Source organism: Indicator indicator, chromosome 18 (genome assembly GCF_027791375.1).
Source record: "Indicator indicator isolate 239-I01 chromosome 18, UM_Iind_1.1, whole genome shotgun sequence".
In the NCBI taxonomy this organism is placed as follows: Eukaryota; Metazoa; Chordata; class Aves; order Piciformes; family Indicatoridae; genus Indicator; species Indicator indicator.
In genome coordinates, this window is record NC_072027.1 from 18,846,597 (window position 1) to 18,916,274 (window position 69,678).

Here is a 69,678-nt window from a genome sequence, read left to right on the forward strand (position 1 = left end):
TCTGGGCAACCTGGGACAGTATCTCACCACTCTCAACACAAAACATTTCTTCTTTTTATCTAGTCAAGGTTTGAGTGTTGAAGTTCTGTCCTCCAGGATTTTTCCACTTGTTTAATTTGCAAACAGATATTAGGCAGAACCTTCTGAGACAGTGTTGGAAAAAAACAATAAATCACCATGAGGCTCCTAGCAGCATGCAAGCAAGCACCAATCCCTTTGCCAGCTTTCTCCTCCAGAAGGACACCAAGGGTTATATCCCAGTTCTGCTTCTCATTGTTTCCTCCTACACAGTCAAACATCATTTTTTAAAACAGGTTCTTCTCTTTTGTGTTTGGCCAGCTCTGCTGCTGTCTGCTCTTTGTAGCAGAAGCCTTGATGAGGCACATTCAGGTCCTTGAGCAGCAGAGGCTCTGCAGGCACAGCACCAACCACCACTCTCTATTCAAACTCCCGGCTCACTCCCATTTATTCACTTAGAACTTTCTGCCCCTCCACAACAATAATCTGCTTACGAATGCAGAGCAACAATGGCTCCCCCTTATCAGAGCCCCTGCACAGGTTTGCTCCTGGAGCTGGCAGAGCCTTCCCTGCTCATCTGGAAACCACAAAGCTGCCTTAGGAGAAGTTTAGAAGCTACTGCATCACCTGTTCTCTCCAGCCTGATTACATCCCCATTAGCGACTCTGTCCTTTTATCTGTCTCCTAATTAAGGTGTTCATCTGCTGCAGGAGGAAGCACCTATACAACCTCCCAAAACCTCCTATGTGCTCCTGGGAGCATTTCCATAGGGGTTTTTTAAGCTGGAGCTGCAGGAAAGTCTGCTCAGGATGCTGCAGCACTGCCTAAAATGGTGCAAAACTGAGGGGAGCATCAGCAGGAGGATGTGGCTGGAGGGAGCTGCAGTATCTCCCACTCTAAGAAAGACATTGAGGTGCTGGAGCATGTCCAGAGAGGGACAACAATGCTGGTGAAGGGCATGGAGAGCAGAGCTGGGGAGGAGCAGCTGAGTAAATTGGGGGTGTTCAGCCTGCAGAAAAGGAGGCTGAGGGGAGACCTTCCAGCTCTCTACCTCCCTGAAAGGAGGCTGGAGTCAGGTGGGGGTTGGTCTCTTTTCCCAAGGGACAAGTGATAGGATGAGAGGAGGTGCCCTCAAGTTGCACCAGGGGAGGTTTAGGTTGGGTATCAGAAGAAACCTCTTGACTGAAAAGGGTTCTCAAAGACTGGCAGGGGCTGCCCATGGAAGTGGTTGAATCCCCATCCCTGGAGGTGTTTCAAAGGTGCACAGCTGTGATGCTGAGGGATGTGGTTTAGCACCAGCCTTGGCAGAGTCAGATAAGGGTTGGAGTTGGTGATCTTTTGATCTTTTCCAACCAAAACCATTCTATCATCTCCCAGTGCCTCCCTGCAGGGGTTGAGCCAGCTCAGCCCAACTAGGACCACTGCCCTGGGGTGAGGGCGGTCAGAGAGCCAGCCTGTTGCTGGGCGTGTGCTGGTTGCTGGCAGCTCGGTGGGTGCCAGGCGCTGGGTGCCCAGCGCGGAGGGCGCTGCGGGAGGCTGGGAGCCTGGCGCGGAGCGGAGCCCCGCGCGGAGCAGTACTGAGCTCTGGTGGCGCCGGCAGCCAACTGCAGGGCTGCGGGGGGACCCTGCTCCTGCTGCTCTTCCTGCTGCTCCTGCAGCTCCCCAGCGGTACAGCGGGGGTAAACCGCGCTTTAGGGGGGTGAGCCTGGTTTGGGGCTCCCCGGAGCACGGAAGGCATCGCTGGAGAAGGCTGCAAGGAGATGCAGCGAAGTCTGTGTACAACGTCCTGCACCAGGGTCAGGGCAATCCCCAGCGTCGGCCCAGGCTGGGGGCTGCAGGGTTGGAGAGCAGCCCTGTGGAGAAGGACCTGGGGGTGCTGGGGGTGCAAAGCTGGAGATGAGCTGGCACTGAGTGCTGCCAGCCCAGCCCCAGCCTGTCCTGGGCTGATCCCCAGCAGTGTGGGCAGCAGGGGCAGGGAGGGGATTCTGTCCCTCTGCTGTGCTCTGCTCAGACCCCCCTGCAGTGCTGGGGCAGCTCTGGAGTCCTCAGCACAGACAGGGACCTGTTGGAGCAGGGCCAGAGGAGGCCACAGCAATGCTGGCAGGGCTGGAAGCCCTCTGCTGTGAGGCCAGGCTGAGAGAGTTGGGGTTGTGCAGCCTGGAGAAGAGAAGGCTCCAGGGAGACCTTCTGGTGGCCTTTCAGTGCTTCAAGGGCTGGTCAGAAAGCTGAGGACAGAGTTTTGAGCAGGGCCTGCTGTGACAGGACAAGGGGTGATGGTTTGAACTAAGAGGGAGATTCAGAGTGGAGAGAAATGAGAAACGTTTGATACTGTGGGTGGTGAGGTCCTGTCCCAGGTTGCCCAGAGAGGTGGGAGATGCCCCATCCCTGGAACCATTCCAGGTGAGGGTGTTTGGTCCTCTGACCAACCTGCTCTAGTTGCAGATGTCCCTGCTGACTGCAGAGGGGTTGGAACAGATGAGCTTTAAAGGTCCTTTCCCACCCAAACTATTCTGGGATTCTGTGATTCTGTCTTTGCTTTGAAGGATCAGGTACAGAGCAGCCAAGCCCAAAAAGAACTTGACTGGGGTGGCAGGTTGGACCAGGTGGTGGTGGAGGTCACTTTCAGCCAGTGTCACCTTCTGGTTTTACTGTTGAGATCAGCACAGGGAGAGGCAGAGCCCCCTGAGAGAACATCCATGCACATCTTGCTGTCTCATGTGAAAGGTGAATAATTTCCTTCCTCCTGAGAAAGGTTCCCCAAGAGCCTTCTGGATCCCTGCAGGCAGCTGAGGATGGGGCAGGTCCTGGTCCACCTTGCACATCTGCACCTGGCTCCTAAATCATCTAATGCACTGAGGTGGATTAAGAAAATATTTTTATTCTGCTGAGCAGGGCATGAAACTTCTGGAGGAGCAAAGCCTCCAGAAAGGCTGAAAGTTGGGAAAGCTGAGGGGGGAAAAGGATGATCCCTGGTGTAAGGCACCAGCTGGTGAGAAGCATCCAGGCTTTCACTTGCTCCATCAGGATTTGCAGCCATCCTCCTGTTGAGGATGATGCTCTGAGGCACGGAGCTGAGCCTGAAAGAAGAGGGTTCCATCTCAAGGTGTGACCTGTTGTCTATGACTTCTGTGTCCTGACCCTCAGAAACCATTTTTCACCCCATGGAGTAGCTGTAGGGCAGAGATGAGACCAAGTCTTGCATCCCTCAATGGTCCATAGGATATGGTAAGCCCTGAGCCAAATCTTGGTACACCTTCAGTTGGGTATTTCTCCTTTTGAGGTTGTTCTTCCTAATTAGATTTGAAAACAAAAAAAACCCAACACATTTCCCTTCCCTCCCTTCCTCCCCCCCCCCCCCCGTTTTTTTTGGTGTTGCCTGGTGATGTGCAGCACAGCTCGTGGTGGCCAGCACCAAGCCAGCCCCAAAATGACAATGAAAATTTGAAGCCCTCCAGCTGTGCAGTGGAGCTTGAAATAAGGTGGTTGGGCTGCTCTCTGCTGTGTGATGGATGGAGGAGTGTGCAGTGCCTGCAGCACAGCTCTGCATCTCTGGGAGGTTGTGGTGTCCCTGTGCCTGTGCTTGGAGCCTGGAGAGCAGCTGAGCTTCAGAGCAGCCAGATTTTTCCCACCAGTAAACAGCATTCACATCTCCTTTGGGCACTGAGAGCATCACAGAGAAGCTGGAGAATGCTGCTGCAATAACTGAAGGGAGCTGATGCTCTTTCTGAGCTTAAATGAAAGGTTGTATCTGCAGCCAGCCTCCTAAGGTGGACATTTTATGTTCTGTGGAGGCTTTGAAGCACCTGCAGGCTGGAAACCTGCCACTGTGTGCACAGGAAAGGGGAGGAGATAGGTTTTGTTTTCATCACCAGACCTTGTTTTACTGTCTGTGCTTCAGGCAAGTCTCAGCCCAGCCCCATTTTTCATTCCTCTTTTCTTTGCCCACCCTCCACTGAGATGGGACCAGAGTGGTTTGCAGCTCAGTGGTGCTTATGCACCATCCTGCAGCTGTCCTCTCCCCAAACTGGTGGCTCAAGGTCACAAGTCCAGTCTCTAGGGATTTATTCCTGAAAGCATCACAGTTAATGCATCAGCACCTCCAGATCCTTCTGTCCTGGGCAGATCTGTTACCAGTGCCCAGCTGGGTGTGGGGACTGTGCCCAGGAAGGGGTCACAGCCCTCATCTTGGTGACTGACTTCTCCCAGGGCTGGGACTGTCACATGAGCTTTTTCCTATGAGGGCTGAGAGAACTGCTGCTCAAAATCCCCCCTGCCTCCTGCCTTTGGGGAGAAAATGGAGTGGTTTGGGGCACCAGCAGTCTAAAGGGACATCCTCCCTCCATCCTTCCACCCTAGAGGGGTCCAGCACATGTGGGTGCTGGTGCCAGAGGGAATATATCTCCTGGCACATGTGTGGTGAGTTAAGTGTGGGACTCTTGGTGAGGTTCTGCAGATGGGCTGGGAGGTGATGAGGAGGAGGTTCTGTCCCACAGGGCTCTTGGGGGTCCACCCACCCTGGTCTCAGGACAATATTTATCTCCTGCTCGGTGATATTTCAGTGAGGTGGTTCTGTTCCTCTCCATCCCTGACAAGGAAAGGCGTAAAAGATGGGAGGGGGGAGGACGAGACTTCTCCCTCCAGAAGGAAGCAGCCTTCCCACCCTCCCCACCCAGATGCAGGGCATGGGCTGGGGGCCATCCACTTCCCCATCCATGGGCAGCCAGAGAGCATCCGCCTGGGACAGCCCTGGCATGGCCTCGCTCAGCTGAGGGGGAAGTGAGAGCACAAAGCAGGGAAGTGACTTTGCAAGGTCACCTGGAGGGAGGTCTGGGTCTCCTGCCACCCCCCACCATGGCTGAGATGCACTGCTCCTTCCTCCTGGTGTGCTGAGAGGTGGCACTGACCCAGCTGAGGACAAGTAGCTGGTTGGCACTGGGGTAGTTTTGCTTCTGCTGGTCATTGTGGCATTGAAACTGGCCCTAAGAGAGAAAAGTGATGAGAGCCAGGAACTGGGAGGGGAGGCAGGTGATGGAGCCCATCAGCTGGGAAAGTCAGAGCTGTGAGGGGAGCAGAGAGGGAAGGGAATAGGATGGAGGTATGAGGGTGCCTGGCAAAGTGGGCACAGAACAGGAGTGGCAGCTGCAGGGCTGCTGGAAGCTGCCTGGTAGATGTGAGGACCAAGATAGGGATGATCATAAAATTATAGAATGGTTTGGGTCAGAAGGGGCCTTAAAGATCAGCTAGTTCCAACCCCCTGCCTTGGGCAGGGGCATCTCCTGCTAGACCACCTTGCTCAAGGCCCCATCCAACCTACCTTTGATCATTTCCAGGCTTGGCACCTCCACAGCTTCTCTGGGCAACCTGTTCCAGCATTTCATCACCCCCAGGGGGAAGAATTTCTTCCTAAGGTCTGATCTAAACTGATGATCTTCCAGTCTGAAGCCATCACCCCTCTCCACAAAGACATGAAGTGAGAGGGTAAGTCCCTCCCCAGCTGAAAGTACTGAAGGTCTCCCCAGAGTCTTCTCTTCTCCAGGCTGAACAACCTCAGCCCCATGCTGTGGCTGGTGGGACTCAAACCACAACAGGAGAGGGCTCTGCTCTCCATAACCAAAGAACCCCTGCAGTGTGCTTCCCTGTCCTGAGTACCTTCACTTGGAGAGCCACAGTACAGCCCAGCCTGGGGTAACTGGGCTCTGCTAGCACCCAGCTGCCTGCTCAGGAGGAACACACAGCACAGCCTCAGGCTGTGCTACCTGGGTATGCCCATGTGGCCCCCAGCCATGCAGGCTGCCCAAAGGTGGGGGTTTGGGGTGAAGCTAGGCAAAGAAGGGGTTTGGTGGTGCACAACCAGTGCTGGGTGAGGAGTGACACTGGGAAAATGACAGCAGAGCCAAGCTGGAGGATAGAGCATGTGCCAAGAGGAGGACAGCTAGCCAGGACAGATGGACACAGGGGTGGGGAGCGGCCTGACAGGACACAGCTTGTGTCAGCCAGAGCCTCCTTTCTTCCTGTGTGCCCTTCTGCCCCTGTCTGATGTGGCAGCTCTCCCAGGGACTCATCAGCTCATTTTGGTGTGCCCAGCTGCAAGCGAAGCAGTGATGTAACCAACAGCCACATGTTGGAAAAGGTGACCTGGGTGCATCGCCCTCAAGCCTGACAGGAAAAGGCAGAGCAAGCAGCAGGGATTAAAGCAGGACTTGGGCACAGTGAAAATAAATCCAAATCAGTCAGGAATCCAACAGTGTGGAGAAGAAGTCTTTGGGGTAGGACAAGAGAAGTCCATCATTGCTGGCCCTTGCAGATGACATCTGTGGTGCTGAGGGATGTGATTTAGTGGTGACCTGGTTTAATGGCTGGGCTCCATCTGAAAGGTCTCTTCCAAACAAAACGATTCTGTGAAGGTCTCCCTGAAGCACACCTGAGGCTTTGCAGGTGGCTCAGGGGCTGTCTGCAGGACTTGTGCTGTTGAGGTGACAACAGGCAGCGGTAATGGCCCCTGGGTTGGGTGCCACGGGCATCCCCACACCCCTCTACCGGCTGAGAAGCCACCCCAAGAGCCCCCACCGCGCCCAGACATTGTACCAGCCCGGTCCTCCCTTTTCCTGTAGGTGTGGTTTCCATAGGAAGCTCGGCTGGTCCTCCTCCCGGCCCCGCACCGCCCGGACGCTGTTCACACACTGGTGGAGGTGGTGGTGGTGGCAGTTGTGGTCCCCTCTGTGCTGGGCTGAGCTTGTCAGCCTGGGGAGAGGCTGCTTCTCCTGGCTGTCCCCCAGTGATGGCAGGCTGGGGAGCACCCCCTGAGCTCGCTCAGCGTTTCTGCTCCTTTCCAGCCGGTGGCCTTTGGGACACGGAGATGGCAGAGGATGCTGCGGACTGGTGCTCGCCGTAAGGACCGCGTGGGCATGGGGCGGCAGCAGGGCAGGCCCGCGGCGCTGGGCTTCACCTGCAGCATGCTGCTGCTGGGCCGCTCCGCTCTCCAGCTGCCAGCCTTCTGGTGGTACCTCTTCCTCACTGCCGATGCCCAGGAGGTGGCCACCTTCACGGTGCAGTACCGGGTGTTCGAGGAAGTGCCGCCGGGAACGCTGATCGGGACCCTGGCCGAGCACTTCGAGGGGGGCGAGAGCGGCGACGCGGCGGACACCTTCCAGCTGATGGAGACCCCCGGCCGGTTCCCGCTGCGAGTGGGGAGCGGGGACGGGGCGCTCAGCACGGCCGGCAGGGTAGACAGGGAGCAGCTGTGCCGGCACAGCGATGCCTGCTGGGTCTCCTTCGATGTGCTGGCCGCCCGAAACCTGGCCCTGATTCACGTGGAAGTTCAGGTGCTGGACATCAACGACAACGCGCCGCGGTTCCCCACCCCCGAGCTGGAGCTGGAGATCTCGGAGAGCGCATCCCTGCGGACGCGCATCCCGCTGGACAGAGCCCTAGACGCTGACGCCGGCCCCAACGCCCGCTGCTCCTACGCCCTCTCCCGCAGCCAGCACTTCGCTCTGGAGCTCGTCCCCGGCTCCGACGGGACGCGGCACGCCGAGCTCGTGGTGGTGAAGGAAGTGGACCGGGAGCTGCACTCCTCCTTCGACCTGGTGCTGACGGCCACGGATCACGGGGAGCCCCCCCGGTCAGGTACCGCTTTAATTAAAGTCGTTGTCCTCGACTCCAACGACAACAGCCCCGTCTTCGCGGAGAGCTCTCTGACGGTCGAGGTGCGGGAGGATGCTCTGCCCGGGACCCTCCTCGTGACGGTCACGGCCACCGACCCCGACCAGGGCCCCAACGGGGAGATCGAGTACAGCCTGAGCCGGCACGCACCCCCGGAGGTGCTGGGCACCTTTGGCATCGACGCCCGCACGGGCAGCGTCGTCCTGAGGCACCCTCTGGACTACGAGGAGACCCAGGCCTACGAGCTGGACGTGCAAGCCCGGGACCTGGGCGCCAACCCCATCCCGGCTCACTGCAAGATCCTGGTCCAAGTGCTAGACGTCAACGACAACCCTCCCGATGTCCACGTCACCTGGGCCGCCCGGGCACCGGTGCTCTCCGAAGCCCTCCCCAAAGACAGCTTCGTGGCTCTGGTGACAGCCAGCGACCCCGACTCGGGCAGCAACGGGCAGGTGCACTGCTCCCTCGGCCAGGGGGCCGAGCACTTCAGGCTGAAGCGGACCACCAGCCGCAGCTACGTGCTGATGACCAGCGCCGCGCTGGACAGGGAGCTGCGCGCGGAGTACAACCTGACGCTGGTGGCGCAGGACCAGGGGGAGCTCCCCTTGGCCGTGCTGAAGCACCTCACCATCGGCGTCAGCGACGTCAATGACAATGCCCCCTCCTTCGAGAAGGCCTCCTACGAGGCTGCTGTGGCTGAGAACAGCGAGGCTCCTGCCTTCCTGCTCACCGTCCGGGCCACCGACCCCGACCTGGGCTTCAATGGCGAAATCACCTACAGCATCCCGGACTCCTCTGCTCTGGGTCTGGTCTCGATCGACCCCACCACTGGGGACGTTTTTGCCCTCCAAGCTTTTGATTACGAGCAGGTGAGGAACCTGGAGTTCCTGGTGACTGCGGAGGATGGTGGTCACCCCAAGCTGGCATCCAACGTGTCCCTCAGGCTGGCCGTGCTGGACCGGAACGACAACGCGCCCGTCGTCACCGCGCCGGCGCTGGTGGGAGGGGTGGCCACGCTCTCTGTCCTGGTCCACGCAGAGACTGGGTGCTTCTGGGTGGCCCCTGGGAACGGCAGCACCCAAGGGACTGCAGCAGTGACCAACGCCACGCTCATGTCATGTGCTGGCACTCCTCTGCTCTTCACTATCGCGGCCAGGGACGTGGACTCTGGCCTCAACGGGGCTCTCCGGTATGAGGTGGTGGGGGGGGATGACGTTGGCCTCTTCATCCTGGACCCTGTCTTGGGGCAGGTCTTCCTCAATGCCAGCAATGCCAGCAGCCTGGCAGGCAGTGAGCAGGAGCTGGTGGTGCGGGTGAGCGATGCTGGGGACGTGCCCCTGCACACCCTGGCCCGGCTCCGCTTGGTATTCCGGCGCCATGGGTCCTTCTCCAAGATCTCGGCCCAGGATCCCGGCTGGCTGAGCTCCTCTCTGCTGGTCATTATCTGCCTGGTGGCTCTCCTGGGCGGTAGTCTTCTCCTTTTGGCTTTCACCCTGTCTTTGAGGAAGAAGGAGAAGAAGGATGGCATGGCCTACAACTGCAGAGAGGCTGAGGATGCCCGCAGGCAGCAGCAGCTCAAGAAGCCACACAGGCAGATCCAGAAGGCAGACATCCACCTCGTCCCACTGCTCCGGGGCCGGCCCCGGGAGGATGAGCCTCCCCACTCCTGCCAGGAGGATCTGCCTGGTGTGCCTACCCCAGCACCAGGAAGCTCCCCACCAGCTCCCATTCACCTCACCCCCACTCTTTACAGGACCCTGAGAAATCAGAGGACCCAAAAAGACTCAGAGGAGGAGCAGGAGACCTTCAACTTGCCCATCCTGCAGCGCCGGCCCTGCCAGCCCCACAGACCTAAAAATTCAGCCAAAGAAGCTGTGAGCCCCCCGGATGCACCACCACACTCCAAGTGCTTGGTGAAGCCACTACAGGGGCCCATGGAAGGGCCCCTACTGGCACCCAGCCAGCCTGTGGGTGCTGGGGAACCTGGGCACCCCCAGCCCCACCAGCAGATCCTCAGGAGCCTGGTCCGGCTGTCACTGGTGGCACTGGCAGAGCAGAGCCCCAGTGGGGAGTTTGCCATGGAGTCACCACCAGTGCAGGTAGGAGCTGCCCAGCACCTTACTGGAGGTGTAGACCCCCTCCCCCCCCCCTCAAATCCTTCCTTGCCCAGGTCTTGCATAATGTGGGGTGGTGACAACATGCAGCCTTGATGATCTTTGGCTGATTCTCTTAGCCTTGGGTAGAAGTGCCCCAGCAGTAGGGGCAGGGTGGGCTGAACGGGCACCCCACCACAGACAGGGTCTCCCCACACCCACCAGACCACCCTGGGAGCTGGGATGGAGGATGGCTGCCCTGGGGAGAAGGGGACAACCCCAGGGGAGTGTGTGGGCAGGGACCAGCAGGCAAGGGAAGCAGTGTGGGGCCAGGTGGGCTGCCCAGCCGCTTGTTTTTCCTCCTTCATGGGGATGCTGAACCATCTGCAGGAGGAGGAAGCTCTATAAAAAGGCCGGGGAGGGGGTGTCCACAGGGGACATCCTGGCAGGAAGCAGCTTGAGTGGCCACTGCTGGGGCTCAACAGCCTTTTCCTGCCTTACAGCAAATCTCCCAGCTGCTCTCCCTGCTGCACCAGGGCCAATTCCAACCCAGGACAAACCACAGGGGGAACAAGTACACGGCCAAGAATGGCAGCAGGTAAGGCCCTTCCCTTCTCATGGTCCCTTTGAGGCCTCTGCTTCAGCCCCACTGGCTCCCAAGAGTATCCCCAAGGGCAAGACGACACTCAGGGCAAAACCTCATCCCTGGTTTTGCTAACCTGAGGCTGAGGAGGAAGGTCCTCCCTGTGCTCCTCATGTCCTGGCTTCACACTGGTATCCAGCACTTTCCTAGAGCTGCTCTTTGCCTCGTTCCTGGTGCTCCTTCCGTACTCTGCTGAGCTCCTCCATGGCCACAAACCATCTCTCCACTCTGGGTAGGGGAACCCCAATGTGTTCAAGTGTGATGGAGAGGTGCACTCATGGGCACAGAGGGTGCCAGCTTTGGAGGCAGCAGCACAAGGATGAGTTTTCTCCTGGCCCTGGGTGCTTTCCCAGAGATGCTAAGCTGACAGGAGTTTGAGGCACCTCTCCCCAGGCTAGGAGGCTAGCAAGGGAGATGTCACCAGCAAAGATGGTAAGGGCTGAAATCACAGAATCATGGAATCCCTTGGGTTGGAAGAGACCTTTAAGATCATCAAGTCCAATCATTATCTAACTCTGCCAAGTCTGAGATCTCAGTGGTGTGCCTAAGACATTCCCAGAGACACCCTACAGAGCATTCCCAGTAAATTATGCTCCTGACAGCTCTGGGGGAACACTCCTAAGGATGCCAGGGCTTCACTGCCTTGCCATGTCCCGTCTGCCCCCCACCTGCCCAGGACATGGCCAGGCACAGCTTTCTCCACCTCACTCATCATCTGCTCTATCTGCTAAGGATGGAGAGGGAGGGACAAGGCTGGGCTTGTGATGTTCCTTCCTACTCCTGCAGGATCTCCTTCTGATCCCACTGCTTTTGTTCATTAATTGGTGGGGACTGAAGTGATGATGCCTTTGGGGCTGTGAACAATGCACTGAGAGGACAAATGTCCTGGGGTGTGTGAAGAAGAGTGTGGCCAGCAGGTTGAGGGAGGTTCTCCTCCCCCTCTGCTCTGTGCTAGGGAGGCCACATCTGGATACTGGGTCCAGTTCTGGGCTCTGAGACAAGGAACTGCTGGAGAGAGTCCAACAGAGGCTACAGAGATGCTGAGGGGTCTGGAGCAGCTCTGTGAGGATCAAAAGCTGAGAGCCCTGGGGCTGTTGAGCCTGCAGAAGGCTCCCCAGATGGGATTTGAGCAATGCTCAGCACGAGCTAAAGGGTGGGGGACAAGAGGCTGTGGCCAGACTCTTGTCAGTGGTGCCCAGGGACAGAACAAAGGACAATGGGCACAAACTGGAAGCCAGAAGGTTCCATCTGAACAGGAGAAGAAAGTTGTTTGGTGTGAGGGTGCTGGAGAGAGGTTGTGGAGGGTGCCCAGAGAGGTTGTGGTGTCCCCTCTGAAGAGCTTCCAACTCCCCCTGGCCATTGTGCTCCTGGGCAAGGTGCTGTGGGTGCCCTGCTTGAGCAGGGGGGTTGGAGTGGATGTCCAGAGAAGGACAACGAGGCTGGTGAGAGGCCTTGAGCACAAGCCCTATGAGGAGAGGCTGAGGGAGCTGGGGGTGTTTAGCCTGGAGAAGAGGAGGCTCAGGGGAGACCTCATTGCTGTCTACAACTACCTGAAGGGAGGTTGTAGCCAGGAGGGGGTTGGTCTCTTCTCCCAGGCACCCAGCACCAGAACAAGAGGACACAGTCTCAAGCTGTGCAGGGGGAGGTTTAGGCTGGAGGTGAGGAGAAAGTTCTTCACAGAGAGAGTGGTTGTCCATTGGAATGGGCTGCCCAGGGAGGTGGTGGAGTCACCATCCCTGGAGGTGTTCAAGAGGGGATTGGACGTGGCACTTGGTGCCATGGTTTAGATAGTCATGAGGTGTAGGGTGACAGGTTGGACTCGATGATCTTTGAGGTCTCTTCCAGCCTTCTTGATTCTATGATTCTATGATTCTATGATCTCCAGAGGTCCCTTCTGACCTCACCATGCTGGGATTCTGAGAGGATGCCCACATCCCACCTCTGGATCATTTTGGGGGGGTAACAAACACCACACTCAGAGGAATGGCTGGGGCAGGGCTGTGCTGAGGGTGGGAGTGACTGAGTGCCTTGCCCCCTGGCAGGGCTGCGGGGCTGGATGCTGACTGCCTGAGCACCAAGGACAGCGGACACGGCGAGAGCGAGGCGGAGGATCGTGACTCCGAGAGCGGCTTTGAGCTCTCCGTGCAGCAGCTGGTGGGAGAGGAGCTGGAGACCCTCTTGGAGCCACAGGCAGGTGAGGTGGCCTCGCTCTTGGGAGCATGCTGGGGCTGGTGGAGGGCTCCAGCAGTGGAATCTTCTCAAATAACACACTGAGCCCATTCAGGAGATGAAACTGGTTGGCCTGCAGCAAGCCAGGGGGACAGTTAATCTCCTAGGGTGGCTCTGAGAGAGTGGCAGATGCATGGGAGAGCATCTGTGGACCATCTCCTGTGTTTTGGTACCAGACAGTATAGAGCTAAGGGACCTGCTGAGCTTCATGGTGGTTTTCCCCATGTGTTTGATCACCCTTGGTAGGGTTTTACTCCCATGGATGTATCTGCTGTTGGTTAGCTGATTTGGGAGGCTGACTTCTGCCAGCCTCATGGTTGTTTTCATGGTCCGTGCAGATTGAGGAATGTCAAGAGCTGTCCTTGCCAAGCCCTTCAAGATGGTATATATTTCCTACCAGGCTGAACTAGTCTGATCTCATCTCCTGTGATCATTACTAATGCTAGCATATCTTGGAGATGTGGTGACCAGAACTGTGAGCAGTGTTTAGGACACATCTACAGTGACCAGAACTGTGAGCAGTGTTTAGGACACATCTACAGGGACCAGAACTGTGAGCAGTGTTTAGGACACATCTACAGTGACCAGAACTGTGAGCAGTGTTTAGGACACATCTACAGTGACCAGAACTGTGAGCAGTGTTTAGGACACATCTACAGGGACCAGAACTGTGAGCAGTGTTTAGGACACATCTACAGGGACCAGAACTGTGAGCAGTGTTTAGGACACATCTACAGTGACCAGAACTGTGAGCAGTGTTTAGGACACATCTACAGGGACCAGAACTGTGAGCAGTGTTTAGGATACATCTACAGTGACCAGAACTGTGAGCAGTGTTTAGGACACATCTACAGGGACCAGAACTGTGAGCAGTGTTTAGGACACATCTACAGGGACCAGAACTGTGAGCAGTGTTTAGAATACATCTACAGTGTTGCTATAAGGAGGTCCTCTGCTTTGTTCTTCATCCACCTCCTTCCAGAGGCACCAACAGAGTTTTCTACACACAGTTCCCTACCTTGCAGGTGCCAGCTCAGTCCTTGTCTCAATGGCTGTCTGCTGAGTCTTACATGCAGTGATTTCCATGAACCCTTGAAGGCCTCAGAGGCTCTTGTCACCATTTCCACCTTGCCTCCTCCTGACACCACGTTCATTTGGAGCAGTAGTTAACAAACAGTAGCTAATAAACCAAGTAATTTCATATCTGAGTTCCTGGGGCGCTGCAGGGTGAATGCCATCTGGGCCTGACATTTTCTACATGCATCCTTTTATTGATTTGTTCTACAAAATCTCTTCTCCTGGCATTTCAATTTGAAAGGCTTGGGCTGACTCATGTCCTGTCACAGAAACTTTGCCATGGAGCCTCTCTGCTCTACCACAGCAAGAGGAACTGCCTGAGGTTTGTTGCTGTGGTGGTTTGATTTCCAGAGCTGGGTGTTTTCTCTGCCCTTCCTTAGAGGGAGAACCAAGGCTGCCTCTCTGCTTTGCCTTCCTGACCTGTTATTCCTGTAAGAGCAAAGGAAAGGCTGGGAGAAAGGAGAGCTGCAGAGGAAGGAAAGGCTGGGAGAAAGGAGAGCTGCAGATGAAGCAGGGGCTGGGAGAAAGGAGAGCTGCAGGTGAAGGAAAGGCTGGGAGAAAGGAGAGCTGTAGTTGAAGGGCTGGGAGAAAGGAGAACTGCAGAGGAAGCAGAGACTGGGGGAAAGGAGAGCCACAAGTGAAGGAAAGGCTGGGAGAAAGGAGTCAGAAATGAAGCAGAGGCTGGGAGAAAGGAGAGCTGCAGGTAAAGCAGGGGCTGGGAGAAAAGAGGTCCAAGCTTCCTCAGATTTACAGGTCCTGAGCCAAGAGCAGGGAGTGAACAGGTTGTCCAGCTCCATCCCAGTGGTGTACTGACACACATAGACCTGCCCAGCAGATCTGTCTACATCCAGTCCTGCCCAGGCAGGTTGCACAAAACCCCCCCACCAGTCTCTGCTGTGGAGAAGAATAACCATGAAGTGTCATCTGTGCTGCTTGGATTTGGTTTCCTAAGCTCTTTCCTAAACCTTTTCCTTTTTCCTAACCCCTTTTGCCATGTGACTGGAATTTCAGAGTGACCCCTGGTTCACTGGATGCTGAGGCTGTCCCAGTGTGGTTTCCTGCCTGTGCAGCAGAGCTACAGACAGGGAACTGCTGGAGACAGTCCAGTGGAGGCTACAAAGATGCCGAGGGGCCTGGAGCAGCTCTGTGAGGAGCAAAGGCTGAGAGCCTGCAGAAGAGCAGCCCCAGAGGGGAGCTGAGCAATGCTCAGCAAGACATAAAGGAGCTGTGGGGGACAAGAGGCTGGGGCCAGACTCTTGTCTGTGGTGCCCAGGGACAGCAAAAGGGGCAAGGGGCACAAACTGGCAGCCAGGAGGTTGCATCTGAAGAGGAGGAGAAAGTTGTTTGTTGTGAGGTGCTGGAGGCCTGGAGCAGGCTGGCCAGAGAGGTTGTGGAGTCTCTTTTTCTGGAGAGCTTCCAAATTCCCCTGGCCATTGTGCTCCTGGGCAAGTTGCTGTGGTGTCCCTGCTTTAGCAGGGGGCTTGGACTGGATGAGCTCCAGAGGTCCCTTCCAACCCCACCATGCTGGGATTCTGTGACTAAAGAGGCTGCCCTGCTTCACTGGAGCAAAACAACCTTCACCATGAGCCCAGACCCTCCCAGAAGAGCAGCAGAGTGCAGACGGCGCTGCTGGGCCTCCTTCCTCCTCCCAAACACAAACAGAGACGTGGACTTGCATCCTGAGCAAGGGAGGAAGGAAGCATGGCTTGTGCTCAGGAATATCCCCACAGCTGGCCCAGGCTTCATGCTGTTCACAGTGGGGGAGGCACTGCCCCAGTCATCTGTCCCTGCCAGAGCTGGGGGCTCATGCTGGAAGCACCCAGCTGCGGGCTCAGCTCAGTGCTGTCTGGTAACAACCACCCCCAACAGCAAAACAGGGCCTGCAGCAGCAGATAAAACAACTTTATTGATTCCAAACCCAGCCACCCCTCCCCAGACACCATCACAGTGAGGCAGTGAAGAGTTATCAGTCAAATTAAATGATCAAATTGAAGGACCAGGACCAGCACCCCCCTGAGTCTTGGCTCTCCCTTCAGTAAGCAGGCTCCTGTGGTGTCTTCCTCAAGAGCCAAAGAATCCAAACCTTCAGGCAATGGCTTCTTGCAGGCTGAGGAGAAGGGTGGATGTTGTACAGCAAAAAGGATGGGACACCCTTGGGAGATCCCTGAAGGAGCAGGCACTGAGACTGAAAGACTGTGACTGTAGGAAGAAATTCTGGAAGTTAAGCGGCGCAAAAGGTTTTGGAGACTTCAGCTGAAAGAAAATTGTCATCCCTGGCTGTGGAGTTGGCTTGGGGCAGTACATCTGCATGCAGCTGCTGAGGGGTGTGAGATGGGTGGTCTTCTCCTGCTTGCTTTGCTCTTGCAGTCATGCACTTGTGTGGTCCAGGCTTGCTTTTGGCAGCAGTGCAGTCAGGGTTACAGTGGCAGAAGCTGGGCTAAGGGTGTAGATGTTACAGGCAGGGAGATCTGTTGCATGCAGCAGCTGCCTGAACAGGGTGCTCCTGCTTCTGGTGCTTCCTGCATGCACTCAGGGACATTGCTTTAATGGTGTTGGGTTGATGGTTGGACTCAATCATCTTAGAGATCTTTTCCAACCAAACCAATTCTCTGATTCTGTGACCTCAGTGATGTATCTGCCCTCTTCTCCTCACCAGGTTTGAATCCCAGCCCTCAGCCCCATCCCACTCCAACACAGAGCTGTTTTCCCAGGACAGAGCAAGGAGCAGTTATGTAGTTGGCTGAGGAAGGGGACTTGATTTAGTGATTGAGGGGCACATGCCTCAGGGTTTGGCAGGGTATTGATTTCAGGACATGGTTTAATGGCCACAGTGGTCTTAGGTTAAACTTGATCTTAAAGGTCTCTTCCAACCAAATCACTTCCATGATTCTATGATTGTCTTCTGGAAGTAGCAGGACACATGCATTAGATGGGGACCCTCCCTCCTTTCAGAGCTCATTTTCACAGAATTGCAGGATGGTTTGGGTTGGAAGGGACTTCCAAAGCTTATCCAGTCCACCCCCCCTGCAGTCAGCAGGGATATCCTCCTCTAGAACAGGTTGCTCAGAGCCTTGTCAAGCCTCACACTGAGTATCTCCAGGGATGGAGCCTCAACTATCTCTCTGAGCAACCTGCTGCAGTGTTCCAACACCCTCATGGTGCAGAACTTGTTCCTCACATCCACTCTAAATCTGCTCCAACTTCAAGCCATTGTCCCTCGTCCTGTCCCTGCAGGCCTTTGCAAACACCTCCTCTGCAGCCTTCTTGTAATCCCCTTCAGGTACTGGCAGGCTGCTATTAGGTCTCCCTGGAGCCTTCTCTTCTCCATGCTGAGCACCCCCAGCTCCCTCAGCCTGTCCTCATAGCAGGGGTGCTCCAACCCCCCAAAGTAGGATAGAGCCACATAATCATGATGATGACAGCAGCTCCTGCCCTCTGACTGGGACTTGTATTCTGTCAGCAGACACCAGGTGTGGCTTTGCTGCTCTCAGTCAGTGTCTCCCAAACCCAGTGGTCACCTCGACCCCCCCAGGGGCTGTGGGGCTGAAGGGGTGTGGGGCTGGAGGCAGTGGCTGTGCACCACATCACGCAGCCTTGTTTACCAACTGCACGTTTTTGTCTGCAAGCTCTTGTTTGGGAAGCTCTACCTTGACAAACAAGAGCCCTGTTTCCTTCCCTGCTGTCTGAGGAGGAAGCTATTCCAGGCTCAGCCTGCTGTGGGGTCCTTCCTTTCATTTCCAGTAGCTGTTTATTCCTGGACAGTTGTAATCACCTCTTCTTTTGCCAGCACTATTTTAAGCAGCAACATTTCCTTTGTCAGAGCTTATCTCATACAAATAATTGCAGATTGTGGTCAGGTCCCCAGTGAGGATTTGCTTCCTTATGCTCAGTAACCCTCAGGGTCCCCTCACGTAAGCCTGGACTTGCTCCTGCTTTTATCTTAACAGTTTTTCTCCTTCTTCTGTCCTTACAAAGGGCTACAAAGATGATAAAGGGACTGGAACACCTCTGTGATGAGGAAAGACTGAGAGAATGAGGTCTTTCTAGGCTGGAAAAGAACAGCCTGAGGGGGATCTCATCAATGCTAATTAATACTTCAAGGGTGGGTGGTGCCCAGTGACAGGACAAGGGACACAAGCTGGAACATAAGAAGTTCCATCTGGACAAGAGGAACAATTTCTTGAATTAAGGGTGGTGGAGCTCTGAGACAGGCTGCCCAGAGAGGTGGTGGAGTCTCCATCTCTGGAGACATTCAAAAATCTACCTGGATGTGTTCCTCTGTAACCTGCCTTAGGTGATCCTGCCATGGCTGGGAGGTTGAACCTGGTGATCTCCAGAAGTCCCTTCCAACCCCTACCATTCTGTGATTCAGATCCCCTTTCCTACTGATGGACAATCAGATCTGTGTGCAGTCGTCCTAATCATGTCTCACCAGACCTTGTAACAATCCCAGGGCTGCCTTCATGCCAAGAGGGAACAGCCTGACCACCAAACTGTAGGATTCCATTTGCTCATTTTGGGTCAAAATCACATTAGGGGCACAGTGATGAGCCTGCAGCCCACACCCACAGCAGGCTCCTCATCTGTTCCAAATTGATCAACAACTACTTTACAGCTCAAATTTTCCTCACTGGTCTTCAGCCACCCAGCTGTGCATTTTATAATCCAGGATTTCATTCTACTGCTGCTGTTATTGTTTTCCCAAGAACCCTTTTCTTTGCAGTTTCAATGTGCCTGCTCAGCAGCAAATTCCCTCCCTAGAGTGGAAGTCCACCTTCTTTCTGCCCCATACTTCCCTCCCCCCTACCTTGAAAGCTTTCCATTGTTGCCTGCCTTTCAACCAGTCCTAAAGCCCTCACTTTCACTGCCTTTGCTGACAATTTAGTGAAGTGCCTCTTGAGGCTGCACCAAATGAGAGAACAAAGTGACCCTCGTGGTGTTTACATTAAAAACAAAACCCAAAAGATAAAACCCTGGGAGTTTGAAACCACTTCTAGTCTGGTTTCTCAAGCTGCTGGTTTGCATGGTGCTGCTGGTAGCTTGTCTCTAGCCCTGTTTACAATCTCACAGTTGATTTTTTTGTTTTGGGGGTGGGGGTGGAAAGTCTCCTTCTTTCTCAGTATTTATTTTTCTTTTTGGTTTCTTCCTCAACTCTTCCTGTCCACTCCGTGTTGTCTTCTCCACTCCATGTCTCACCAACAGCTCTTTTTTTTTTTTCCCCACTCCCTCCAGAGCTGGCCCTCAAGAGGCTGACAGCTGCTGACCCAGCATGGGTGGCTCGGCTCTCCTTGCCCCTCACCAGCAGCTACAAGGACAACGTCTTCTGCCCTGACTCTCCACATTCACCTCAGGATGAGGAAGCTGTGAGGCAGGAGAAACCGAGGACCTTTGAGACCTTTGGCAAAGGTGCTGGGGCCGACTCAAACGCTGCTGGGACGAGACTGGCCAGCACTTTCCTCTCAGAAATGAGCACCCTCTTTGAAATGATTTTGTCCCAGAAGGTCCAAGTGCACAACGAAACAGGCTCAGGGCTGCTGCGGCAGCTGTCGGCGCACGGGAAGAGCCTGGCACTGGAGGACAGCGCTCCTGTTGTGTAGGCAGCTTGGTGGCTCTGCAAAGGAGAGAAGAGTCAGAGCTCCATTCTACATTTGGGGTGCACAGGAGTGCTTTAGCAGGGTCAGTGTATCCTCCCTCTCTGAGCCTGATCACAACAGGCACGTTTCCTCCTTTGCCTCATCCCAGCAAATTTCCCCATGGTTGAGCTCACCTTCTTTAATTCCTTTCTACCCACCCAGTTCTTGCCCTCCTCGCTTTCCTCCTCTTCCACCTTCTCACCACACTCCAGTCACACAGAGGAAGGCCTTCTCCTCCCAGGCCAGGCTGATGGAGGGGCTAGGGGGGTGGGTATTAGATTAACCACAAGCACACCAGAGTCAGCGACACCCTTGTGCTCACAGCCTGTGCACCATGGATGACCAAATACCATAGTCTGCAATGTGCTGCAGCGTTGGGCTCCAGGATCTCAGTTCTTATTTAAATAAAATGGTTTGTTTTGTTTTGTTTTGTTTTTTTCCCTAACACCACCCTCTCTGGATCAAGCTGATGTAATGGTGGATCTGCAGAAAGCCTGAAATGGCAGCTCAGAAAGAGGAGATCTGCCTCTTGTCCCCACCTGATCCTTTCAGCTTACGTGGCTCTACCACCATCAGCTTGGCACGGAGTCCAACACCCCAAAATCAGCACTGGCACCTCTCCTACAGCTGCACTACACGCCCACCATTTCTTTCTCCAAGCTCTCTTTTGAGGCCATCAGATTTTGGAAGCCAGTCCTTGCCCAGAAGCAGACAACAGATGGCTGGAGTCTGCCAAAGGTAACCTGGGAAAAGGGAAGCGTGAAAGCGCCGGTTGGAAATGTTCAGTGGCAAGCTTCAAGCGCGTGAAGGGTTTTTTGCTTTCATCTGTGTGTATGTGAGCCATGAGGCAGAGCCTGGCTAGGAAACCAGGGGGCCAGGTATCAGTAATAAAGGAAGCACACACAGGTGCTGCAAGCCCTGGGGGGTTTGCAGAGCGTGGCAGGAGAATGGTGGCAGAAGCACCTGGAGTGCAGCTGCAGGCTTATGCAGTGCTTGCGGGTCGTGCACACACAGGACTCCTCTGCACCACAGTTTGGGCCTTCCAAGTATGATACAACCTCCCCACAGAGCAAATCTGGGGTGTGCTGGCAAAGTGGCTGCACAAGCAAGAGATGGGTCAAGCCATGGGAATGAGGGTAAGCTGTATCTCTGCTGCTAGGAGGAGCCTGCCAGCCTGCCCCTGTGACAGCTCAGGGCCACCGCTGCGGGCTCTGCTTCACCATCTTCATGTTAAAAACACTGCTCTGATCTCACAGATTGCATCAGGTTGGAAGGGAACCTCAAAGGTTATCTTCCCCAACCCCCCTGCAGTCAGCAGGGACACCTCCAACTAGATCAGGGTGCCCAGGGACACACCAAATCTTGAACGTCTCTACCACATCCCTGGGGAACCTGTTCCAGTATTTTATCACTCTCATTGTACAGAACTTCCTCCTGAAGTCCAACCTAAACCTTCCCTGCTCCAGTTTCAAACCATTGTCTCTGATTTCTCCAGAGATCACAGTTCATAACATGCCTTCTTCCACAGACAAACCTTGAGCATCCTGGGCTAGTGGGAGATGTCTATGCCCATGGCAAGGGGGGGTGGAACTGGATGCTCTTTAATGTCCCTTGCAACCCAAGCCAGTCTGTGATTCTCTGAATCTATGCATTTTCTGCTGGTAGGGCTGTTGCATCAGGTGTCTTTGGGTGAGATTTTTTGGCTTTCATTTTACTGTTAAGTTGTTCAACCCAGCAGCCATGATCCTGGAGCACCTCAGCAGTGTCCTACCTGTGTTCCTTTTCCACACACCTCGAGGTGACAGTGCCCTGCTTTTAGTGTGCACACACACACAGGCCACAGCACAGCAAGCTGCTCACACAGCTCATTTAAAACAGAGTACATGAGAGTTATCCCTTTTCTGTTGCTCCTGGGAGCAAATGACAAAAGCAACAGAGTGAGATTTCCCCAGGTAAGACTCTTTAATATCTAAACCATCCACTGTTGCACCTGGAGTCTCCAAAGTGCTTTACAGATGACTCCATCTCTGGCAATAAAGCAGGCCTGATGGGTTTGCCCCAGCCGTGCTGCTACAGAAATATCTTGCTGGGTTTTTTTTTGTTCTTTCATAAACAAAACAGTCTCCTGCACCACAACATTGTCAACAGCCAAACTCTGGCTGGGATGCAGCTGTGCAAAGCAGGCAGGAGGCAGAGCTGTGGCTGTGAGGAGATGCAGCCCTCAGCATCCCAGGAGCACGCAGGGAGGACAAACGCACTGCACCACCTCACCTCTTCCTCTGCCAAGTTACTTTGATCTGCCTGTCAATGGCCAAGCTTTACACAAAAATACATCCTAAGCAGCAGGTTAAAAAAGGAGCCAAATTCCTCTCTCTTGGTTCAGTTTCCTGACTCTTCAAACTGCTTTCCTAACCCCCCCTGTCCTGTGCTCACCGCCGCGTAAGCACCTTGTGGATTATCGCGGCATAGGAAATCCACCCGAGGAATTTCCTGCTAATTGTATCCTGCTTGATAAAGGAAATGGACTAAGAAAGCTTGGTCTGGGCAGAAAGAGAGACCAGACTAGAGCAGAAGAACAATCAGATGCATTGAGCTCCTCCCTTGCTGAATGGAGACCACAGCAAGTTCAGGACGGGGCCACTGCCTTTGTTTTCCAGAGGCTGATCTACACAAAGCACCAAGAGCAGTGTGGCTACAGGAAGCCAGAGAGTTTGTACAGATGCCCTTGAACCAGTTTAAACTGGTGTGGACAAATGGCTTTTTCCGGATTCAGCTGCTCCAGGGGAAGAAATTATCCTACCAGCTGCTTGCTGCCTGCCTGCCTGCCAGAGGTTACTGCCCACTGGGAGCATCCCTTGCCCACACCAGTGGAAAGGAACTGGGCTGCTTAGCAGGTGGGTACACAACACATTCTGGAGCCAACTCTGCTCACTGTGACTCAAAGGGGTGTACCCATGGGAGCAGCCTGCTGCCAGAGCTGAAGGAATCCCATAGGATCATAGAACTGTTTTGGCTGGAAAAGCTCTCTAAGATCATCCAGTCCAAGCATCAACCCAACACCACCATGGCCACCAAACCATGTCCCCAAGTGCCATGGCCACAGGTTTCTTGAACACCTCCAGGGATGGGGACTCCACCACCTCCCTGGGCAGCCTGTTCCAATGCCTGAGCACTCTGGCAGGAAAGAAATTGGGGCCCAAAGGACATTGACAACAGTGCAGCAAGTCCAAGGACAGTGGTCTTAGGTTAAACTTGATCTTAAAGGTCTCTTCCAACCAAATCACTTCCATGATTCTATGATTGTCTCCTGGAAGTAGCAGGACACATGCATTAGATGGGGACCCTCCCTCCTTTCAGAGGTCATTTTCACAGAATTGCAGAATGGTCTGGGTTGGAAGGGACTTCCAAAACTCATCCAGTCCACCCCCCCTGCAGGCAGCAGGGACATCCTCTACTAGATCAGGCTGCTCAGAGCCTTGTTGAGCCTGACCTTGAATATCTCCAGGGATGGGGCCTCAACTATCTCCCTGGGCAACCTCTTCCAGTGTTTCACCATCCTGGTGGGGCAGAACTTGTTCTTCACATCCAATCTCAATCTGCTCTTCTCTAGTTTGAAGCCATTGCCCCTCGTCCTGCCACTACAAGCCACAGGAGACATCACAAGGCTCATTCTCAACCCTTCGGTATTTAAAAAATGACTCCTGCTCCATTGAGAGAAAGCCTTCTCCTTCCACTCACTGCTAGCCTGCTTCCAGCTCCACAGAGAGGAAGAGCTGCCTGCCCTGCCTGCCTGTGTCCCTTACCTGTTGCTCTAGAGGCAGCAGTGGTGGGGCTCCAAGCGCTGCAGCTCCAGTGGTGCTGTGTTGTTTCCCAGGGCACGGCTCCATCCTGCAGCACCAAGCATCATGTGGAGTCCATCTACACTCCAAGAGTGGGGCAGGGTGAGGGCAGGTTGTGCTGGCTGGGTGGTGTGCAGACCTGCAGGCACATGCTCAGCAGCCCAGAAAGAAGGGCTAGAGGAAGAGGCTCTTATTCCAGAGAGGAAGGTGTGCTTTGGTAGCCTGTCTGAAAGCACAAGAAAGCAAGGTAGTGATCAGAGAGTCACAGAATGGCTGGGGTTGGAAGGGACCTTGCAGAGCATCTTGTTCTAACCCCCCACAGACAGGGACATCTCCTACTAGACCACCTTGCTCAACCTGCCTTTGAATACTTCCAGGCTTGGAGCCTCCACATCTTTTCTCTTGGCAACCCATTCCAGTGCCTCACCACCCTCATGGAGAAGAATTTCTTCCTAATGTCTCATCTAAATGGAACTTCTTCCAGTTTGAAGCCATCACCTCTTTTCCTTTCACTCACTGCCCTTATCAAAAGTCCCTCCCCAGCTCTCCTGTAGCCCCTTTCAGGTACTGGAAGGCTGTTCTGAGGTTTCCCTGGAGCCTTGTCTTCTCCAGGCTGAACAGCTCCAACTCTCCCAGCCTGTGTTCTCCAGCCCTCTGATCATCTTCATGCCTCCTCTGGACCTGCTCTAACAGTTCTATGTCCTTCTTGTGTTGGGGGGCTGCAGAGCTGAATACAGCACTGCAGGTGGGGTCTCACCAGAGCAGAGTGGGAGAATCCCCTCCCTTCACCTACTGCTTCTCAATGCTACACCATAGCATGGGACCAGTTCTTCCACTTCAGCTTGACTGGAAAGAGCTGGTGAGAAGCAGAAAGAGCTGCGGAAGAAAAGCGCTCCCTTCAGTAAAGAGGTCTTCCTCTTGCCATGGCCCTGTGCTACCTTTCCTCAGGCAATCCAAGCCCCACTTTTATGGGGTCACCACCCCCACAGAGCCCCACACCCCCTCTTCCCTTCCCACCCCTGGTACCTTCCACCTCCTCTGCTAGCAGTCGCAGCCTCTCCCGAGCGCTCGGGTTCCCCGCAGCAGCTGACTGCCGGTAGTGCCTCATCGCTTCCGCCAGGTTCTGCTGCACTCCGAGGCCCTGCTCATAGCAAACGCCCACGTGGTACCTGCTTTGGGCATCCTAGGCACAGGAGAAAGCAGAGCCATCAGCCTCACACCAGGGAGAAGTGATGACAGCACATGAAAGGAGAGCAGAGAGCCTCTAACACCTTCTTTGAAGTTTGCTGATTTATCCTTGGTCACCTCCTTTCAAGTTTACTCCTCTGTCCCTCAGACCATGTCTGCAGGAATTTCATCTCTTCTCTGAGCAGAAAGTGAAGCAGAATTGCTTACCAGCTACCTCTAACTCAGAATCTCAGAATCCCAGCATGGTGGGAGTTGGAAGAGACCTCTGGAGATCATCCATCCAAGCCCCCTGCTAAAGCAGGGCACCTACAGCAACCCCACCCCTGCCCCCCAACAGCCAGAGAGGGTTGGAATCCCTCCAGAGAAGGAGAATCCACAACCTCTCTGGGCAGCCTGCTCCAGGGCTCCAGCACCCTCACACCAAAAAAGTTTCTCCTCCTCTTCTGAAGGAACTCTTTGGGTCCCAGTTTGTGCCCGCTGCCCCTTGTCCTGTCACTGGGCACCACTGACAGGAGTCTGCCCCCATGCCCTTGCCCCTCACCCTTTTGCTCTTGCTGAGCATTGCTCAGATCCCCTCTGGGGCTGCTCTTCTCCAGGATAAATGGTCCAAGGACCGTGCTCCTTCGTTGAATACATAGAATGGTTTGGGTTTGAAAGGTCCTTAAAGATAATCTGGATGCAAACCCCTTGCCATGGGCAGGGACATCTCCCCCCAGGCCCAGGCTGCTCAAGGCCTCACCCAGCCTGGCCTTGAACACCTCCAGGGAGGAGGCATCCACAACCTCCCTGGGCAACCTGTTCCAGTATCTCACCATCCTCACTCTAAAGAATTTCTTCCTAATCTTCAGCCTACATCTCTCCTCTTTCAGCTTCAATCACATCCCTTCCCAGTTAAATTCACAGATTCCCTTCAATGTTCACAGCATTGTCACAGGAACAAAGGAACTGCTGCCTCTGCAGAGTATCCTGATGGATTGTCTCAGGGCTAAGGGGACTTGGGCAGCTCTGACTGCACCCACATCCTGCTCACACCCAAGCTCTGAGCACGCCCTGTGGATTGCCCTCCTACAGGTCATGCAGAAGTTTCATAAAAACATAACAAATGCCACAGTGATACTTGCTGCCAAATGTTGGAAGAGCCACCTCAGCAGTGTCATGGTGGCCATCAGGCCTTTGACACCACTGTCTTGCTCAGCCACACCTAATTATACTCCAGAAGAAATCTCAGGCAGTGGAAACCAAGCTGTGCAAGTCACAGAATGGTTTGGGTGGGAAAGGACCTTCAAAGGTCATCCAGTCCAACACTCCTGCAATCAGCAGGGACATCTGCAAGTGGAACAGGTTGCTCAGAGCCACAAACAACCTCGCCTGGAATAGCTCAAGGGATGAGGCATCTGCTACCTCTCTGGGAAACCTGGGCCAGGCTCTCCCTACTCTCAGTGTCAAACATTTCTTCCTTCTCTCCACTCTGAATCTCCCTCTTTTAGTTCAAACTATCTCCCCTTGTCCTGTCACAACAGGCCCTGCTCAAAAGTCTGTCCTCAGCTTTCTGATCAGCCCTTGAAGCGTTGAAAGGCCACCAGGTCTCCCTGGAGCCTTCTCTTCTCCAAGCTGAACAACCCCAACTCTCTCAGCCTGGCCTCACAGCAGAGGGCTTCCAGCCCTGCCAGCATTGCTGTGGCCTCCTCTGGCCCCACTCCAACAGGTCCCTGTCTGTGCTGAGGACTCCAGCGCTGGCCCCAGCATTGCAGGTGGGGTCTGAGCAGAGCAGAACCCCTCCCTGCACTTGCTGCCCATGCTGCTGGGGATGCCAACCCAACCCCCTGATATGTTTATATGCACTTTATCTGAGATCCCATAGGAGGAAAAGGGTCTCCCAGAGAGCAAGGAAGCAAGATGATGGTTCTGAACACATTGAAAGCCCTCATGGGCTAGAGGTCACGCAGACCTTTTCCAGCAAAAGAGCCAGCAACGTGCCTCAGTGTGTGCCTGCCAGAAGCATGATCTAAACAAGGCTTGGCAAGGCACCAGAAAAGAAGAAAGGAAGTTAAGTAGCAAGTTTTAATGAAGGCATGAGGAAAGAACATATTGCAAGTGTTGCTGTCTGGGGATGTAGCTGGGAGAGGGAAGCGAAGAACTCACTGAGTGGGTGCTCCGCAAAATGTTGCAAGCCTCGGTTTCTGACAGCAACAAACTTCTTCAGAGAGGAGATAAACATGTTGAAGGATTGGCACTTGAGAAGTGACAAGAGACAGGGTGAAGTAAGTATGAAGTATTCCACTAGCCATCTCTTGGCTGATGAACACCTCAGAGACAAGAGCAGGAGGAGAACAGCTCCTCAAATTAGCACGGCAGGAGTGCCGGCGATGTGCTCGGAAATGGAGGTGGTCAGGCCTGGTTCCCCCACAACACTCGGCTGTGGCTTTTAGATTCCATGGTTGCATGGATAGAACAAGGGAGGAGGATAAAAAGTAGTAACCAAAAGTAAAAAGCAGTTCTCTGAAGCTTCCTTGTATTTGGAAGAACACTTGTCAGAGTTCCTCCCTCAGCTCCAGCAGCGAGAAAGAACGCGAGACAGAAATGCTGAACCCTTGACTTTCTGTGCCTGTTTTGCCTTTCTGGAGCTGGAGCTGATTGGTGCTGGCCTTGCCTCACCCAGCTCCAGGATTCTTCTGAGGGACTAAACAGGGTAATGGGAAAGGAACACAGAATGGGTTGGGTTGGAAGACACCTTAAAGGTCATCTAGTCCAATTAAGTCTACCCTCTGAGGAGGGGAAATTGAGACCGGAGATGAGGAAGAAATTCTTTCTAGTGAGGGTGGGGAGACACTGGAACAGGTTGCCCAGGGAGGCTGTGGATTTCCCCTCCCTGGAGGTGTTCAAGTCCAGGTTGGATGAAGCAACCTGGGCTAGTGGGAGGTGTCCCTGCCCATGGCAAGGGGAGTTGGAACTGGATGATCTTCAAGGTCCCTTCCAACTGAAACCATTCTATGAATCTCCCAGCTAGTCAGAGATCTTCAGGAAGGTATCACACACACCTTCTCCAAGCAGGTTTAGCTCTGAACACCAAATAATCCCTTTTAGCAATCCATAGTCCCAAAGTAAAGCCAACTGAATGATTATCAGAGAATGGTTTGGGTTGGAAGAGACCTTAAAGATCATCTAGTCCAACTCCTGAACAGTCTGAGGTCACCATGAAGGTATCACACACACCTTCTCCAAGCAGGATTAGCTTTCAGCAATGCTTAATCTCTCTTGGCACCCCACAGTCCCAAAACAAACCAGACTAAATGACTATCACAGTCATTAAGAATGCTTTAGGTTGGAAGGAACCTTAAAAATCACCTACTCATGGAACCCTTCTCCCAGCAGAACATCAGGAGATACATCCCAGGGAGCCTATGCAGGAGCCTGCCACCAGAACCCAGGCTGTGGTGGCTCTGCTGCCAGCATCCACTGGGAAACAGAGGTGGGAAAGGTGATTAGGGTCTGGGAACTGGCATAGTGATAAAAACACAGAGGGCCTGCAGAGGGAACTGGACAGGCTGGATCAATGGGTTGAGGTTCAACAAGGCAAAGTGCTGAGCCTTGCACTTGGCTGGCAGCAACCTCATGCAAACACTAAAGGCTTGGGGCAGAGTGGCTGGAAAGTTCCTGGTGGAAAAGGATCTGGGGGGGTGTTGGCTGACAGCCAGCTGAAGGTGAGCCAGGGTGTGCCCAGGTAGCCAAGACATCAGCATCCTGACCTGTACCAGCAATAGTGTGTCCAGCAGGAGCAGGGCAGGGATTGTCCCTCTGCACTCAGCACTGATGAGCCCACACCTCAAATACTGGGTTTAGTTTTGGGCCTCTCACTCTGAGAAGGACATTGAGGTCCTGATGCTTGTCCAGAGAAGGGCAACAAAGCTGGGGAAGGGTCTGGAGAACAGGGCTGGGAAGGAGCAGCTGAGGGAACTGGGGTTGTCCAGCTGGGAGAAAAGCAGGCTGAGGGGAGACCTCACTGCTCTCTACAACTCCCTGAAAGGAGCCTGGAGTGAGGTGGGGGTTGGTTTCTTCTCCCAAGTAACAAGTGACAGGGTCAGAGTTATACCAGGGGAGGTTTAGGTTGGACATTAAGAAAAGTCTCTTCCCCAAAAGGGCTGTCAAGCCCTGGAACAGGCTGCCCTGGGCAGTGGTGGAGTCACCATACCTGGAGGGGTTTCAAAGCCAGAGAGATGTGGCACTGGGGGACATTGGTAGTGTTGTGTTAATGGTTGGGCTTGATGGTCTGAGAGCAGTGAAAGAGGTTGTCTGAAGAAGGTGTAGATGCTCCATAATGGGAACCTGCCAAACTATGCCTGATGAATACAAGCACTGGTGCTGCAAGAGCCACCCTAAGCCAACAGGGCTGTTCCTCCATTCCTGCTCTGGAGGGTCAGCACTCCAAAGCCTCCTTCCTCTCCAAGATACACTCTGCTGTGATGGTTTGAAACTGTCTTTTAAATTTTTTTCCTTGCAAAGTTCAAAACAGAGAAAGTGAAAGAGTGTCAATAAGTCACTATTGGGTGTAAGAAAGCAAAATAACGATTGTTCTAAACACTTCCATTGGATAGATAGAAATGTTTAAGAACTGTTACCCAAAACAAAGTAGGCACTCTGCACATTCTGCGTTCGGCAGTGGGGGCAGTTGCTGAGCTGTCTGGCTGCTGTTTCTTCTTCTCTTCTGGCTGAAGATAACACACTGACCTTGGCAGCTAAGTTAACAACTTTCTGCTTTAACTAACTCTGCTTCTCTGTCCAGGGGGGTCTGGGGGGGAAGCTCCTGGGAGAGGGAGGCCCCTTTGGGAGGGTCCCCTTGGGGGGAAGCAAAGGGAGATCGGTTGTGCTTTTCTGTTGATTGTATATATTTGTGAATGTTGTGAATTTTGTGTATTTGTACATATTCATTGCATTTCATTGTAGATTTTAGACTCTGCTTTGTAAATACAGCTTTTCATTTGCTTCCAGACTGAGCTAGCCTGGTTATTGTCGGTGGAGGGGGAATTTCAGCTCACACTGACACATCTGCCCTTTCAGATTTTGCTCTCCAGTCCTGGTACTGGCTCCCACTTCCAAGAAGCCCTGAAACCTGTCACCTGTAACCTGCAATGATCCCAAGCTGAGAACAATCAGAACTTGCAAAGGATTTACTTACACCACTCTTGGCTGCCAGCAGCAGGTACTTCAGTCCTCTCTCCTCCTTAGGCTGCAGGCCCCTCAGGTAGAAGACTCCAAGATAAGCCTGTGCCTGCAACAAAACCACACAACACACATCAGCCAGCATCTTCCCCCTTCAGAACTTCAGGTTTTGAGCAAGCTGCTGGAATGCCAGGGTTACTGTGGCAAGATGTGTGCCCAGCACCCTGCTTGCTGCAGAGCCTGCTGAGGGAAAGTGGAATTCACAGCTTGCATTGGGAGGGAAGGGACCCTTAAAGACCACCTTGTCCAACCCCCCTGCAGTCAGCAGGGACACCTCCAACATCATCAGGCTGCCCAGGGACACACCAAGTCTGATCTTGAATGTCTCCAGGGATGGGGCCTCAACCACCTCCCTGGGCAGCCTGTTCCAGTATCTCACCACCCTCATTGTGCAGAACTCCCTCCTGATGTCCAACTTAAACCTCCCCTGCTCCAATTTCAAACCATTGCCTCTCATCCTATCATCACAGACCCTTCTGAACAGTCCCTCCCCAGCCTTCTTGTAGGTCCAAGCAAAAAATCATAGAACCATAGAATCAGTCAGGGTTGGAAGGGACCACAAGGATCATCCAGTTCCAACCCCCCTGCCATGGGCAGGGACACCTCACACCAGATCAGGCTGGCCAGAGCCTCATCCAGCCTGGCCTTAAACACCTCCAGGGTTGGGGCCTCAACCACCTCCCTGCACAACCCATTCCAGGCTCTCACCGCTCTCATGGGGAAGAACTTCTTCCTCATGTCCAGTCTCAATCTCCCCACTTCCAGCTTTATTCCATTCCCCCCCAGTCCTGTCACTCCCTGATAGTCTAAAAAGTCCCTCCCCAGCTTTCTTGTAGCCCCCTGCAGATACTGGAAGGCCACAAGAAGGTCACCTCGGAACCTTCTCTTCTCCAGACTGAACAGCCCCAACTCTCTCAGTCTGTCCTCATAGCAGAGAGGCTCCAGCCCTCTGCTCATCCTGGTGGCCCTTCCCTGGACACCTTCCAGCATGTCCATATCCCTCTTGTAATAGAGGCTCCAGAACTGGATGCAGTACTCCAGGTGGGGTCTCAGCAGAGTGGAGCAGAGGGGGAGAATCCCCTCCCTGGCCCTGCTGGCCACACTTCTCCTGATGCAGCCCAGGCTCTGCTTGGCTCTCTGGGCTGCAAGTGCTCCCTGCTGGCTCCTGCTGAGCTTCTCATCCTCCAGCACCCCCAAGTCCCTCTCCTCAGGGCTGCTCTCCAGCCAGTCCTTGCCCAGCCTGGACTTGTGCTTGGGATTGCCTCGACCCAGCTGCAGGACCTTGCACTTGGTCTTGTTGAACCTCCTGAGGTTGGCTTGTGCCCACCTCCCCATCCTTCTGAGATGGCAAACACAGAATGACATTTGATCTGCAGAGCCCCACTGAGTGCAGCCAACATCCCCACACTGACAGCACAGGGCCCAGAATATCCTTTCAAACTGCACTGTGGAAAGCCAGAGCCAGAACAAGGCTCCTCCTCGTGAGCTGTCCAGAAGACAGAGCAGATGCACTTCCTGGAACAGTGTGCTCCAAGAGGGACTGCCAGAACGACAAGATGGCACATGCCTCAGTGCATCTCCTAACGAGTGGGAAAGGAGGGCAAGGTACACAGACCCATGTGGATGAATCATCTTGAAAACTCCCAGACACAATATGAGGATCTGTTCTAAATTCAAGCATCTCAAGGAAGTTCTTCCACCCAAAGCAACCTGTACTCATGCAATTAAGAGGAGATGACACACAGAATCAGAGAATTCTTTTGAATGGAAAGGACCTTTAAGACTATCAACTCCAACCATTCTCTAACTCTACCAAGGCTGGTGCTAAACCATGTTCCTCAGCACCACATCTTTGCCTCTTTTATACCCCATCAGGGATGGGGATTCAACCACTTCCAACAGCAGCCTGTTCCAGGGCTTGACAACCCTTTTTGGGAAGAAATCCTCATGTCCAACCTAAACCTTCCCTGGGACAACTTGAGGCCATTTCCTGTTGTCCTGTCACTTGTTACCTGGGAGAAGATGCAAACACCTATATGGCTCCAACCTCCTTTCAGGGAGTGGTAGAGAGCCTCCTCTTCTCCAGAGTAAACCACCCCAGATCCCTCATCTGCTCCTCACCAGCCCTGTTCTCTAGACCCTTCACCAGCTTCATTACCCTTCTCCGGACACACTCCAGCACCTCAATGTCCTTTTTGCAGTGAAGGCCCCAAAACTGAACCCAATACTCAAGGTGTGGCCTCATCAATATACAGTGGAACAATCACTTCCCTGGTCCTGTTGGCCACACTATTGCTGATAGAGGCCAGGATGCTGTTGGTCTTCTTGGCCAGCCTGGAAAAGTGCAGGTCAGTTTTCCTAAACCAATGGTCTAATCTCTGCATCTAATCCAAGAGCCATATGAAGAAGCCCAACAGAGACCCAAAGCTGCTGACCCAGCAGGTAGGTACCTGCCCTGTGGTACCTCAGCAGGGTAGCTGCCTCCCATGTGCAGCCAGGGCTGTCTCCTACACACTGCCAGGAACATACAAAGGAAGAGTTTTGCTTCCAGTCCCACAGACGCTGCTTTTCAGGATGTATTCAACTCTTTCAGCCAGGCTCTTCTGCTGGCTCTCTCCTATGAACTCCCACGCTGTGGACACTAACCTCTGTGATGCCAGCCACTGCTGCTTGCTCCAGGAAGGTCACTGCCTCCTGGTGCCTGTGCCAGCTGTTTGCAGGTGTGTGGCCCAGGAGGTATCTGGCGTAGCGGTACTGTGCCATGGGGTGACGGCTGCTGGCTGCGTGGCAATAATAAAAAGCTGCCTGGAGAAAGAGAAACAGCCCTGTGTGACTCTGGTACCACATGTCCTCAAATGGCACCTGACTCCCCTCTGCCCAGGACAAGCTTAGCCTCTCTGTCTAATCTGTCACAAGCTGCACAAGCTTACCCCAGCAGCTGTCCCACACTTCCCTGTTGAAGAACAGAGACTGGTTTGGGTGGGGAGGTCACAGCCAGTCCCACCGCCCTGCAGTCAGCAGGGGCATCTGCAACTAGAGCAGGTTGCTCAGAGGACCAAACAACCTCACCTGGAATGGTTCCAGGGATGGGGTATCTACCACCTCTCTGGGCAGCCTGGGCCTGTGTTTCACCACCCTCAGTGTCAAACATTTTTTCCTTCTCTCCAGTCTGATCTCCCTCTTTTAGTTCAAACCATCACCCCCTGTCCCCTCACTACAGGCCCTGCTCAAAAGTCTGTCCCCAGCTTTCTGATCAGCCCTTGAAGCACTGAAAGGCTACCAAAAGTCTCCCTGGAGAGCCTTCTCTTCCTTCTCCAAGTTGAACAACCCCAACTCTCTCAGTCTGGCTTCACAGCAGAGGGCTTCCAGCCCTGCCAGCATTGCTGTGGCTTCCTCTGGCCCTGCTCCAAGAGGTCCCTGTCTGTGCTGTGCTGAGGACTCCAGAGCTGCCCCAGCACTGCAGGTGGAGGTCTGAGCAGAGCACAGCAGAGAGGCAGAATCCCCTCCCTGCCCCTGCTGCTCACACTGCTGGGGATCAGCCTGGGGCTGGGCTGACAGTGCTGGGTGCTGGCAATGTGTGACTGCTGAGGTGAGACAATGGACTGCGACCACAGGAGAGCCCTCCAACCACTCTGCCTTCTCGACTCAAAACTCCCCACGATGAAGGGGGTGGCACTGGGCCAACAATAGCAAAGCTGACTCTGTGCCAACAGGGATCTGCACAACTGCTGGAAACAAGCTGCCTTTGCAGATCTTTCCAGCTCCAGAAGATGCTGGCTACAGCCAGCTTGCACTAGGTGGCAGCTCTAGTTAAGGTACCCGAAGTGGCTGGCTGGAGATGCAAAGCAGCCCTGGGATGTGCAGGGGTGTTTTAAATACAGCAACATGACAGTTTTCTCCTCACACTCTCCTGGGTGCTAGCAGCACAGCCCGTGCACCTATGAGAAGACCTGAGAAGCTATGAGAAAGGGGATTTCAGGAGCACATCTCTGAAGGGATCTGTGACACTGAAGCCAGCGCTGCACAGCTCCACTTTATGTTATTTCCAGCACTTTCTAACGAGCCTTCAGAGAGTGCCACACCCATGCAAAAGGAGGAAAAACACCTGTGTACCCCACAAAGACCACTCTGCTGCTCTTGTGCCCCACATAACCAACTCCACATGCCATGGATACCTTTTCCAAGTCTTTTTTTGTGCCTCTGCCATGCTCGTAACACAGACCCACGTTGAACTGGGCTTTGCTGTAGCCTCGATCTGCTGCCAGCTTGAAGCAGGTGTAGGCTATCCCATAGTGGCCTGCCCTCATGCTTTCAATCCCTGAGAAGAAACCAATGTAAAAACAGGAGAAAAAGAAAACAGACAGAATGCAGCCCACAATGCAGCAACATCCCCCAACAGCTACTGAGCTTTGCTTCTTTTTTTCCTGGCCCATGCCAAGTGCTCTGGGTCCACTTCCAGCTGGCTCACCAGCCCTCAAAACCACAGGCCCAAAGTTTCCACAGGAGAAATGGCCCCACTGAGTTCTAGGGATTTTTCTAGCCTGATTGCAAAGGAGGCTGATGGGCTAACACAACGTATGGCTTGCACAGAAGTGCCACACTTTTTTAGTGCTGCAACTAGTGGTGTATATAGGGCAAGGACTTTTTTTTTTTCTTAGATCATCACATCTTCCTTCAGCTCTTCTTAGAGCTGCAACTCTGCAATTCCTTTTTCAGCTTGCCAGGAAGAGTGAGAGCTCAGATAATGAAAAAGGATACGAGGATACGACAGCTCGTGGTGCAAAAAAAAAAGACAGAGATGGCTTCACTTCCAACTGCTAGGTGTCAGGACAAGAGTGCAGGCTTCAACCAAGCCTGAGTTTAAATATGCTGATATAAATCAGGTGGCAGAATGGGACAGAGGGCAATAAATCTTTCAAAGCACAACTGAAATGGCTGAAAGGAGGCTTCAGCTTGAGTATGTGACACCTCCGCCTTCACACAAGACCTGCAACCATTTGGAGGTCCTCAAGAAAAACCAAACCAAATCAACAACACAAAAAAAAAAAAAACAAAACCCAAAACAACAAAGAGAAATACGTGGTTTAAAGACAAAACAAATCCAAGTCCACATTACCAAGGATGTTGAGTGCAATGGAAATGTCAATCCGGAAAATCTGCTGCAGTTGGAAAGCAGCTTCCTCCAAACGCCCTCGCTGAGCTGGGTCACCCTGAGGAGTTAAAGAAGAAAGCTGTTAAGACAGCAAAAAAAAAAAAAAACACAACAACCCAAAACCAACCATACAAGAGTCTTTCTTGGAAACTGAGCAGCCAGACAGATTGCTACTGTACTATAGTTATCCAGAGGGTGATGTCATCTGGTGTCATGTGTCCTATCTTAAGAGAGTCAGCTCGTTAGGGAGGCTGCACCGACACTGTCACCTCCCCTGCAGCCAGGGAGCTTGGTGTAGTCTCTCAGACATCAGCAGGCCCTGACACCAAATATCTGACACCACTCACAGCTCCCCCCCCACCTCAAAAGTGCCATCAGTCTTTGTTCCCTATCCTGCATCATGCCAGCAGCAGAAACAGCCTCTGCCAAAGCAGCACTGACATTTGTGCAGCACTCCAGCTGAGCCCACCCTGCCAGCTTACTGAGCACTGCACACTGCTCAGAGCCTGCACAGCACAGGCAAGCTCCTTTCTTTCTCAGTAATGAACAGGATTTTTGACTTCACCACAGCTCCAGGAGGTGGGTGGAAGAGGATTAGCCTGGCCTGCAGCTTTAGTTTCACGACCTGACTTCCACATGCAGTGCCATCGAGTGGCAGCAGCACACACTGCACACGGGCTGAGGTGCCTCTGCAACTCGGGGACCTCACCCAGCAAAAATGTCCCTTGTCACCCAACAGCTTTACTGCTCAGGCAGCACTCAGAGCTGCACACAAGAGGACAGGACATGGACCAGCTCCCCTCCTCTCCCCAGAGCCTCCTGGAAGTAGGACCTCACAGAATGGGGAGCTCAGTGCTCACCCCCCGCCCAAGCAGATCAAGCTTTCTGGTGGGGGAGCAGAGGACACTGCCACTGCACTCTGCTAAACACTGAATTTTCCTCTGCTCTCTTCACAGTGTCCTTGAGCAATTGCTCAGCTGACTGATGTTTAAAATAGGGAATTGTCTGCACCCAAGACTGATTTGCAAGGAATTAGCAGGTTTAATCACAACAGGAACAATAATATCATTTACAGCCTTGTGACTCTCAAGCTGATGCACCCTCTTCAAGCCCTAAGTCTCTTCCTCTCTCTAACAGACAAGAGGCAGCCCTGATTTGCAGCTTTAGGAGTGACACCACCTTCTCCAGTCATGGGTTGTCTGGTAAAAACCAAAATAGCAACAGCACGTAATCACCTGGTGAGAGATTGCATCAAAATGCAAACACACAAGAACAGAGTGGTGCTACTGGAAAGGCTTGAGGGGGTTTGTTTCATTTGGGTTTTTTCTTCCCCCCACATTTTCTTTCAGCACTTCTCTATCAACACTTCTGTTACACAGACACCTTGAATGGTAGAGATGTCAGTCTGTAGTTTCTGGGCCTTTGCTATGGTGAAAGCAGAGGGCATCACATCACAGCTTTCTTTCTCAAAGAATCCCATTGTAGTGTGGGCTGGAGGGAGCTCTGGAGCTCAGCCAGCCCAAGCCCCCTGCTCCAGCAGGGCACCCACAGCAGCTTGCCCAGGAATGCAATGCCCAGGGTGGGTTGGAAGCTCTCCACACAAGGACACTCCACAACCTCTCTGGCCAGCCTGCTCCAGCCCTCCAGCACCCTCACACCAGACAACTTCTGTTCAGGTGGAACCTCCTGGGTGCCAGTTTGTGCCCATTGCCCCTTGTGCTGTCCCTGGGCACCACTGACAAGAGTCTGGCCTTTTGTCCCCTACAGCTCCTTTATCTCTTGCTGAGCATTGCTCAGCTCCCCTCTGGGGCTGCTCTTCTGCAGGCTCTCAGCCCCAGGGCTCTCAGCCTTTGCTCTTCACAGAGCTGCTCCAGGCCCCTCAGCACCTTTGTAGCCTCCACTGGACTCTCTCCACTAGGGCAGAGCAGAAGGGAGGGGAACCTCCCTTTATCTCCTGGTTTTGGACCTGGAGGTTTTCCTGGCTTCCAGCTGCATGGGGCAGACTCCAGCTTGGCATACAAGAGGCTGTGCTTGGGGTAACCCTGAGATACCTTCCTGTGGGGAAGGGGGTGGTCCTAGGGGGTCCTAGGTGCAAAGGGAGGATGTGACAATGAAAGCATACCTTTGCACTGGGGAGAGCTGGGCCCAGGCTGGAGCTCTCAGGGGCTTGGAACTCTCCTACAATACAAAACAAAGAACAAGAGAAGCAGAATAAAGCAATGCTGTACCTTTGCCTCTTCCTCCTTTTCTTATCCCCTCTATTCCAGAGCTCTTTCCTAGAGGGTTGATCCCCCACTCAGTCAGAGACATGAGGAACAGAGGGAACACTAAGCAATCTGCCCTTTCTATCAAAAGCAACCAAATGCCTGTGAATACAGCCCTGTAATCCACAGCTGGCTAACACACTTCCTCCAGACAGGCCCCCAGACTTGATCTGAAGACACCAAAAGGTAGAGAATCTCCTGCTCCCTCTGAAAAGCTTGTTCCAGCAGCTTGTAATCGCTGCTTTAAACCTCTGGGTTTCATTTCAAATTAAAATACATCTGGTTTCTGCTCCCAGGCTCTGTCTCTTCCAGGCTTTTCTTCTTCTTCACTAAAAAACCTATTCTCCTTTTCAAGGTGCTGAGAGGACTAATCAACCTCTCTTGATTCTTGCCAGTGATTCTAAACAGACTGTACTGTTCTTGGCTTTCAACTCAAGTACTTTTCTGCCCCAGCTGATTAATTTTATGACTTTTTTTGCCACTCTTCTTCAATTTTCAATATTGTCATTGAAGTGGTGACCCCTCTCACCAGTGTCACAGGGAAGGCAAAACTGCCTCCTTGTTCAAATTCCTAACTGCTTAAGTTTGCACGTGTCAGAACTGTGCTCCAACCCCAACTGCCCAGGGCACCACACTGAGATCTCACACTTAGGTGCTTGCTCCTCTAGCTGTTTTTCTAGGTGATTTCTTTCTTTCTGCCTCTTCCCAGGGATGATCAGACAGGCTACTCTGGCTGCATCTTCTGCAGGCTGAGGTTATCACCCCAGTGTGCCCTGGCTGCCCTCTTAGATACGATAGCACAACCATCTGCTCAGCCACTATCCCACCACTTTCAATCAGAATTATCTAACAAAACCATCTACAGCAGAGGCTAAGCCACCCTGCTCTTAACAGCACTGTGCTAGAGGTGATTACACAGGCATTTACACCAGCTAGTCTAAGAGGATGGTGACCTCCAGCAAAGAGGACAAGCAGGCCAGGGCTGACTGAGGCCAATTATTTTTAACCTCCATCACCACCAGCAGCTGGATCCCTCTGAGCACCTAACACCAGGTGCTGACGTCTGGATCACTTCAAGGCAGTGCTGCTAACACCAGAAGTAGCTGTGCCCTCCTTGTGTCTCTCCATCCTCCTTCTCAAGCTGTAAAGCAGGGAGCTAAAACAAATTAAATATAATAGAATCACAGGACCATAGAATGGCAGGGGTTGGAAGGGACCTCTGGAGAGCATCGAGTCCAACCCCCCCTGCCAAAGCAGGGTCACCTAGGGACACCAGAACTGACCACAGTATTCCAGGTGGGGTCTCACAAGAGCAAAGGGAAAGAATCTCCTCTCTTGACCTGCTGGCCACACTCCTCTTGATGCAGCCCATCAGGAGTCTCTTACCTGCAAAGCCCCACTCACCCAAGGAGCAGGATCACTGTGGCAAACATGATTCCTATTCATCATTCCACCCAAGGTAATGTAAGCTGGGAGTTCATCAGTTATGCTTCCCATTTGTTTTCAGAGCAGGCACACAATGATCTGATCTTTCTCCCTGGAAGACTCTATCTCTTGTTCAGGTGAAGAGAGTCCAAACCCACTTGGTTATTGTGATCCTTGACAAGCTGCTGTGGGTGCCCTGCTTTAGCAGGGGGTTGGACTGGATGATCTCCAGAGGTGCCTTCCAACCCCACCACGCTGGGATTCTGTGAAATTCATAGGCACTGGGCTCTGAACAAACTGATCACTACACTGCACACACAGAACCACATCACATTATTCTTTAGGTTGTATGTTCAAAGCACACAAAAGCTGGGAATGCCACAGCTGGAATTTTCTGTTTATTTCTCCTTCTCCTAACACCATGTAACAGGACTATCCATCCTTTCTTTTTCCAGGCAACCCTGCAGCTTTCAGTGCACCAGATGCCCAATGCTCACATATTCAGCAGCTAATAAATACTTTGTACTTCCCCACTGTTCATCCTGTGCTAATCAAATCTTGCTCAAAGTTACCTCCAAAGGAGGAATTAACAACCTTCTCACAGTCAGCCGAGATTTGCACATCCCAAAACATCCAAACGCTTCCCAAGAACGTATTCACAACAAGAGCTGGACAAAATCCAGGCTTTCTGCCTCATGGAAAATGTTAGTGTTTCCATTGGTTTCATTGTGCTTTGAAATGAAAACACACTTTGGAAATGCCTGTAATCTCTGAATTGAAATAACGAATTTTACACTTCTGCCAGGGGTAAAATACAACTCCCCAGGGCAGCATTCAGCTGTAATCACTTCCTCCTTCACTACGTGCCTTTACCTTCCAGAGTAGAAAAAAACCCAAAACAAAACCAAACCTTTGAGTGAGGCCTGAATTGCATGAAGAAAAAAAAAAATATAAAGGATGTGATCATACAGCTGAGGACTTGCTGATAATACTACCCACAGCTCTTATTTAAGGCAACTTTTAAATGAAATTTCCTCAAGTTTTCTTTTTAAACACTCTAAAAGCAATAGATTCTATCACAGTGTGTTGTGTTATAACTGGAAAGGCTCATCTGCAGAATTGGGATGTTTGGATCCATCACAAAGATCTTTGCCACTCGAGGTAATGAAGTAGCTGACAGCGGTAGCAGATTGTCACTGTACGTGCAGATCAGCACAAGCAAGGCTGGGAGTCAGCTGAAACACTGAAATAAAGGGTGAGGACATGGAATTCTCTCTAGAAGGGCTTTTGCCATTACTGGCAACAGCAGACTGTAGAACTGAAGGTACATTTTGCTTCACTCTGAGCCCTGGAGGTCTGTTCTCTAATGGCAAGGCTTTGCTACCAGATTCCCCTGCATCCTCTGCCAGACGTTTGTCCTTCCCTTCCTTCTGCTCTCCCCAGCTTCTTGCTGCAGTTGGATTTAACCAGCCTCATTCTTTTTCAGCAGCTAAACAGCAGGAAAAAAAAAAACAAAACATCCCTCAACCTCAGGCAGCTTTGTCTATAGAAAGCAAAACATAACCTGAGAGAAAAACATCACCATGTTCACTTTCAAACTTCCCATGGAAAGCTTTCCAGGAGTTCTCACATTACAGAACTAAGCATTTCTTTTAAGACTCTTGAGGGGAAATAACTGAATCTCTTCACCCTGCCTTTCCTCAGCAAAATTCCCCCCAAATGGATGCACAGCCTAATGTGAGAATGCAACCTGAGGACTTCTGTACTGAGCAAAATCAAATTATTCCTGACATATATTGCCTCTGACAACTGACAGTTGTGGATGTTTGGGCAGAAAGGGTAAGGAACAGGGATTATAAAATCAGGCTTTTCCTGGCACAACTTGCCAGCAGTCAGCTGTTCTGTGATCTTCTGAGCAGGAGGTTTTGGCTGGACCAATTAAGTCCAATTTGAATGTGCAATTTTACCTAATCACTTCTTGGAATCCATTTCTACTTCTGGCCTGTAGCAATGAGTTCCACAATTTACCTCTGCCTTGGCCAAACAACTACTGTCTCCTGCCTTTTTGCTACCTGACACCATTTCTGTGCTGCCTCTTAACATGTCTATTCTGACAAAGACTCAGAGGTTCATAGAATGGTTTGGGTTGGAAGGGACCTTGAAGATCATCTGGTTCCAAGCCCCCTGCCAAGGGCAGGGTCACCTCCCACCAGCCCAGGTTGCTCAAGGCCTCATCCAGCCTGATCTTGAACACCTCCAGGGAGGGGGCATACACAGCCTACCTGGGCAACCTGTGCCAGTGTCTCCCCACCCTCACTGGAAAGAATTTCTTTTCCATCTCCAGTCTCAATCTCCCCTCTTCCAGCTCAAAGCCATCGCCCCTCATCCCGTCACTCCCAGCCCTTGTCCAAAGTCCCTCCCCAGCTCTCCTTTAGCCCCGTTCAAATATTGGAAGGCTGTTCTAAGCTCTCCCTGGAGCCTTCTCCTCTCCAGGCTGAATAGCCCCAACTCTCTCAGCCTTTGCCCACAGGGGAGGCTCTCCAGCCCTCTGATCATCTTTGTGGCCTCCTCTGGACCTGCTCCAACAGTTCCACGTCCCTCTTATGCTGGGGCCCCCAGAACTGGGCTGCAGGTGGTGCTGCAGGTGGGGTCTGCTGAAAGCAGAATAGAGGGGGGCAGAATCACCTTCCTCATCCTGCTGGTCACACTGGTTCGGATGCAGCCCAGGCTGCTCAGTTTCACAAAGCACTAGCACACCCTCTGCCACTTCTTTATGAAGCTGAAGAGGCAGTTTCTGTGTAATTGTCTCCTTGTCATCCTTTCTTGTTGCTGTTTTTAAGTCAATGTCTTTTCCTCAAGCGTTTGAGACGTGGCTGCACCAGACTTCCACAAACCTATGACACTGCCTTGTCCTCAGTTCCTTCCTTTCCAATAATTAACAGTTAATTGGCCTCACTGCTGCTGAGCACTGACTTAACCTTATCAAAACTATATCCACAGTGACTTTAAATGCTCCCTCTGCAGTATAATTAATGTGACACTCCTCATTCTGTGTATTTACAGCTGCACTCCCCTGCCTATGCTCATTTAACCTACCTTGGGATTACCACCCTGGTTTTAGTTCCTGTGCAATCTTTTGCTGTGACTTTCAGATTTGACTGTCCTGAATAATTCTCTACCATTTGCTGCTTCTGTCACTTCACTTGTCACCTTTTTTTTCCCATATCACTGCTGACTGTGCCTAACAGAACATGTTTCAACAAAGGACTTGCAGAATTCACCAGTAACAGCTTTCCATGTGAGAATTACTTACTGTATTTGAAGGAGTTACTAGCTCAAGAGCAGCCCCTCTGTTTTCCCTCACATCAGTTTTATTTCTCCATGTCTTTTAGGTTCTAGCTGAAAGATTTTCAGAAAGCAAAGTGCTGGCTAATCTCGCTCCACATCCCTGTTGTCTTCTCCAAAGGCCTCTTATTAAATCTACAGCTCTCTTAAATCTCTGCAATGGAGCAAGTTGGCTTAAATCCTTAGAAGCCCTTTGATGGTTTCACATAGCAGAGTCACCCAGGTATCATATATATCATAGAATGGTAAGGGTTGGAAGGGACCTCTGGAGATCATAGAGTCCAACCCCACTGCCAGAGCAGAATCACCTAGGGCAGGTCACACAGGAAAGCATCCACATGGGCCTTGAAAGTCTCCAGAGAAGGAGACTCCACAACCTCTCTGGGCAGCCTGCTCCAGTGCTCCATCACCCTCACCATAAAGAAGATTCTCCTCATGCTGAGGTGGAACCTCCTGGGTTCCATATCTGTTGTTCCTTGTCCAATCACTGGGCACCACCAAAAAGAGACTGGCACCCTCCTCTTGACCATCCTGTATCCCACATCTCTATTCTCTAACACAGTTTCTACCAATGTAGAATTACCTTTTTAGCAGTTCTGTGGCTCCAACAACCTTCCTGCCTTTTTAAAAGCCAGGGTCCAGCTTGTCAGTGCTCATCCCTCAGGTCATGGAGCAGATTTAAGCACTGGATTACAGATCCTCATTAGAGGCTCAGTGGCTTCATTGCTCCTGAAGAACATCTGAACAACAAAGAGCATGTGGCCTTGGTGACTTGTCACTGTTCAATTTATCAGTTTGCCTAAAAGCTCTTCCTGTTGGCTCTCAGTGGGAAACTGTTTGTCAGACACAGACACACGGTCACCCCTGAACGTTCAGCTGTGCCAGCTGAAGGCATCACTGTCTCCTCTTACTCCCCACCACTTCTCCCAGAAGTCCATGTCCAGTAACCTACCAGGGAAGCCTTGTGTCTGAGTGCTTCTTAATATGCTCCAGGCAAAACCAGATGGGTCTAATTGGCTGTTTAGGTAAATTAACCTGGCTGTTTTCCTGGAGCTAATGAGGAGACATGGAAACAAAATGCTCCATTTGCCAAGTGATGGGACTGATAACCTCTGGCAGGAGGTGGCTTTGATATGCAGTGATGGGCAGTAGCTTAAGTCAGCACTGAAGAAAACCAAAAATCTGGAAGCAAGCAAAGAATGAGGAACTCCTCTGACTTTTTCTGCAACACCTTACATTATCCAGCTACCATCTATGGACTGGCTTTTTGATGTGCCTCCTCTACACCCTCATGGTGAAGAACTTCTTCCTAACATCCAATCTGAATCTACCCGTTTCTACTTTTGCTCCAGTGCTATCACTGCCTGAGATATCCTAGAAAGTCCCTTACCAGCTTTCCTGTAGGTTACCTTAAGATACTGACAGGCCACAATAAGGTCTCCTTGGAGCCTTCTCTTCTCCAGACTGCACAACCCCAACTCTCTCAGTCTGTCTCCATAGCAGAGGAGCTCCAGCCCTCTGATCATCCTTGTGGCATTTCCAGCATGTCCAGATCCTTCTTGTAATAGAGGCTCCAGAACTGGACACACTGGAACAGGCTGCCCGGGGAGGTGGTGGAAGCCTCATCCCTGGAGGTTTTTGCAGCCAGGCTGGATGTGGTTGTGAGCAACCTGCTGTGGTGTGAGGTGTCCCTGCCCATGGCAGGGGGGTTGGGACTGGCTGATCCTTGAGGTCCCTTCCAACTCTGACAATTCTGTGATCATATGCTGTCTCCTCTTCTACCTGCTCCAGCAGGTTTCCTGCTTCTAACAACTTTCCTGAAGCCATTATTAGTGTTTATATACCTTGTAAGTAGTCCTGTTGTAGGCCTCAGCTGATCTTCCTTGATAGGACTTTAAACTTATCATTTAGGACATGCTTTCTTGGATAAGACTTCCTTTTTTCTTTTTTCCTGCAGTGTATCTTCCTATTTTTAGAAAACCCATTTTAATAAGAATGTCTTTGATACCTTCTGCCACTGTCTTTATCTACAGCATCAGCACTCGTCAGTACATCCTCAGCTTCCAGCAAGAAAAGGAGTCCTTTAGTTTCACACCATGTACACAAGCCTCCCAGATCACTGCTGCACTTATTTGCCTGAAGCCTTCTGACTGTAAACATCTGTCCACAATCAAAGAACAGAAACTGGATGCTGTAATCAGGTTGCTAAAGCAGACCAGTATTGCCACAGCCAACGTCACCTGCAGTTACAGCACAGACTCCTCCCTGCCTGCAGGAGCTTTTTTCCTCCTGTCTCTGGACTCTTGATTCATCTCTCTGAAGTTCCTGTCTTCTCACTCTAACCTCCCTCCTCAAGTGTCAATAAATGGCTACACATTTCTTGGCTCCTTGCTTTGCCTTGGGGAAACATAGACTCAGCAGTCCTCCTGCCACAAGTATTGCACATTACACGTACCTGCCTCTGTCCAGGGCTGGCTGTCTCCTTGCCCTGAGGGGATGGCTGAGGATGAATTCTCCGGTAGGACCTCTGGGCTTGCTTTCTGCTGGAGGTGGGACCCCAACTGTGCACTGGGACAGCTGGTTGAGGCCTCAGTCACTGCTAGAATAAAGAGTGAAAACCAGTTCTCATTAGCTGTGCAGTGTCTGCTTTAGAAGACAACACCAGGCTGTGCAGCTACCCAGCCACAAAGCCAAGCAGGAGGAAAGTTCAGGGAGTGGAGTCCAGGTCAGAAAACAAAACCAAACCAAACAAGCAAACAAACAAAAAACTTGGCATGCAGGATGCCAGTGGGATCGCACCAAACCATTAAGAAACAAATGAGCTTCCCCTGACAGTTACCAGCCCTCACCCTCCCCAGACAGCTTGAAAGCTGGTTTTGGTTGTCAGCTTCTCACAACAGCTCTCTTCCAGTCCTAGTTAACGTATCAGGAGGTTGCAACCCTGTGCAACCACCTGGACCTCCCACAATCCTTTCTCACAAGCCAGAGCTGCTAACCTGTCTGCTGAGAGGGCAACGAAGAAAGCCAGAGAGCCCTGTGCTCCCTCCTGGTGTCGGGTAGCGATCTCAGCCAGGAGATCTGTCTGACCAGCTGCAGAAGCAGTGCACCGAGTGCTCCCTGAAGAAAAGAAAGCGCAAATTAAGGAAAAGAGCCCTGCTCTCTCCTTCTGTCCCGTTTCCATGTAGCAGCTTGTCCACAGGTCAGTTTCTGGGAGCTTTCTCACCCTGGCTCCTCTCCCAACAGGTCCCACTACTCCCGTTCCCTTTCCCACCCCCAGAGCCACATCTCTCCCAGCCGGGACCACGCGGCCTTGATCGCTGCTGCTCACCCAGGTGACTGCCTCCAGCACGGTGCAGCGGGGCACCAGGCCGGGCAGGGGCTGCTGCCTTCTTCCTCGCCCCGACTCATCCCGGGACCGTCCATCCTGGCAACCGGGAGCTCTAAAACAACCAGAAAACACCGTGAGGCCAGAACCTGGCCTTTAGGCACCCTGCCCCCCCCCCACCTCGCAGCGCTCTGAGGGCCGGCATCCACCCCACTTTCGCTGCAGGCCAGCTCACGGCCTCCCACCCGCCAGGCCGGGCTGGACTCACCGCTCCGGGCTGGGGCCGCGGTCGGCGGCAGGGCCGGCGGCGCAGGCAGGGCGGGCGGGGGGCGGCCAGCAGCGGCCCAGGCCGCGGCCCAGCAGCAGCCGCCACATCCCACCCGCGGCGCCGCGGAGCGGGCGCGTTGCCGAGCGACGGCGGCCTAGGCCATAGAGAGGACGGAGCGGGAGAGGGGATCCGCTGGTCGCGGCGGGCCTCCCGCGGGGTAGCGGCTGCAGTCCGCACCCCGGGCGATGGGGAGAGCGGAGTCCGCACGGGCAAAACGCCGAGGAACAGCTTCGGACGGCCTGAGCCCAGCGGGCGCTTAAGGCCAGAGAGGCGCCATACCATGGAGAGACGCCATACCATAGAGAGGCGCTAGAGCGGCGGCCGGCCCGGCCCGCCCGCGGTGCAGCGCCGCAACAGCGCAGCGGGCACTGCGTCCCGGGACAGGCCGCGCCATGAGCGGGAGGGGCTTGGGGGGGGGGGGGCTCTGTAGGCCCTGGTGGTGCTGGGTGAGAGGGGGGGACGTGGCCTGAACGCCCGAGCCGTCCCTTGTAGGTGTGGGTGTCCTTAGGAAGGTCTCTGGGCATCCCCCCGTGGCTCCGGGAGATAAATCCCCCCTTGGGAAGCATGAGCAGGTTGTGCTGCAAGCCTGGGGTTTCTGAGCCCTGAGGTGAGCCCTGGGGTGAGGACTTGCAACAGAATAACAGACGGGTTTGGGTTGGAAGGGGTTTTTCAGGTTCGTCTGGTCCAGCCCCACTGCAGTCAGCATCAACATCTGCAACTGGAGCAGATTGCTCAGAGCCCCAAACAACCTGACCTGGAATGGTTCCAGGGATAGAGCAGCTACCACCTCTCTGAGCAACTTGGAGCTGTGTTTCACCACCCTCACAATAAAGAGTTCATTCTCTCCAGTCTAAATCTCCCTCTTTTAGTTCAAACCATCACCCCATGTCCCATCACAACCGGCCCTGCTCAAAAGTCTGTCCCCAGCTTTCTTCTCATCCCTTTAAAGCACTGAAAGGCCACCAGAAGGTCTCCCTGGAGCCTTCTCTTCTCCAGGCTGAACAACCCCAAGTCTCACAGCAGAGGGCTTCCAGCCTTCCCAGCATTGCTGTGGCCTCCTCTGGCCCTGCTCCAACAGGTCCCTGTCTGTGCTGTGCTGAGCACTCCAGAGCTGCCCCAGCACGGCAGGGGGGTCTGAGCAGAGCACAGCAGAGGGGCAGAATCCCCTCCCTGCCCCTGCTGCCCACACTGCTGGGGATCAGCCCAGTACAGGCTGGCTCTGGGCTGGCAGCACTCAGTGCCAGCTCACATTCATCTTTGCACCCCTAGCATCCCCAAGTCCTTCTCCACAGGGCTGCTCTCCAGCCCTGCATCCCCAAGCCTGGACTGATACTGGGGATTGCCCTGACCCAGGTGCAGGACCTTGCTCTTGGCCTTGTTGAACCTCACGAGGTTCACACGGACCCACTTCCCCAGCTTGTCCTGGTCCCTCTGGATGGATCCTGTCCCTCTGGTGTGTCAAATGCACTACTCAGCTCAGTGTTGGTGTCATGTGCTGACTTGCTAAGGATGCACTTGATCCTGCTGTCTGTGTCACTGACGAAGATATTAAAGGGACCAAATTAGTAGTGGGGAGTTCTGAGGTATACTCAAGCCTGTGCTTACCTAATAAACCTAATTAATAGTGCCTTTTCCTGACCCAGAGCAGCCTGCAACAAAAGGGCAGGGAGACGTTTGGGTGCGAGTTAGACAAGGAGAAATTGCCTGCTGCAGGGTGCTTTTCTGATAGCAAGAAAGCCATTTCAGGTGTGATCAGAAACTCAGTTGGTTAATCTTCCTATAATCAGTGATATGATTAATTGTATTTGGGAGGCAGGTATCAACGTGAAACATCTGTGAATGGAAATGTATAGAAAGCTGCATCAAGATGTGGTGCTGAAAACATTTGGGTTGTGTATGAACCTGTGTCCACCTCTTGTCTTGTGATGGATGGTGCTGGCAGAGGCCATCCTGGGCTCCTATCTGCTGTGTGTCTGTGTGTCTGTTTCAACGGTGTTAGGACAGGAGATGGCAGAGTTCCCAACCGAGAGTGTGGCATGCCGGTGTAAGGAGAAGATAGGCTTTCTATTCTGCTTACCCTGGTGCTTTCCTTCAGGAGCATGAACACTGCCACTCCTCTGCTCATTCCAGCTCAACAATGTACTTTCTGGTTTATTTCCTCCTTCCACAGGCACAGAAATTCTCGGGTCGTGGCGGCAGTTTGTCTCTCTTTCCAAAATACGGTGTTCTCTTGGCTGGTAATTCCTGCTATGGACACGTTGTTCTTGGGCAGTGTTACCCATATTTGATGCTTGGCTGACTGCAAGTTCAGCTTCCAAGCATGGCTTTCCAGGAGATACTTAATCTCTCTCTTTCATCAGCCGAAACACTTGCCTTAAACTGCTAAACTCCTTCTGGTTTTCCATCGCTTCTCCCTCTCTTTCTCTCTTTTTTTTTTGCTTTTCTGGTGTGTCATATGGGACACAAATCTTTTATCCTTTTCACCCCAGATTTGGCTTAATACTGTAATTACGAAGTCATTTAGTTGCTTGTTCTAGTAAATGTGTTTGTAATTGTCTCGTGCTAGTAGCTGGGTATTTCCTAAGCTACTACGGTTTGTTTGGGGATGAAAATTACATGCAGAAGAGAAATATCAGCCTCTCCACTCTATAATCTTGCCTTCATTTTCTTGCTCATCAAGTTGATATCAGTAATTAATGCTCAGAAGGCTTAAATTTGTTGGTGTTTGTTCATCCACGTTCTTCTTGGCTAATCACTGTGTTTTTAACACTCTGAGTCCTTGTTCCCTTCCGAGTCCCCAGCATTTTGGTGTGTGGTACTCTCTGTCTTTTCTGAGACTGCAGAGCTGGTCTGTTTTGATTCATCTCATGAGGATGCTGCTGGAGTGGAACGATGGCTGTTGTGCAGTCGCTCTACCTTTGTGTCTTTTAGTATGGAGAAGGAAAACAGCTGAAACTGGGGCCTCCAGTACCTGAAGGGGGCTACAAGAAAGCCAGGAAGCCACGTTTGACAAGGGCTTGTGGTGGTAGGATGAGGGGAAATGGCTTTGAGCTGGAAGAGAGGAGATTTAGACTGGAAATAAGGAAGAAATTCTTTCTGGTGGGGGTGGGGAGACACTGGAACAGGTTGCCCAGGGAGGCTGTGGATGCCTCCTCCCTGGAGGTGTTCAAGGCCAGGTTGGATGAAGCCTTGAGCAACCTGGGCTGGTGGGAGGTGTCCCTGCCCTTGGCAGGGGGCTTGGAACTGGATGGTCTTTAAGGTCGCTTCCAAAACAAACCATTCCATGAATGAAGATGAGATCAGAGGGGGATTCTGAGAGACGAGGAAGGGGATTGTCCAGATCAAGACAAAGTTAAGATAGCAAAGAGCAGAGATGTAGGCTGGTGTGGAGTAACACAGCTGAAGAAGTAAATATAGAGAGAAATTACTTGAACTATGGAGGCAGGAGGACAGCACAAGGGCTGCTTCTTGTGTCTTTCTAGCTCAGCTAGTTTGTGTCCTTGCAGCCTGTGGTCAGAGAGTGGAAAGGACATTGAGAAGGAAGAGGTGACAAGCCATGAGAAATTGCTGCAGGTGCAGAGTCTCTGACTACAGATTTTCTGACTGGTGGTGGTGTGAGTTCAGTTCTGTGCACCCAAGGGTGCTGGGGGAAGTGGCCAATGTCATTGCAAGGCCACTTTAAAAGGTCACAGTATTCAGGAGAGGATTCTGATGACTGTGGTGCTGAGGGACATGGTTTAGTGGTGGACTTGGCAGTGCTGCCTTAACAGTTGGACTTGGTGATCTTAAAGATCTTTTCCAACCAACGATTCTAAGGGCAAACATCACACTCTTTCAAGAAGGGTAAGGAGAAGGAATGGACAAATCTAAACCACTTTATGAAGCCTAGATCTCTGGAGGTGATGGCAGACATTCTTCTGGAAGCTTTGTTTTGAGCATGTGAAGGACAAGAAGGTGATTTGGAACACCCAGTGTGGCTTTGACAAGAGCAATCATGCCTTACTACCCTGTGGTGAGACTGGCTCAGAGAACAATGGGAGACCAGTAGGGGTTGTTTACCTGGACTTCAGTGGGATCTTTGCCAAGGTTTCCATAGTATCATCTTCCCAAACTGTTGAGCTCTGAATTGGGGTAAATGGACTATATGAGGTGGAAAATTGCCAGGACTGTTGGACTTCAGGTGATATGATGGTCAGTGGGCCAGCACAACAAGTGTAAGAGGAGAGGCTGAGAAAACTGTTTGCTATCACACAATAATTTTAGGACAAGAAACACTTTGCTCCTTAAGAAATGTATTTATTTTGGTGGAAAGAGGAAACCAGGCTGATCGGAGAGGGCAAGTTAAAAATAAATATTGAAGTTGTAGGAGGTTAGACACATTTGGAGGTCTTTTAAAAACCTTGTAATTGAAAGCACTCTTTTATTCAGTGTTCAGCCTTGGGCCTGTTATTACAAGAAGGGCATTAAGGGGCTAGAGTGGGTCCAAAGAAGGGCAATGAAGCTGCTGAAGGGTCTGGAGAACAGGGCTGGTGAGGAAGCAGCTGAGGGACCTGGGGTTGTTTAGCTTGGAGAAAAGGAGTCTGAGGGAGGACCTCATTTCTCTCTACAGCTGCCTGAGAGGAGGTTGGAGTGAGGTGGGGGTTGGTCTCTTCTCTCAAAGAGCAAGAGAAAGGACAAGAGGAAATGGCCTCATGTTGCACCAGGGGAGGTTTAGTTTGAACATGAGGAAGAATTTCTTCACTGAAGGAATGGTTAACCCTGGAATAGGCTGCCCAGGGGCAGTAGTTGAATCACAGTCCCTGGAGGGATTAAAAAGCTGTGTAATTGCGGTGCTGAGGGACATAGTTTAGTAGTGACTTGGCAGTGCTGGGCTAACAGTTGGACTCAGTCATCTTGGAGGTCTTTTCCAGCCTTAACGATTCTATGACTCACTGGTTTAAACTCTTGCTAGTGCCAATTCCCCCTTAAATTCCAAGCAAAACCAACATATACCCAAGTTCTTGGTTATTTGAGGCACATTTGCCACTTAAACTTTATCCCTTGGGTTCTGGAGCTGCTTCCTTTTGCCTTTTACTGAGCTGCTGGTTTTCATCTCCATTTCCCCCCCCCACCCCTCCCCCCCTTTTCCTGCATCCTGAGCACAATAACTTAATGAAACACCAAAGCTTTCAGACACAACAAGCCAGAAATTTACGGCTCAAAACCCCTTCTCCCCCCCGCCCTACTCTCCGGCTCTGACCAAGTCTACTTTGAAATGTTGTAATTACAGATGATTTAGTTTCACAGCTCACAGACGAAGAAAATGTGTTTGTTTTCCTTTATTAGATTTCTTATGGCACGTTCATGCAAAGCCAAACGTGCCTGGACACACTCTGTCAATACTGCCAACTGCAATTTATTAAGTTTTATACATTTTTTCCACTCAGGTCAGTGTGTCGTTAAACAGCCAGCAAATGCAGGATCAATGGGGAAGAAGGCAAGGCTAAATTTCCAAGGAAACCATCTCATCTTTCTCTTCACAAGTTGATAAGGGGAGTTTTGGAGGAAGGCTTTTTGAGGGCATCATCCATTCCAACCCCCCTGCTAAAGCAGGGTCACCCACAGTAGGTTGCCCAGGATTCGTGGAATCATAGATTCATAGAATGGTTTAGGTTGGAAGGGACCTTAAAGGTCATCTGGTTCCAGCACCCCTGCCATGGACAGGGACACCTCCCACCAGCTCAGGTTGCTTAAGGCTTCATCCAGCCTGGCCTTGAACACCTCCAGGGAGGAGGCATCCACAGCCTCCCTGGGCAACCTGTTCCAGTGTCTCCCCACCCTCACCAGAAAGAATTTCTTCCTTATCTCCAGTTTGCTTCTCCCTTCTTCCAGCTCAAAGCCATTGCCCCTTGTCCTGTTAACCCCAGCCCTTGTGAAATGTCCCTCTCCAGCTCTTCTGCAACCTTTTCAGGTACTGGAAGGCTGCACTAAGTTCTCCCCAGAGCCTTCTCCAGGCTGAACAGCCCCAACTTTCAACCTGTCCTCGTAGCAGAGCTGCTCCAGCTCTATGATCATCTTTGTGGCCTCCTTTGTACCTTTTCCAGCAGCTCCACATTTCTCTTATGCTGGAAGCACCAGAATTGGATGCGGTATTCGAGATGGGATCTCATGAGAGCAGAGGAGAGGGGCAGAATCACCTCCCTTTCCCTGTTGGTCACCAACGGCCAGGTGGGTTTGGAATCTCTCCAGAAAAGGAGATCCCACAACCTCTCTGGGCAGCCTGCTGCAGGGCTCCAGTGCCCTCACAATCCAAGAAGTTTCTTCTCACAGGCCTAAACCCTGTCTTAATATGGTTGCATTTTTTCTCAGAAGGAGAAGGGGAAGAAGAAGGAGAAGGAGAAGGAGAAGGAGAAGGAGAAGGAGAAGGAGAAGGAGAAGGGGAAGGAGAAGGGGAAGGAGAAGGAGAAGGAGAAGGAGAAGGAGAAGGAGAAGGAGAAGGAGAAGGAGAAGGAGAAGGAGAAGGAGAAGGAGAAGGAGAAGGAGAAGGAGAAGGAGAAGGAGAAGGAGAAGATGGTGTTTGGCAGAAGCTGGAGCTGGAGCCACCCCTTCAGTTTTCCCTGAGTGCTGCAAAGCCCCTCAGTCACTCATTGTAATCCGTGGAGCTGGAAGTGGGAGAGCATTTTGGGGATGAATCTTGTGGCTTTGCGATGAACTCGGAGGCCCTGGGAGAATCCTGTGGTGTTGACAGCCCCTGACAGTAAATGTCACATGCATTTGGAGGGAGCTCAGAGCGTTCTGGTGACTGCTATGAGAAGAGACACGGTGACAGCAAACCTGATTGATGAGCCATGCCACAAGTAGCTGAGCGCTGTGTGGTGATTGCCTCTAATTGAATGGTCCAGGGAAGTTATTTTGGGGGGGCTCCTGTGAGGCTGCCACACACTGAAGACTGGTTTTCACAGGGGAGCCCTGCTGGTTTCAACTGTGGTGCTCAGCAGCTCCCTGTTAAGGCAGCATTAAGAGGCTCTCAAACTTAACAGGCTGCTTTAGCCTCATGCCTGGCATAATAATGAAACAAATGGCGCCGGGAAGGTGGTCAGTCATGCAATTACCTTTTGGAAGGTTCCTTTGTCAGCTTTGGCCTCTTCTTTTGAGTGCTTTCTCCTTGTGGCTTGGCTCTTGTGATCTGACAAGCTGGAGACGTTGATTATCAAGGTCCTTCCGAGTCTGACAGCGCGCTCCTCTGACATGGGCTTGTCGCAGCCATGTTAAGCACAGCAGTGATGCTCCTGGCATTAAAGTGGAATGTGAGATGTTGGAGCCCGCTCACCCAGCAAAGCATCTGCTCCCACTGACCAATTAAATTGGCTCCTCTCTCATTAAAACCCTTGTGCAGGCTCTGGTATGTCACAGATCTTTAAAATCTCCATTACGAATTCCACTTTCTTCTGGGTATTTTTAGCTCATACTTGAAGAAATGATTATTGTCTCTTGCACTTAAACATATCAATTTCAGCTCCACGGACATCTCCTTTGGGCCATATTCAAAGACCTGAGCTGACTTGAACTGCTGAATCCTTAGGAAGGGTTTCAACACAGCTCTGAGCGCTTGGACATTGGAGGAAGAGGGAGAGGAGTCCTCCCCCCTTCCCTTTGGTAAGTCAGGAGCACATCCCTTACAGATTTACTTGGTTGTGCCAATTTAATGTGATTTCTTCTGGGGGCCAGGAACCACTCAAGGAAGGCTGACAGGTTTTATCAACAGAATGGAAACTGAAGTGATAAGGTGAGAGTTATTGACCTGATAAGTAACAAACAGAAAACTTCACTGTCCCTCCAGCTAAATATTGCACACAGCAGGTAAGTAAAAGATGGCAACAGCTGTGGTCTTGTCACTGAGCGAGAGTGTGTTTTAGGCTGGAGGAGCAGGAGGTGAACTGTGAAAACAAACACATTCAGTTTGCTACAGACTATTTCCCTCTATTACTTTTAATGAGAGCTAAACTCCAAAATGCTCAACGGGACAATAATATTTCAGAGCTAGAAGGAGCTCTCCCTGCAGCTCCTAAATCCTAGGCACCCGGTTGCAATTAAAATGATTGCTTGTGTATTATTAATAGCTTGCCCATAGGTTAAGGCTATCAGGTGTGGGACTAGTTGGTACTAGCCCACTGCAGGATGGAATGAAAAGTAGTGCTGTCCTTGAAGGAGCTGAGCTAACAACCCAAACCCACAGAGCTCAAAGGAGTGTGAAAATGAGCCAAATGGAACACAGGGAGGGGAGCTGTGTTCAAGCTACAGAGGCTGGCATGCAGCATGGCTGGATTGCCACAGTCAGGTGTTAGTAAATGCTGCCTAAGTGGGGCTTTATTTATTTTAATTCTGAAATTGTAGCTTGGGGAAGACAGCTGGGAAAGGAAGTGGAGGCCTCTAATGAATTATGATTTGGAAGTAATGAAAACAAAAAGCACTGCAAGTGCAGCAGTCTTCTGTTCCTCCTTTTCCTAACCCCCCCCACCCCTCCTTTTTTTTTTTTCTTTTTCCTGACAGCATGCTGGGGTTGTGTATGAAAACTACCTGTCAAAATTCTCACACATCCCTTGAAATTCTTCCCTGACAGAATACAAAGGCTTCAGCAGCTGAACAAAAAGCACACAGCAGAGCTCTTGTATGGTGTCCATCTCCCCTTCCTGGCACCTGGCCTGCCTGGTACGATTGGGCAAGACAAATGGCAACTGATCGCTTCCTATCCGACTTCTGCATGCTAAGTTTGTTTTTTACCTGGAAGCAGTTTGGGGACTGACCATGTTTGTCATTCTGCTGTGTTTCTTTTCTCCCTCCTGTCACAGTGTCTTCTTCTTTGAGGTGAGAGCAGCAGGGCTGCACTTGCTATTCGAGAAGCGGCCGCAGCATGGGTTCGATACCGGTGGCAAAGTCATTCCTCTCTCCTAAGAGTTCTAAACTTTGGGTTTTCTTTTGCTTGACTGCTATTGAGCAGTGAGGTGATGCATTCATAGAGCAAGCTGTTAGAACATCAAGATTCATTTCCTGAATTGTGCAAACTAGTTCAGAGCCCATCACTCTGTGTGTAAACTTGGTGCTGCTTTCCCTGGGTAGCCAGATTAGAGCTGTCAGGGGTGAAATTTATCTTCCACTTCATCGTGAGGCTGCTCAGTGTCATGAGATCTTTACAGTTTTTGGGTAGTAAATATTATCCTAACTAATGTAGTTTGCATCAGAAATCTTCACTCTTCCACCTGCTTTCCAGCTCACTTATGACTTGGACACCCTGGACCTTAATCTCTGTGGGGTAACGGTTGGGCTTGATGATTGTGGTTGGAGAGATGGACAGTGATGGGTGATCATCTTACACAGGGAAAACTCATCACAGAATCATGGAACCCTTGTGATTGGAATCACACAATCACAAAATGCTGGGGATTCAGAGAGTTTAGCAGTAGTGGTGGGATTGTGAGCTCTAGGGGAGGGGTTGACCTTGATGATCTCAAAGCTCTCTTCCAACCTCAACAGTTCTATGATTCTATGGTTCTAGGATTCTATGATCATCCAGGTAAACTGTTAACCTCATCTTTAGTCTTACCTTCTTCTTCCAGTATTAAACTATTACTGAACTCTGTGAGGTCTTTACCTGTAGTCCCCAACTGTTTAGTTTATTAAAAAGCCTTTGATGAGTCCTTCAATGCCTGAGGTTTCTGGAAGCTTGGAGTGAGTTGGAAATAGAGGGAGAATTTCTCAGCTGGATCATTGTTATTTACATGCTTCTGACTCCTTCAAAGAATTCCAGCAGCTTTAGGAGGCTCAGGTTCCTTTTACAACAGTCATGCTGCTTTTCCTTCAAGTATTACTTTTATTCATATGTTCACCAAGTCTGTTCTTTACTAGAGCTGCAATATGACCAATCTGGACATTAGACTTAGTGATCTGTGGTTTCTTGAATCACCACTGGATTTGTTTTTAAAAAACACATTTCTTATTAGTTACCTTCCAGTCCTTTGGTAATTGTAGCACTTTTCAGCAAAAAATGGCCTGGTTTGAGCTGGACCAAAACCAACTCTGCTCAGTGCTGTCACTTCCCAGCTCAGGCTCTGTTCACTGAGGCACTTTCTGCAGCTCAGGGCAGGTTTGCACAGCCAGAGGCTGCTTCTAGCAGGGAGAAGCTGATAGGGAGAGTCCCTGCCAGGGACTGGGCTGCAGAAAGGCTCTGCCTGAGACTTGCTCCTCTGCAGACCAAGGGCACTGCCACATCCTGTGCTCCATCTTGAAGTGCAGGAGGAGCACCTGCAGGAAGGAGCAGACAGGACAGGTGACCCTCAACTGCCTGACAAGGGATTGCAGCCCATGGATGGCATCTTCAGGAGAAAGCTGAGGGATCAGCAGGGTCAATCCTCTTCTTCAGTGGCCATTGTCCAAGAGGACTCTGTGCTGATCCTGATCTGTGTGTTCCTGAATCCAGTTCCCGAATCCAGCTCCTGGATCTGGTTCCTGTCTGCTGCTGAGTCCATCCTGGGACTTGTCCAGTGCCTGTTACAGCATCAGTGGTGCCAGTGGTGCCATCATGGCCATCAAGGGATGGGTTCCATATTGGTTTGTGTCTCTTTGTCTCTATTTCATTGCATTGTTCTCATTTCCATCCCACCTGGGTTAGTTTCTTCCCCCCCCATCAGTCTCTCTCTCTTTTCTTCCCTTTCTCTTCCCCTTAGGAATGCAGAGATGTTCACAGAAGGTGAGTCTGTCACTCATCTAGTGGCTGTCCCAGCCCAAACCATCGACCAAAGGTTGCATACTGAGGGTATCAGCCCAGAGGATTCATATTTAACATTCTGCACAAACCTTGTGTGACTCTCAGCTGCACCCAGTGATGTGTTGTTACTCATTCAGTCTGATTTACCATCTGCTCTTAACCACCTTCAATGAAGCCAAGCCCTTCTCTGAATGCCTTATAAAGAAGATACTGAGTTTAGAATTTCTCCAAGATCCTCCAGCTGAACAGAGATGTTAAAAAGGGAGGCTTTAGGATTTTTTTTTTTGGTGATGACATCTTTTCTGAGTGTTTCTTTCATACCTGTTTAGCTCAGTGGCTGGTGCAAGACTCTTGAAGTGTTCAGGCTGGATTTATTGTATTTATTTATTTATTTAGCAAACTGCTGCTAAACTCTTTCTTCAGTCTATGTTATTGGGCTTTCACATTTAGTCTGCCAGAATTTATGTTCTTTTCAGTTTTCCTTTTTCAGACACAACTTCAGCTTTTTTTTGCAGGGTACCTTTTAACTTCCAACAGCCTCCCTGATCCTGCCATTTTATGATGCTAGCTTTTTGCTTTTTCTCTCAAGTCTTTTTTTTTTTTTTTTTTTTTTGACAGGTTATATGCATTTGCTTTGAGCCTCCAATATAGAAGCCTAAAATAGTCTACCTGCCATCTGAAAAACATTTTCCCTTCCTGACTGCCACTCTGAACAGGTTTGTTTTTTTTTTTTGGGTTTTTTTGTTTTTTTTTTTTAACCAAATTTCTTCTTTTTTTGAATTCCCTTTCTCTGGAATCCCACACACACAGCATCTCAGCATGGTGAGAGTTGGAAGGGGCCTCTGGAGATCATTCCCCCCTGTACTCAGCACTGTGAGGCCACACCTTGACTGATGTGTTCAGTTTTGGGGCCATGGCTACAGGAAAGGCATTGAGGTGCTGGTGAAGGGTCTGGAGAAGAGGTCTTGTGAGGAGCAGCTGAGGGAATTTGGTTTGTTCAATTTGGAGAAAAGGAGGCTGAAGGAAGCTCCTCCCCGCAGGTGCCACCTCTGACTTCCTGCACCCCAAGGTGAAAGGAGGTTGGAGCAAGGTGAGGGTTGGTCTCCTCTTCCAAGTAACAACAGGGCAAGAAGAAATGGCCTCGAGTTGCACCAGGGGAAGCTTAGGTTGAATATCAGAAGAAACTCCTTCACTGAAAGGGTTCTCAAAGCCTGGCACAGGCTGCACAGGGAGATGGTGGAATCCCCATCCCTGGAGGTGTTTCAAGGATTCAGAAATGCGCTGCTGAGGGATTTGGTTTAGCCCCAGCCTTGGTAGAGTTAGAGAATGGTTGGACTTCATGACATTAAAGGTCTTTTCCAACCCAAATGATTCTGTGATTCTCTGATTCTCTGACTGACTTGGGTTTGTGTATGACAACCTCTTGGATAAGAGCTGACCAAAGCAAGGCCTGAGACTGCACTTGGTGAGGCAGTTTTGGTAGCTGTTTCTTTTTGGGTCTCTCCCATTGCACACTGCTCCTTGCAGTGGGTAGCAGCTGCTCCCCAACAGCTCCACAGCTGCTCTGGAAGTGGTGGGGATAAGGCTGTGCACTTCAGCTTGCTGCTAATGCTTGCTGGCTGGTGCAAAACCTTTGCTTTGAGGTTGGAAGGCAGCACCACCCAGCTACTGCAGTGTGCTCAAAGCCAGGGTGAGCCCTGCCACGCTGCTTACAGTGCAACTGCTGACTACCATTGACTGCCTAGCAACAGGGAGAGTGATATGGATGCAGATGCAGTGACTGTTTTCAGAGCTAGCTGGCTAGGAAGGAAAGTAATTAGCTGCTAGCTGATAAAACTTTGAGCTTTATTCAGGCTCTGTAAGAGCTCAGGTTTAAAACTGAAAATGTCCAACCCCTGCTGCACCAGGGAAAGTGCCATCACTGGATGCTGTTGTCCAGCAGGCCCAGGGAAGGGATCCATCCAGAGGGACTGGGATAGGCTGGAGAGGTGGGACCAAGCCAACCTCATGAAGCTCAAGAAGGCCAAGAGCAAGGTCCTGCACCTTGGGTTTGCCCAAGCACAAATCCAGGCTGGGTGAAGAGTGGATGGAGAGCAGCTGGGAGGAGAAGGACTTGGGGGTGTCAGTCAGTGACAAACTCCCCAGGAGCCAGCAGTGGTCCCTGGCAGCCCAGCAGGCAGCTGTGTGCTGAGCTGCATCCAGAGCAGGAAGAGCAGCAGCACAGGGAGGGGATTCTGCCCTCTGCTCTGCTCTGCTCAGAGCCCACCTGCAGCACTGCCTCCAGCTCTGAGGCCCCCAGCACAAGAAAGACCTGGAGCTGCTGGAGAGGGTACAGAAGATGATCAAAGGGCTGGAGAACCTCCCCCTATGGGGACATGCTGAGAGAGTTGGAGCTGTTCAGCCTGGAAAAGAGAAGGCTCTCAGGAGGTGATCAAGGCCAGGTTGGATGAGGCCTTGAGCAACCTGGGTTAGAGGGAGGTGACCCTGGCCATGGCAGGGAACTCAATGATCTTCAAGGTTCCTTCCAACATAAACCATCCTATGAATCTGGAATCCCTTGGCAACCTTTTCACAGCCCTGAGAAATGTGGGGCTAGCACCTTTAGCTTGGCTTCTAACCCACCATAGATGCTTCATTATTAATACAATTAGAGATACAATAGACCAGGAACTATTCAGGAGAAGTAAGGAAGCCAATATGTTACAGAGAAGGTAATCAGAATGGAAGGGAGAACAACAGCAGCATGAATTCTTGAGAAGAAATGTAAAGAATTAGGGTGATAAATCTGGAATCTTTTGGGTTTCCACTCTCTGACATCTCAGCTGCATTTAAGAGTGGTGGAAGGGAACACACAGCTAACAAGGTCTGGGGCTTGGGTTATTTCTGGCTTTGCATTGTGTTGATTTAACTGTTTGTATGCCAGTGAAATCACAGAATCACAGACTGCTAGTGGTTGAAAGGAGCCTCTGGACATCATCCAGTCCACTCCCCCTGCTAAAGCAGGGCACCCACAGCTAAAGCTGCCCAGGAGCACAGTGGCCAGGGGGGGCTGGAAAATTCTCCACAGAAGGAGACTCCACAACCTCTCTGGGCAGCCTGCTCCAGGGCTCCAGCAACCCCACACCACAGAATTTTCTCCTCCTGTTTAGATGGAATCTCCTGGGTGCCAGTTTGTGCCCACTGCCCCTTGTCCTGTCCCTGGGCACCACTGAGCAGAGTCTGGCCCCAGCCTCTTGCCCCCCACAGCTCCTTTATCTCTTGCTGAGCATTGCTCAGCTCCCCTCTGGGGCTGCTCTTCTCCAAGCTCCCCAGCCCCAGGACTCTCAGCCTTTGCTCCTCACAGAGCTGCTCTTTGGCTTAGCTGCATTTTCATTGCTGGGCTTTGTTTTCCTAAATCTCAGAACCTGCACAACTCCACAAAGATCTTTGTTCTCCTTCCAGCAGCACTACAGCACAACCACTTAATTCGATAGATCCTGGGAGAGGCTCAGCTATAGCTGGTTCTGATCAATATTGGCAATTGATGATAATGATTTGATAAGGCATCACTGCTTTCCTTTGGCACCCTGGGAAGCAGCTGTGACTAAGGACCAGTCATGTTAGGCAGCTGCCCTGCCTGGCCACTGCTTCTTAAATGGTTTTCTGTGCCCACTGGGGAGACAGCAGGAATACTGCATCCAGCTCTGGCACCCCCACCACAAAAAGGACGTGGAGCTGTCAAGAGGGTCCAGAGGAGGCCACAAAGTTGATCAGAGGGCTGGAGAACCTCCCCTGGGAAGGGAGAGGTGGGGTTGTTCAGTCTGCAGAAGAGAAGGCTCCAGGCAGACCTTAGAGCAGTCTTCCAGTACCTGAAGGGGCTGCAGGAATGCTGGGGAGGGACTTTTGACAAGGGCTTGTGGTGATAGGATAAGGAATGAATTGAAGCTTGAGGAGGTCAGATTTAGACTGGAGATGAGGAAGAAATTCTTTCCAATGAGGGTGGGGAGACACTGGGACAGGTTGCCCAGGGATGTTGTGGCTGCCCCCTCCCTGGAGGTGTTGAAGGCCAGGCTGGATGAGGCTTTGAACAACCTGGGCTGGTGGGAGGTGTCCCTACCCGTGGCAGGGGAGTTGGAACTGGATGATCTTGAAGGTCCCTTCCAACCATTCTATGCATCTATAATCTGGAGAAGATTTAAAGTACTGTTCCACTGTCAGATGGCCATAGGTAGTGCTGGTCCTGCTTTAGTGCCAGGAATGTGACCAGATGCTAATGGCAGCAGCAGTGGTCTGGTGTCTGCTGTATGAATCTGGAACTGAGAGGCCCAACATATATAAAACTCTTTCTAAAACTGTGGTAGTTTCTCAGATGATGGCAGTGGAGTGGGAGACTGGCACCAGCAGCTCTGATCTAGACTCTCTGATGCTGAGAGGGATGGTGCCAAATGATTACAAACCCTTTTGCCCACTGCACCAGTTGGGGAAGCAAATCCAATCCAAAGATTTTATTGAATTACTATTTGAGGATTAATTATTAAAATGGCTTTTGATTAATGACTTGCAAGTCAAGCTGGTTTGGCAAATAGCGTTTTGATAAGATATTTGTAAGACAGATAGCCTGGGGAGGGTGAGATGAACGTTAAGTACTCTCCTTTTAATGGTGGTGCTAATGCAGGAGTGATGTAAATGTGGATGAACAATTGGAGTCACTGGGCTGCATCAGGACAAACTGAGTCCAGTCAAACTCTGTTCAGCATCAGACTGGAGAGCTGGGCAAAGTGGAACCTAATGAGCTTCAACAAGGGTAAGTGAAGAGTCCTTCATCTGGAAAGGAAGAATAAACTGCAGCAGGACAGGTTGGGAGGTGATGTGCTAGAGAGCAGCCCTGTGGAGAAGGACCTGGGAGTGCTGGTGGACAAGTTCTGCATGGGACAGCAATGTGTCCTGGTGGCCAAGAAGGCCAATGGGGTCCTGGGGGGCATTTGGAGGAGTGTGTCCAGCAGAGCCAGGGAGGTTCTCCTCCCCCTCTACTCTGCCCTAGTGAAGCCACACCTGGAATATTGCATCCAATTCTGTGCTTCCCAGTTCAAGAGGGACAGGGATCTGCTGGAGAGAGTCCAAGGGAGGGCTATAAGGATGGGACTGGAGCACTGATTGATGATGAAAGGCTGAGAGCCCTGGGGCTGTTTAGTCTGGAGAGGAGAAGACTGAGAGAGGATCTGATCAATGTCTATAAATAACTGAGGGCTGGGTGTCAAGAGGGAGGGGACAGGCTCTGCTCAGTTGCATCCTGTGATAGAACAAGGGGCAATGGATAGAAGCTACAGCACAGGAGGTTCCACCTCAACATGAGCTCACTTGTGAGGCTCACAGAGCACTGGAACAGGCTGCCCAGAGAGGTTGTGGAGTCTCCTTCTCTGGAACCTTTCCAGCCCTGTCTGGATATGTTCCTGTGTGACCTGTGCTGGATTCTGTGGTCCTGCTCCTGGCAGGGGGCTTGGACTCGGAGATCTCCATAGGTCCCTTCCAACCCCTATGATCCTGTGAGCCTGTCATCAGCTGAGCACAGAATCACTGCAAAGTGAAGGCTGGGTGAAATCTCAGCTGCTCACTTCGGCCCTCTCCTTCTTCCACAGCAGAGTCAGCTCTGCTCATGCCATCCTTGGCAAATGCAGCCCTGTTGTTTCTCTGCCATTTTGGAGCAGCCTTTTATCTGCCCCGGGAGTCTTCCTGCACTGATGCTGACTCTGTCAGGGCTGTTATTGCCTCTCTCCGTGGTCTTCTCTCTGTTGTGCACCTCCTGTTCTCAGTCTCTTGATTCAGGTCATGTTTTCCAGACCTCTAACCATTATTGTTATTCTTGCTGCTGTCAACCTTTCCTGAGGAGCAGTAGCCAAGACTGGATGTGCTTCTGCACTGAGACATCCCTGAGTACACTGAAAGGACCTGCAAGATGTCTTGCAGGTGATTCTTTTGTTAATGTAGCTCTGGAGTGTTTTCCCTTTGCTCAGGACAATAACCCTTGTTCAGCTTGTGATCTATCAGAACCTTCAGATCTCTCTCTTTTTTTTTTTTCTCTTTCCTCTCCCTGACTGCTTTCTGTCCAGCTGATGTTTGTCCTGTATTTGTGCACTTTACTCCTGCCTGAGTTCAAACACTTTGCTTTTTAGGATGGAGATGACTCCTGTATTTATAGACAACTTGTCCAAGTTGTCAGAAGTTTTTAATACTGTCATCCCCCATGTGTTTGTAGCTGCTCTTCACAGATCTAATCTTGGCAGATTTAATAAATACAGAGTCCATTCCCTCACCCAGGTTATCAATAAAATATTGAATGGGACTTATGAACAGCTGAGTAACCATTCAATTTGTCCTTCACATCATACAGGGAAACATTGGAAACTACTCTCTGAGTGCAGAGTCCAACCAGATTTGTGTCATGACTTCAGGCAGGGTCTTAATGCTTGGACTCGATGATCTTAAAGGTCTTTTCCAACCTAAATGATTCTCTCATTCTTGCACTCCTGAATGTCATGTGGGGCAATGTCATGAGCCTCAGGGACACTGAGGTATGTGGTGCCTACTTTTTCTTCCTTATCCACAAAGTCTCATCCATTGGAGAGCAAAATTAGATTGAATCAGCGCATTTTGGTCATGGGGAGTTGATGTTGACAAGTTGTCCTGGTTTGAGCTAAACCAAACAAGTTCTGCTCAGTGCTGTCACTTCCCAGCTCAGACTCTGTTCACTGAGGCACTTTCTGCAGCTCAGGGCAGGTTTGGACAGCCAGGGGCTGCTTCTAGTAGGGAGAAGCTGAGGAGAGTTCCTGCCAAGGGCTGGGCTGCAGAAAGGCTCTTGGCTTGGACAGACCAAGGGCACTGCCACAGCTTGTGCCACTCCTTGGGGTGCAGGAAGTCAGAGGTGGCACCTGCAGGGAGGAGCAGACAGGACAGGTGACCCTCAGCTGCCCAGCAAGGGATTGCAGCCCATGGATGGCATCTTCAGGAGAGAGCTGAGGAATCCCAGGGTCAGACCTCTTCTTCACTGACCATTGTCCAGGAGGACTCTTTCTATTTTGCCTCTGATCCTGATCTGTGTGTTCCTGAATCCACTTCCAGAATCCAGCTCCTGAATCTGGTTCCCATCTGCTGCTGAGTCCAGTCTGGGGCTTGCCCAGTGCCTGCCACAGCATCAGTGGTGCCAGTGGTGCCAATCATTGCTCTCAGGGGTTTGGAAGTGTAAGAACTTTGTGGATGGCTGTGAATGCACCAGAACAAGCCTCTCACCAGGAGATACCCTGTACCAAATGTGACTTCTCTGTGCTGTAGCACAAAAGGTTCTCAGCAGAGTGGTGGAAGGACTGCTTTAACAAAAGGAAATTATTTTATTTCAGTCTGAGTCATTATGATGCAAATCAGCTTGATTTCAAGAAGAGATTTCAGGCTGGCTGGAGAGAATGTGGAAGAGGTTGGTCTACAGGCCTGAACAGTCTTGTAGAAATATGTAAAAGAAGTTGAGAAACCTTAATTTGGGGCTGCTCTGACTTCTTCACCGATTGGTAGGGACCAGCTAAGAAAACAGAAGCAGAGATTAGATTAAATTTCATAACCTTTTAACCCAGAGAGCCTGAATCTCCTCAGCAAAGTCTGTTCTGCACCCTAATATATACCCACTGTTGACATGGGCTTACTCACAGCACAGGGTGACCTTTGCAGAGCTCAGTGAGAAGTGTGAGTATGGGAAGCTTGAGTATCTCCTGCTCTGTGCATCCATGTGCCTGGGGGTTTGATCTTACCAAAACCTGGACTTGGGGGAGTCAGTTGATGAAAAAACTCAATGTGAGCTGGCAAGGTGTTCTTGCAGTCCGGAAGGCAGCCATGTGCTGGGCTGCATCCAAAGCAGTGTGACCAGCAGGAGGAGGGAGGAGATTCTGCCCCTCTGCTCTGCTCTGCTATGCTGAGACCCCACCCGCAGCACTGTGCTCACTTCTGGGGCCCCCAGCACAAGAAGGACCTGGAGCTGCTGGAGAGGGTCCAGAGGAGGCCACAGAGATGATCAGAGGGCTGCAGAACCTCCCCTGTGGGGACAGGCTGGGAGAATTGGGGCTGTTCAGCCTGGAGAAGGGTCTGGGGAGACCTTAGAGCAGCCTTTCAGTACCTGAAGAGGGCTCCAGGAGAGCTGGGGAGGGACTTTTGCCAAGGGCTGAGAGTGACAGGAAGAGGGGCAATGGCTTTGAGCTGGAAGAGGGGAGATTGAGACTGGAGAGGAGAAAGGCATTCTTGCCAGTGAGGGAGGGGAGACACTGGAACAGGTTGCCAGGGAGGTTGTGGCTGCCCCCTCCCTGGAGGTGTTCAAGATGAAGGTTGGATGAAGCCTTGAGCAACCTGGGCTGGTGGGAGGTGTCCCTGCCCATGGTAGGAGGATTGGTCCTGGGTGAGCTTTAAGGTCCCTTCCAACCCAATCCTTTCTATGAATCTATCAAACAAGGTTTTACTCTTTGTCCTGTAGCCCTTCTGCTGGAGTCTCTGACTCTGGCAGTGTGGGAGGTGTGTCTGTTGCTACAAACACAGCAGTGTGAGCCAGCCCAGGGAAGAAGAATATGCACTGCATTGGTATGGACGAGTTGCTCTTCTCTAGAACTTCTGATTTTGCCTGAATTCAGTATTCTAAAGGGCACAATAAGAAAAAAAAACAAACAAAAAACCACCCAATAAGTGCTCTCTGTGATGTGTGTTAACAAGCCTTTGGGTCAGCATCAATTCTGCTCTGCCTTTTGTTATGAGGAATTATCATCGTGGTCATGCCTTGAACTGTCTGGAAGATGGAACTGCTGGCAGAAGAGGGAAATCAGAAGTGGCATCAAACTCCCCAAACAGAGGCAGATGTATTCCATGTTGGCTGCAGGAATTTTGAAATGTGGATAGGAGCCTTGGTAAAACTTTTTCTTTCAACTTTTTTTTTTTTTTTTTTTTGCCATCGTGTGCAATGTGACTGGCTAAGGCCAATGGAAGGAGGTACAACAACAAGGCCAAGTGCTGGGTCCTGCACTTGGGTCACAACAACCCCATGAACACTGCAGGCTTGGGGAAGAGTTTCTGGAACCTACTGGGTGAAAAAAGCCCTTGGGGTGTTCGTTGACCACTGACTGAGTATGAGACAGTGTGTGCCCAGGTGGCCAAGGAGGCCAACAGCATCCTGGCTTGGATCAGCAATAGCGTGGCCAGCAGGAGCAGGGCAGGGATTGTCCCCCTGTACTGGACAATGGTGAGACCACATCTTGAGTACTGGGGTCAGTTTTGGGCCCCTTACCTCAAGAAGGACAGGGGAGAAGGCCGGAGAACAGCAGCTGAGGGAACTGGAGTTGTTCAGCCTGGAGCAGAGGAGGCTGAGGGGAGACCTCATTGCTCTCTACAAGTCCCTGAAAGGAGGTTGGAGTGAGGTGGGGATTGGTCTCTTCTCCCAAGTAAGCAGTAAGACAAAAGGAAGCAGCCTCAGGTTGCATCAGGGGAGATGTAGGTTGGACATTAGTGAAAACTTCTTCTCCAAAAGGGTTGCCTAGCCCTGGAACAGGCTGCTCAGGGAAGCAGTAGAATTACTCTCCCTGGATGTGTTCAGAAAATGTGTAGATGTGGTGCTGAGGGACTTGATTCAGTGGTGACTTGGCAGTGCTGGGTTAATGGTTGGACTTAATGATCCTGAGGTCTTTTTGGACTTTAATGATTCTATGATTCCATACATCCCCTTCTACTAGTGCTGGGTTGAGGGTTGGACTGGATGATCTTTGAGGTCTCTTCCAACCAGATATATTTTGTGATTCTGTGATTCCTTGATCCTTTAGGCTGAAGGAGCTTTGGGAGTACTCTAGAGGTCATTCTTCTGTGGAGATATGTTCTTACTTTCTGCTCTCCCTTGGTTTTGGCTGCACCCTCAACCTGCAGGTGCTCACTGCAAGGTGGGAAATGTTCTTGGTGATGAAGCAGAGACACATGGGAATGTCTGAGGATGGGGGGATGCAAGGAATGCAGTACAGATTTTACACCACACAGAGATGAGTCATTGCTCAGCAGAAGAGAGCTTGTGAGTGTTAACTCCAGGTGACTTTCACTTACAAGGCAGCTGTTAACATATCCCTCAGAATTGCTTTGGAAACCAAACCAAACCAAACCAAACCAAACCAAACCAAACCAAACCAAACCAAACCAAACCAAACCCAAACCAAACACCACCAAAAACCAGAAAGGCAAAGAAAAAAAAGAAAAAAAAGATTGAAATTGCATAAGTAGATACATTTTAAAGGGACAGAAATAAGCCTGGGTGGGCAAATGGGAGCTGCAGTAGCAATGGGAGCCCTTTCCAAAGCTGTGGGTGGCTAGGAAAGGGTGCAGGGAGATGTGCTGCTGGGAGACCACAGAGCCACCTAAGCTTGACAGTTTCTATGACTGCATGAAACAGAGGAACGCAGCCAAGCCCCTACTCTCCTCTCCTCTTCTCTCCCGGCACATTATGCTGCACAGCAATCAGGTTGAGTAACACAGCGCTGAGAGAAAGCCTCCCACTATTTAGTATTCATTATGGCTGGCGTTTTTCAGACGGCAGGCTGGAGGAAGAGCAGGGAGCGGCACTTCTCCCAGCTCTGATCTATTTCTCCTCGGTGTTGCTAGAACTACACAAATCTACAGCGGCGCCGCTTGTGGGAAGGGAAAGTAACTCTCAAACTGCCACCGTTTGAACCCCCCCCTCCCCCCAGTGTTATTGCAAGAAGCTAACACAACAGGAGGCAAAAGGCAGTTCCTGCAGTAGGAGGGGTGCCTGGCTCCCTTGTGAGGCTGAAACAGCTGGCAAGATCGTTTCTGGGAGCTGCAGGCCTGCCTGGCTTCTGCCAGCTGCCTGCTTTGTATTCCGTTTATGCTGCACTTTGTAGACCTTGTCTGTGTGAGGAGGGAGCCTGTCCCCGGGGACGGGGGGCTGCTGGGCTGGGGCACCCACATCTGTGAGCAAACAGCTGCCTGCACACACCAGTACCTGAGAAGGGACCAGTACCCTAGAAGGGACCAGTACCCTGAGAGGAGCAGAATCCTAGGAGGGACCAGTACCCTAGAAAGGACCAGTACCCAAGGAGGGACCAGTACCCTGAGAGGAACAGAATCCTAGGAGGGACCAGTACCCTAGAAAGGACCAGTACCCAAGGAGGGACCAGTACCCTAGAAGGGACCAGTACCCTGAGAGGAACAGAATCCTAGGAGGGACCAGTACCCTAGGAGGGACCAGTACCCTGAGAGGAACAGAATCCTAGGAGGGACCAGTACCCTAGAAAGGACCAGTACCCAAGGAGGGACCAGTACCCTAGAAGGGACCAGTACCCTGAGAGGAGCAGAATCCTAGGAGGGACCAGTACCCTAGAAAGGACCAGTACCCAAGGAGGGACCAGTACCCTAGGAGGGACCAGTACCCTGAGAGGAACAGAATCCTAGGAGGGACCAGTACCCTAGGAAGGACCAGTACCCTAGAAGTGACCAGTACCCTGAGAGGAACAGAATCCTAGGAGGGACCAGTACCTTAGGAAGGACCAGTACCCTAGAAGGGACCAGTACCCTGAGAGGAACAGAATCCTAGGAGGGACCAGTACTCTAGGAGGGACCAGTACCCTAGAAGGGACCAGTACCCTGAGAGGAACAGAATCCTAGGAGGGACCAGTACCTTAGGAAGGACCAGTACCCTAGAAGGGACCAGTACCCTGAGAGGAACAGAATCCTAGGAGGGACCAGTACCCTAAGAAGGACCAGTACCCTAGAAGTGACCAGTACCCTGAGAGGAACAGAATCCTAGGAGGGACCAGTACTCTAGGAGGGACCAGTACCCTAGAAGGGACCAGTACCCTGAGAGGAACAGAATCCTAGGAGGGACCAGTACCCTAGGAAGGACCAGTACCCTAGAAGTGACCAGTACCCTGAGAGGAACAGAATCCTAGGAGGGACCAGTACCTTAGGAAGGACCAGTACCCTAGAAGGGACCAGTACCCTGAGAGGAACAGAATCCTAGGAGGGACCAGTACTCTAGGAGGGACCAGTACCCTAGAAGGGACCAGTACCCTAGAAGGGACCGGTACCCTGAGAGAAACAGAATCCTAGGAGGGACCAGTACCCTAGGAAGGACCAGTACCCTAAGAAGGACCAGTACCCTAAGAAGGGACCAGTACCCTAAGAAGGACCAGTACCCTAAGAAGGACCAGTAACCCAAGAGGAAGAGAATCCTAGGAGGGACCAATTCTCTAAAAGGGATCAGTACCCTAAAATGGGACCAGTATCCTAAAAGGGCTGGAGCTGCTCTGCTATGAGGACAGCCTGAGAGAGTTGGGGCTGTTCAGTCTGGAGAAGAGAAGGCTCCTAAGAGACCTTCTTGTGGCCTTCCAGGATCTGCAGGGGCCTACAAGAAAGTTGGGGAGGGACTTCTGAGGTGCCAGGGAGTGATAGGACTGGGAGGGAATGGAGCAAAGCTAGAAGTGGTGAGATTCAGATTGGATGTTAGGAAGAAATTCTTCCCCATGAGGGTGGTGAGAGACTGGCACAGGTTGCCCAGGGAGGTGGTGGAAGCCTCATCCCTGGAGGTTTTTGCAGCCAGGCTGGATGTGGCTGTGAGCAACCTGCTGTGGTGTGAGGTGTCCCTGCCCATGGCAGGGGGGTTGGGAACTGGCTGATCCTTGAGGTCCCTTCCAACCCTGACAATTCTATGATTCAATAAGAAGGATCAGTACCTTAAGAGGGACCAGTACCATAAGAAGTATCAGAACCCTAAGAACAACCAGTACCTATGAGAAACCAGTAGCCTAAGTACCCTGAGGCTGAGCAGCCACTGTCAAATCCAAGCATGGCATGACAGCAGGCAGTGACAGAGCTGTCCTGCATGGCCCCTGCTGCATCCCATGGGAGCTGGCCCCTCTTGTTCTGCTGTGAGATCCTTTCTTCCAGGTGAGCTGGACACCAGCCACCCAGGAAAGCAGCACAGCTTTTCCATCATCCATGAACCCTTCATTCCTGTAGGCCACAAGGGTGCTGAGCAAGTGCAGCAGAGGTGAAGGTGTGATGTAGGGAAATGCTCACAGGTTTTCACCCCAAGCTCCCCATGGCCTCCCCAGAGCCTGTGTAGGAGAAGAGAGACAGGGAGCATGCTGAAAGAAGGCCACCTGTGACAGCTCTGCTCCCTGAGCAGCACCACTGTGAGCGTAGAGAGCTGCAGTAGCAGAAGATCTTTCCAGCTCTGCTCTCTGGGTGAAGAAGTTCACATCATCCTGCTGACACAGAGATGTTCTTGCTTTTGAGCACGAATCCTCCTCTGGGGCTTCACAGAATCCCATCGTGGTGGGGGTTGGAAGGGATCTCTGGAGATCACTAATCCAACCCCACTGCTAATGTTGCCCAGGATCATAATGCCCAGGGGGTGTTGGAAGCTCTCCAGGGAAGGAGACTCCATAACCTCTCTGGGCAGCCTGCTCCAGGCCTCCAGCACCCTCACACCAAACAACTTT

General features: G+C 51.7%; 2 protein-coding genes across 2 annotated transcripts; one reads left to right on the forward strand and one right to left on the reverse strand.

Moving 5' to 3' along the window:
* Nucleotides 1–6,971: 6,971 nt before the first annotated feature.
* Nucleotides 6,972–19,319, forward strand: PCDH12 (protocadherin 12). The gene is made up of 4 exons (XM_054389022.1): nt 6,972–9,779; nt 10,277–10,371; nt 12,459–12,610; nt 18,955–19,319. Exons 1-4 carry the CDS (start codon nt 6,972–6,974, stop codon nt 19,317–19,319), a joined length of 3,420 nt encoding a protein of 1,139 aa, XP_054244997.1.
* On the reverse strand, nt 15,898–45,485 carry DELE1 (DAP3 binding cell death enhancer 1). Its single transcript, XM_054388969.1, has 12 exons — nt 45,386–45,485; nt 45,114–45,235; nt 44,782–44,902; nt 44,241–44,384; nt 36,874–36,929; nt 34,716–34,809; nt 33,775–33,917; nt 32,246–32,404; nt 29,556–29,648; nt 24,221–24,377; nt 23,159–23,420; nt 15,898–15,921 (listed from the first exon to the last, which is right to left on the reverse strand). The coding sequence occupies exons 1-11, from the start codon at nt 45,483–45,485 to the stop codon at nt 23,167–23,169; spliced, it is 1,443 nt and encodes a 480-aa protein (XP_054244944.1). The 3' UTR covers nt 15,898–15,921; nt 23,159–23,166.
* Nucleotides 45,486–69,678: the final 24,193 nt, after the last annotated feature.

Excerpts from the sequence above, each read along its gene's own strand:
- PCDH12 (XM_054389022.1), top strand. The coding sequence starts at position 6,972 with ATGCTGCTGCTGGGCCGCTCCGCTCTCCAGCTGCCAGCCTTCTGGTGG. Across the intron at positions 9,780-10,276 it reads TGGAGTCACCACCAGTGCAG|CAAATCTCCCAGCTGCTCTC; the intron begins GTAGGAGCTGCC and ends CCTGCCTTACAG. Across the intron at positions 10,372-12,458 it reads ACGGCCAAGAATGGCAGCAG|GGCTGCGGGGCTGGATGCTG; the intron begins GTAAGGCCCTTC and ends GCCCCCTGGCAG.
- DELE1 (XM_054388969.1), bottom strand. The coding sequence starts at position 45,485 with ATGTGGCGGCTGCTGCTGGGCCGCGGCCTGGGCCGCTGCTGGCCGCCC. Across the intron at positions 34,810-36,873 it reads CAGCTCTCCCCAGTGCAAAG|GGTGACCCAGCTCAGCGAGG; the intron begins GTATGCTTTCAT and ends TTAACTCCTCAG. Across the intron at positions 29,649-32,245 it reads CAGTGGCTGGCATCACAGAG|GCACAGGCTTATCTTGGAGT; the intron begins GTTAGTGTCCAC and ends GTTTTGTTGCAG.